The sequence below is a fragment of the Apium graveolens genome, chromosome 2 (genome assembly GCF_009905375.1).
Source record: "Apium graveolens cultivar Ventura chromosome 2, ASM990537v1, whole genome shotgun sequence".
Classification (NCBI taxonomy): Eukaryota; Viridiplantae; Streptophyta; class Magnoliopsida; order Apiales; family Apiaceae; genus Apium; species Apium graveolens.
In genome coordinates this window covers 65,225,875-65,297,963 of record NC_133648.1, presented here as the reverse complement: position 1 = coordinate 65,297,963, position 72,089 = coordinate 65,225,875, and the positions used below count along the sequence as shown (strand labels likewise).

The window sequence follows — 72,089 nt, the reverse complement described above, 5'->3', positions numbered from 1 at the left end:
TGACACAAGCCTAGGTTGACGGGAATGGGTAGAGGGTTAGGATTAGAAGTAAGAAATAGAAAGATAGAACGTCGAGAGGTTGAGTGCTTCGGTATATCAGGTATTAGTGTAATTTGCGTTATGGTTAGAGATTCTTATATTGCGATATGATTTCAGATTGCAGCGATGGCCGACTCTTTTATTCCCGTATCAGCTGATCACTCAGAGCCTTCAGTTGGAGTGCCGTCTTCGGATCCACGTCCTGTTATTCCACCAGCATTGGCTATATTACCTCCACCTGTGTTGCAGCCCCTACCATTGCAGGCTATTCCACCTCCAGGCATGAGGCCACCTGTCAGAGGACCCCCACCAGTTGATTCAGGCTTTACTAGTTATTCAGTCACAGGAGTACCTTTCCAGTTCTCTTCCTATCCTATCCCATATCATCAGTTTGAGGCTTGCCTTATGGAGCAGCGATTCCTACAGGGTCAGATCCAGGAGTTATTGCATATCATGCATACCAGAGAGATGGGGAGTGGTGAGAGGCGACTTAGGGAGAGGCTCCAGGCGTTTCGTAGAGTAACTGCTGTGAGGATTGCTGAGGCTACACATGAGGACATCACCCCTGATTTCCTAGTGGAGTGGGCTAAGTGGGTTCTAGAGGAGCTGGAGGAGATAGGAGGTCCAGATTTTCCATGAGCCAGAGATTCAGAGATGGAGATGTTGAGCAGTGTTGTTATGGTTATGTAGTATGTACAGTAGTGTGTAGTGTGTATCAGTAGACTTTTGAGTTGTATTTATAGACTAGCTATGCTGACTAGTGAGTAGGTTGTTGTACCCTTTTGCTTTTACTTCCGAAGCGTCTTTACGCTTGTATTACCTAAACTTTTGATCTATATATATCAGCACCTTTTCCTTTCCATTACTGTCATTTACTTTATTGCACCTGTGTTACCTTACCTTATTTATTGCACCAGTTATACCTCTGTGATACCATGTACCCTGTTTTCCATAACTGTTTATATTCTGTAAAGAAGCATGCAATTTACTTAGTTACAACTGTTTTCAAAAAGAGATATTTTTGTTTTGCAAAACTGTTTTTTTATGCAAATATTTGATTCAAAAGCTAAATAAGTTGATTGATTCTTTACAGAAAATGCCTCCCAGAAGAAATACCCGCACCAACACCCAGAATGAAGAAACTAATAACAACAACAATAACAACCAAGATGATACAAACCCAAATATGAACCCAGGACCCATAGACCCAGCAATAGCCCATATTCTTCAAATCTTGGCCCAACAAACAGTTCACCTGGCACAACATCAACAAAGACAGACCAATCCCCAGGTAACTTTTAAAACTTTTCAGGCAGTAAACCCACCAGAATTCAAGGGTTCTTTAGAGCCAATTGAAGCAAATGTTTGGCTAAAGGAAATAGAGAAGGCATTTGCCTTAGTGAAAGTAAAGGAAGAACAGAAGGTTGAGTTTGCAAGTTACTATCTGAAGAATGAGGCCACCTATTGGTGGGAAATGGTGAAGACATTGGAAGGTACAGATGTTATTACTTGGGAAAGGTTTAAGGAATTGTTTTTAGAAAAATATTTTCCTCAGTTTGTTCAAGATCAGATGGAGCTGAAGTTTTTAGAGTTAAAGCAAGGAACTATGTTGGTGACAGATTACGAGAGTAAATTTGAGGAATTGTCAAGGTATGTGCCGTTGTATGTTGATACTGATAGGAAGAAAGCTAAGAGATTCCAGCAAGGCTTGAAGCCATGGATCAGAGGGAAGGTAGCTATCTTTGAATTGGAGACCTATGCAGGAGTTGTACAGAAGGCTATGATTGCGGAAACAGAAAGTGAGATGTCACAGAAGGAGAAAGAGAGCAAGAAAAGGAAGGTTGAGGGAAGTGAGGGTCAGTCACAACCAGGAAAGTTTCCAAATTTTAAGAAGGGCAAGTTTCAGCAAGGGAGAAATTTTAATTTCAGGAGACAAAATGCAGGAGACGGAGGCCAGGGCAACCGTCCAGTTAATGCGAATCAGCCGAATCAATTGAGATTAACTTTTCCAGATTGTCAAGTATGTGGAAAGAAGCATGGAGGAGTTTGTAACAAGTTGAATGTGGTATGTTTCAAATGCAATCAGAAAGGGCACTATTCGAGGGAGTGCCGAAATCAGCCAGCAAGAGAGCCAGCAAATAAGGATCAGCCTATCTGGAATCCAGCAGTGAAGGTTCCAGCCATTGGATTTACATGCTTTAAATGTGGGAAGCCTGGACATATGGCCAGGGATTGCAAGACATCAGCCCCAGTTAGTAATGCATTGAGGATTATGGGATCTACCCCAACAGTAAATGAGACTCCAAGGGCCAGAGTATTTGACATGTCTGTAAAGGATGCGATCCAAGATACGGATGTCGTGGCAGGTACGGTTAATTTGAATTCTTTATGTGCCAAAGTGTTAATAGATTCGGGAGCAACTCGATCGTTTGTTTCACAAGATTTTGTTAGTAAGTTAAATTGTCCAGTTGAGTGTTTAAATGAAATAATGACTGTGGAATTAGCAAATCAAGAACGTGTATCTGTTAATCAAGTTTGTGGGAATTGTAAGATTGAGATTTCTGGTAGTAAGTTTTGTGTAGATTTGATAATTTAAGTTAGGAGAATTTGACGTTATATTAGGGATGGATTGGTTATCTAGGCACGATGCCCAGATAGATTGTCGAAATAAGAAGGTAATGGTGAAAATGCCAGACGAAAGGATAGTAACGTTCAAGGGTCAAAAACAAGTAAAGAAGTTCTTAACGATGATTCAAGCCAAGAAGTTACTAAGACAAGGATGTGAGCATTTCATGGCATATGTGATTGATAGAAGTCAAAAACCAACAAAATTTGAAGATATTCCAGTTGTTAATAAATTTCCAGACGTATTTCCCGACGAGTTACCAGGACTTCCTCCAGATAGAGAAATTGAATTTGCGATCGACTTAGCACCTGAAACAGAACCAGTATCCAAGGCCCCATATAGAATGGCGCCCGTCGAGATGAAAGAGCTAGCGAAGCAATTGCAGGAGTTGTTAGAGAAAGGAGTAATCAGACCCGGTGTATCCCCGTGGGGAGCCCCGGTATTATTTATCAAGAAGAAAGATGGAAGCATGAGACTGTGTATTGACTATAGGGAGCTCAACAAGTTGACAATCAAGAACAAGTACCCGTTACCCAGAATTGACGATCTGTTCGACCAGTTGAAGGGAGCCAAGTATTTCTCCAAAATTGATTTAAGATCAGGATATCATCAACTAAAGATCAAGCCAGAAGATATACCAAAGACAGCTTTCAGAACAAGGTATGGACATTACGAGTTTTTAGTGATGTCTTTTGGGTTGACCAATGCCCCGGCAGCATTTATGGACCTGATGAACAGAATTTTTAAGGAGTATTTGGATAAGTTTGTTATTGTGTTTATAGACGACATTTTAATTTATTCAAAAACGGAAGAGCATCAAGCAGAACATTTGAGGACAACTTTGGAGATTTTAAGGAAAAAGAAGTTATGTGCTAAATTCTCGAAGTGTGAGTTTTGGCTACAGGAAGTTCAGTTCTTAGGACACATAGTCAGTAACGAAGGGATCAAAGTGGACTCGGCAAAGATTGAGGCAATTACGAATTGGGAAAGACCGAAAACACCCACCGAGGTAAGAAGTTTCTTAGGATTGGCGGGATATTATCGTCGATTTGTTCAAAATTTCTCGAGGATTGCCACACCATTAACAAAGGTTACACGAAAGAATGAGAAGTTTATATGGAACGACAAATGCGAGGAAAGTTTTCAGGAGTTGAAGCGACGATTAATCACGACACATGTTTTGTCACTTCCAGATGATAAAGGGAATTTCGTAATTTATAGTGATGCTTCTCATAAAGGATTAGGATGTGTTCTAATGCAGCACGAAAAGGTGATTGCGTATGTGTTAGATATATTTGATAATGTCATGGCTAATATGTTTTATGTTTAGATTTCAGATCTTATTTGAACAGGACAAATCAGTACTTAACTGATCAGTACTTATACTGGACGTCAGAACTTAAGGGATATCAGTACTTATGTTATCAGGAGATAAGCATCAGGAGATAGATATCAGAACTTAAGTGCTGAAGGACGATCAGATAAGGACAGTAGCTGATTAAAGTTAAGAAGATCAAGATAAACATAAGAAGAGATATGCATGAAGAAGGAATTCCGTGAAGAATGGAATACTTGGAATAGAAGATATCTGATTGATATGTTTTAGGAAGCAGAATTATATTCCATATCAATTAGCGATTATCTTGTAACTGTGTAGTATATAAACACAGACATAGGGTTTACACTATAAGTGTTATCATTATCGAGAATATTATTTACTATAACCCTAGCAGCTCTCGTGATATTTTGTTCATCACTGAGAGATAACAGTTCCAGATTGTAACAGAGTTTATTGTTTCAATAAAGTTTGTTTTCTGTTACATAAGTTCTTGAAGTTTGATTTGATTGTAATAAACACTGTATTCACCCCCTCTACAGTGAAAGTGTGACCTAACAAGTGGTATCAGAGCCTTCTGTTAACACACATACAGTTAAAAATCCAAACACAATCATGTCTGACACAGAAACTCCAACTAAGCCTACCAAAACTGAGGAATCATCAAAGACATCAACTCAGAGTCGATATGAGACTATCAGAGTTCCCATATTGAGACCATCTGAATATCCCATATGGAAGGTAAGGATGACCATGTTTCTGGAAGCAACAGATCCAGAATACCTTGATAGAATCAAGGAAGGGCCTCACAAACCTACCAAGCTCGCTGTTGTAGTTGCAGGTGAAGCAGCAATGACCGTACCAAAGGAAAAGAGTGATTACACTGCTGAAGATATAGCATCTATTGCTAAGGATGCCAAGGTACGACACTTATTGCATAGTGCCATTGATAATGTAATGTCAAACAGGGTAATCAACTGCAAGACTGCTAAGGAGATATGGGATGCACTGGAAACAAGGTGTCAAGGAACTGAAACAGTTAAGAAGAACAGGAAGACAATACTCACTCAAGAGTATGAACACTTTGACTCTAGGACTAATGAGTCATTGACTGATGTATATGATAGATTTGTCAAACTCTTGAATGACTTGTCATTGGTTAATAAGGAGTATGATCTTGAAGATACAAACCTTAAATTCCTGTTAGCTCTTCCTGAATGTTGGGATTTGAAGGCAACAACAATAAGAGACAACTACAATCTTGATGAAACAACTCTTGATGAAATCTATGGAATGCTCAAGACTCATGAACTTGAGATGGAACAAAGAAGCAAGAGGAAAGGAGGAAAGTCAAGGACAGTTGCTCTCAAGGCTGAAGAGGAATCCCCCAAACCACCTTCCTCAAAGAAAGACAAGGGTAAAGCTCTTATCATAAAGTCTGATACTGAGTCATCAAGTTCTGAGAGTGATGATGACTCAGATTCTGAAAGCTTGCCTGAAACTGATGCTGATGAGGAGATGATGAAGCTGTGTGCTCTTATGGTGAAAGGAATCACAAAGATTGCATACAGGAAGTTCAGGAAGGGAAAGAAGTTTTCCAGGAAAGGCATAAGTTCTGATAAGAAGAATTTCAGAAGATCTGAAGGAAGAGGAGGAAAGTCTGACAGAGGAGATTACGCTAATGTTAAATGTTATAATTGTGGTGAGAAAGGCCACATATCTCCTGATTGCAAGAAGACCAAGAGTGACAAAGGCAAAGCTCTTGTCACAAAGCAGAAAAGCTGGACAGACACCTCAGATTCTGAAAGTGAGGAGAACCATGCATTGATGGCAAATGCTGATAAATCAAGTTCTGAGAGCAGTTCTGAAGCTGCTGAAACAAAGGTACCTCAGACTACTTATGCTTTTCATACTGATGATATTAATGAGTTGAGAAGATATCTTAAAACCATGTTTGTTAGTTATAGAGATCAAACTTTAACATGTGAAAGATTAACTTCTGAAAATCTTGCTTTTAGGAAAAGAAATGATTTCTTAGAAAAAGAGTTAGTCATGTTCCATCAAACTCAGCAGGATAGAGATGATGCTTTTTATGTTAGGGATGAAGTGCTAAAAATGAATGAATCTCTAAAAACTGAGTTAGAAAAGGAGAGAGAGATTATCAGAACTTGGACTAACTCTGGCAAAACAACTCAAAATTTGCTAAGCAGTGGAAACTGGAAAGAGGGCTTAGGCTATGGAGAAAATAAAAATGAAAAAGGAACTGTAGAAATTAAACCTGTTAAGTTTGTAACTGAAAAATCTGAAAATGAGAAATCAGAAGTTAAAAAGGAATTAGCTTCTGACAAACTAAAACAGGAAAAGACAGCTGAAGTTAACATAGGCTTAATGACAAAGAAGCAGCTTAAGCATAAGCTGAAAGATGTTAAGAATGCAAACAAGGTAAAATCACCTAGGAAAAACAGGAATGGAAAGGAAGGTGTGAATAAAAGCAATAACTATAAATCTGTTCCTGATGCTCCTAGGAAAGCGTGTCATAACTGTGGAAGTTCTAACCATCTGGCTTCTTTTTGCAGGAAGAATAAGAATATTAACTCCTTATCTACAAAATCAGGAGTTAAGAGTCAGTCTGTTAGATACAAACCACAAGATCCTTGTTTTCATTGTGGTAGTTTATGGCATTCCATTTATACTTGTAAGGAATATCATAGTTTGTACTATGATTATTATCAAATAAAACCTTCTTTAAAGAAAGTTTCTGTTGTTCCTTCTAGTGTAAGTTCTGATTCAAAGTCTGGTAGTATAAGTTCTGATAAGAAAACTGTTAACATAAAATCTGATGCTAAATCCGCTGCAAATGTTAACAAACCTAAAAAGGCCAAAGGATCCAAGCAAGTCTGGGTCCTTAAAACTAATAATTAGTGGTCTTTTTGATTGCAGGGCAACAGAAAAAATATTTTAGTTCTGGACAGTGGATGTTCAGGACATATGACTGGAAATAAGGCCCTGCTATCAGACTTTGTGGAGAAAGCTGGCCCAAGTGTTTCTTATGGAGATGGCAACATTGGAAAAACTTTGGGATATGGCAATATCAATCTTGGGAATGTCATCATTAAAGATGTAGCTCTAGTCTCAGGACTTAAACACAACTTACTGAGTATAAGTCAAATCTGTGACAGAGGTTATCATGTTGATTTCTTTGCAGAACATTGTGAAATAGTTAGTAAATCTAAAGAAAAAATTGTTCTAAAGGGATTCAGGCGTGGTAACATTTATGAAGCTAAGCTTTCAACAAGTTCTGATGGTTCTGCAATCTGTTTAGTAAGTAGAGCCTCAACTGAAGAAAGCTGGAATTGGCACAAGAAACTCTCTCATTTAAACTTCAACAAGATAAATGAACTGATCAAGAAAGATCTTGTGAGAGGACTGCCAAAATCAGTGTTTGTTCCTGATGGTCTTTGTAACTCATGTCAGAAGGCTAAACAAAGAAAATCTTCGTTCAAGAGCAAGACTGAATCATCAATTCTTGAGCCTTATTATCTGCTTCATGTTGATCTATTTGGTCCAGTGAATGTCATGTCTATTGCAAAGAAGAAATATGCATTGGTCATAGTAGATGAGTTCACCAGATACACATGGGTGTATTTCTTGCACACAAAAAGTGAAACTGCATCTATCCTGATTGATCATGTCAAACATCTGGATAAATTGATCAAAGATTCTGTGAAAATTTTGAGGAGTGATAATGGCACTGAATTCAAGAATCTGATAATGGAAGAGTTCTGCAAAAATCATGGAATAAAGCAGGAATTTTCTGCTCCTGGAACTCCACAGCAAAATGGAGTTGTTGAAAGGAAGAATAGAACTCTCATTGAAGCTGCACGAACAATGCTTGAAGAAGCAAAGCTTCCAACCTATTTCTGGGCTGAAGCTGTGCAGACTGCTTGTTTTACTCAAAATGCAACACTCATTAACAAGCATGAAAAAAACACCATATGAGATGGTGAAGAACAAGAAGCCAAATCTCAAATACTTTCATGTATTTGGATGTAAGTGTTTTGTTCTCAAGACTCATCCTGAACAGCTATCCAAGTTTGATCTAAAAGCTGATGAGGGAATCTTTGTTGGATATCCACTTTCTACAAAAGCCTTCAGAGTCTATAATTTGAGAACAAAAGTGGTCATGGAATCTATCAATGTCTCTTTTGATGACAAGAAGATCACTGGACTTGAAGATTGCATTGATCATGATCAGCTGAGATTTGAAAATGAAGATTCATATTCTGATACCTCAAGTCCTGACAGTCTAAGTCCTGATACTGTAAATTCTGATGGATTAAACTCTGATGTTATTGAAACTGTGGTGACTACGTCAAAGGAAGATGCACCAATGCAGGGGGAGCATACTCAAGATATTATCACATCTCAAGAAGCATCAGAACATACATCTGGCTCTTCAAATTCTGATTCGTCAAGTTCTGATAAGCCAAGTACTGACAGTACTGAAAATCTAAATACTGAAGGATCCAACTCAGAGAGCATAGTTTCAGGGGGAGCATCAGAAAATGAAACCGAAGACAGCATGAATCATGGGGGAGCATCCAGTTCTAGAGAAAATCTTCCATCTGCAAGGAAGTGGACAAAATCACATACACCTGATTTGATAATTGGAAATCCTGAGGCAGGTGTCAGAACTAGAACAGGTACTTCGAATGAATGTCTTTACAATTCTTTTCTCTCTCAGTCTGAGCCAAAGAAAGTGGAAGAAGCTCTTCAAGATGCTGATTGAGTGCAAGCAATGCAGGAAGAGTTGAATGAATTTGAAAGAAACAAAGTCTGGACCTTAGTGCCAAGACCTAAGAATAGATCGGTTGTTGGTACAAAGTGGGTATTCAGAAACAAAACTGACAGTGATGGCATAATTGTAAGGAACAAGGCAAGGCTGGTTGTAAAAGGATATTCTCAACAGGAGGAAATTGACTATAATGAAACATTTGCTCCAGTTGCTAGGTTAGAAGCCATAAGGATATTCATGGCTTATGCTGCTCACAAAAAGTTTACTGTCTTTCAAATGGATGTGAAAAGTGCTTTTCTCAATGGAGAATTGGAAGAGGAAGTATATGTTGAACAACCTCCAGGCTTTGTAGATTCCAAACATCCAGATTATGTCTACAGGCTTGATAAAGCACTTTATGGACTTAAGCAAGCTCCTAGAGCATGGTATGAGACTTTAGCTCAGTTTCTTCTGGAAAGTGGATTCAACAGAGGAACTATTGACAAAACACTGTTCTATCTCAACCATGGCAAGGACTTACTTTTGATCCAGATTTATGTTGATGATATTATTTTTGGGTCTCCAAATGACAAACTTTGCAAAAAGTTTGCCAAACTAATGCAGTCAAGATATCAGATGAGTATGATGGGAGAACTTAGTTATTTTCTGGGCCTTCAAGTCAAGCAGAGTGAAGAAGGAACTTTTATTTGTCAATCTAAGTACACCAGAAACTTGCTGAAGAAATTTGGAATGCAAGACTATTCAAGTGCATCCACTCCCATGGCCACTGCAACAAAACTGGATAAGGATACTGGTATTTCAGTAGATATTACTGATTACAGAGGTATGATTGGCTCACTTCTCTATCTAACTGCTAGTAGACCAGATATCATGTTTGCTACCTGTCTTTGTGCAAGATTTCAAGCAGATCCAAGAGAACCTCACTTAACAGCTGTAAAAAGAATCTTTAAGTATCTTAAAGGAACAGCTGATCTAGGATTATGGTATCCTAGAGAATCAGATTTTAAATTAATAGGTTACTCAGATGCAGATTTTGCAGGTTGCAAAATTGACAGGAAAAGCACAAGTGGAAGCTGCCAATTTCTTGGAGGCAGGTTGGTTTCTTGGTATAGCAAGAAACAAAAGTCAATTTCCACATCAACTGCAGAAGCAGAGTATATTGCTGCAGGAAGCTGTTGTGCACAGATTCTCTGGATGAAGAATCAGTTACTGGATTATGGGTTAACATATTTCAAAATCCCTATTTACTGTGATAATCAAAGTGCTATTGCTATGACAGGTAATCCAGTTCAACACTCTATGACAAAGCACATCAGCATCAGGTACCATTTCATCCGGGAACATGTGGATGAAGGTACAGTGGAATTGCATTTTGTTCCCACAGATCAACAAGTAGCAAATATCTTCACAAAACCACTGTGTGAAACTACCTTTACAAAATTGGTAAATGAACTTGGAATGATTTCAGGTTCTTTCTCTAAATCTGCTTAAACTTGTTCTATGTTATCAGACTTTATGATCAGTATTTACAGAATTAATCTCTTTGTATATTCTGTGCATTAATTGATAAATGTCTTTAAGTACTGACTGTTGTCTGATATATGTTTCTAAACTCTGATAAGTGATATGTCTGTTTCAGTAACTATTCAATCCTATGAGGATAATTGTGCTAGATACTGACCTACTAGTCTTCAATAAACAAATGATCCCATGAAAGAAGAAATTATTTCTGTGGAAATCTTATGACACAAGCAAATTCTGATACTTGAGCTTAGTTTAGTTTACTTTATTCATCTTACTACTAAGTCCCAAATTAGAATAATGCTACTCATCTGTTTAAGTTCTGATTCTAGTTAAACTGCTGAATGTACTAAGTGCTGATAAACCTCACTTATCAAAAGAAGAAGAACAAGAATCAAAGAATAATATCAGGTACTCCTTTGAGATCTAGAGTAAAAATGTGAATGGGACGACCCAAGTGCATTGCTGGTATTAAGTAAATATGCATTAGAAAAGCAAAATATTTTCTTGGTGACTTTTCACACTCTATAATTACTAGAGAAATACTCTGATAATAGCATAAATTCTGATAAACAGTCGTGACTCACTTACACTGAGAAGCCACTGTAAAATAGAATTTCAAAAGATGCATAAAATTAGCACAAAAACAGTTGAGGTGGACTCATGCATGAACTCATTTATCAGTAGGTTTCAGGATAATGACAGCTCTTTAGCAAAATTTTAATTATGACTTATTTCTAAGATGTACTGAAGTAGATCAGACTTTACTCTTTATTATTTATTTAGCTTAATGCACACACACATCACTCCATATGAATGATGAAATTTCTGTGGTGGTCTATGTTATTTTAGATAAACAGTCATTGTGTCATTTTTGCACAAATTCTGAGGACAAGTTCTAGTTACACATTCTGATGATTAAGTTCTGACGTTCATAACTAAGAACTTGTATGAGTATTTACTAAGATAGATATTCCTTGTTCGAGTTAAGACATTATGTTCTGATGACTGTTAAGTTCTGGTATAGGTCTAAGTTCTGATTTGTCAGTCTAACCCTTTACTTGACTTATCTGTGAGTAAAATTTGGTAACAGTCTCAGATTAATTTCGAAATGTTGAAGTGGAAGATTAATAGTCTATGGTTAAAACATAATGGCACTCGTCCTTGAATAGTTCACTCTTGTTACATGTGCACATTCCTTTTCCAATGACTGTTATTCTTTTTCAAAGTCTAGGGAGACGAGGTAGAATTAATTCTACCTATCAGCATTAAATATCTTTGCGTCTCTTGGCATTCTCTTGCCTATATACACAACCACTTCACATCAGTCTTTCCATCACATTCTTCTCATCACACTTGTATCACAAATTCAGTCTTGTTTTTCATTTACTATCACAAATGGCTGAATTTGGCTGGTTCTATAATTACGGTGATGAGACTGTGCATGTCTTTTTGAATGGAATTCCAACTCCCTACCCTATCACCAACATCCCTCACAATCTCTGGATTCAATTTCCAGAGGTTATCAAACGTGATCTGGTGGCCATTCGAAGAGACTTTCACCTTCGTCGTATCCGTCAGCAAGAGCGAATCATACGACTCGCCATCTTGTTCGTCGAAGATAGGAAGAGGAAGATGACTTAATCTCGTCTTCTTCCTGTTCTTCTTCATCCTCAGCTTTGTCAGGCTTCTTAGCTAGGACTAAAGCTGTTGACGTTAGGATTAGAAGCTTAGGGAAAATCTTGTATTAATGTAATTTCTATTTCATATATGTATTGACTTGATATATTAATGAAAACTGTTTTTACTTCAAGATTTTGTCTCTGAGTTATTTTATCTTGTGTTGTTAAATCCTGCTTGATATTCTGATGACCATTTAAATTTTGTCTTTATTTAAGTTCTGATTCTTTGTCAGCACTTATTCATCGAAATTATCTCGGTCATTTTTAACATGATTCATTTTCAGAATATTAATGTTGCAGTGAAAAATAATTCAATCAGTGCTAACGGTTTCAATTTTGAATTAAAACTGTGTTTCTTGATAACTGAAATGGTTTTTCCTTGAAACAAGGCAACTGGGTAAGTAATCATTCCTGTTTTCTCGAGCCCAGTAACTATCCGTTATTACTGCATGTCTGACAGGTGTTCAACGGTAACATTTTTTTTCAGAGTATAAGAACAACAGAGAGAAGATTTCTTTAATCTTTTATTTTCTTTATACTTTATCTCTCTTCTTACTTTTACTCTCTTTCTCATTCTTTCTCACGTTGGTTTTTCATACAGACATTATCTCAAACACCTAACAGGCATACTTGAATTTCAATATTTTTTCACATGGCACCAAAGGATTTAATCATTAATGGAGCAAAGTTTGTTCCAAACAACTATGCTGCAATTCTTGATCATGCTGAAGCTCCATCTGAATTGCATTTTGTGCAAGATCTTCTTGCACATAGTGAGGTTGGGTACGCCTTAACTCAGCCTGAATTCTTTTCAAGTCAACAAGTTCTGCGGTTCTGGAGGACTGGAGTTTTTGATGATGGTGGTAAACGAGGAACTCCCAGTATTATCTTCCAAGTGGGTGATTCATCCTATGTAGTCACTCCTGGTACAGTACGAAGAGCATTACATCTTCCAGAAGATTGTACCTTCTCTATACCAGAGGAATCAGAACTTCGGGGGTTAATGACTGATTTGGGATATGCAAAGAGTCTGACGAAACTTGGACAGTTGAAACGGGCTAATATCAGAAGAGAATGGAGTTTCTTCTTCGATTGCATCACCAAGGCTTTTGGCAACAAGTGTTCAAATTTTGATGTCATCCCAATTCTGAGTCAGCACATCGGGTATGCTATTATCCATCAAACTCATTTTGATTTTGCAACTGGAATAATTGGTTTTATTGGGGATAGGATGACAGAGGATCGAGATGTTGTTTATTTTGCTAGATTCTGTCAACTTATTTATACGTATTGTACTGCTGAACCCCAGTTAGTCAGCACTCAAACCCCACCTTTTAAGGTTGCAAAAAGGTACTTTAACGACCTGATAAATGCTGACACAAAGAAATCAATGGTGAGACAATTACAGATTCCTCAGTCTGTGAAACAGATTCTAGTAAATGCTGATCCTGCTACTTACAAATCTGTTTACTCAAATGTTCAACCAACTCACCATAACCAAAATCCATCAACCTCAGTACCTACCTCTCATTCTACTCAACCTACCCTCAGAACTTATCTCAAATCCTATCTCTCCACTTCACAGACTACTCAACCTTCTTCTTCAGCACCTACTGTGAAGCCTACATCCTCTAAACCAAAGAGAACAAAGACTGTTCCTCAAACACCTCAAAAGAGGAGAAGTATTACTTTGAGAGATGAATCAGATTCTGAGGATCAGATTCCCTCTTCAGAACCTGTGGTATATGAAGCTGAGAAGGCAACTTCTCAGAAGGATTCTGTAATTGGGGGTTCTAGGCTTCTCAAGAGGCTTAGACGTATGACGGTTCCTGAAACTCCCAAGGAATCCAAATCAACAAGGAAGTACAAGAAACAGAGGGCACAAAGGCCAGTTTCAGATGATGAGGAGGAAGCAGCTAAGGAAGGGGATCAGGAATCTCTGATCTCACAAGACAAGGAATTTGCTCCAGTCACTTCTTCTCCATCAACTCCATCTCAGGAACCTGTATCTGACAAGGCTAATTCACCTTCTATATCTCTTGTTGATCCAGGCACAAGTGCTGAAATTGATATTCAGAACCTGGTTGTGCCTGAAATACTTTTCTTAGAAGCTCCAACAGCAAATAATCCTTCCACAACACCTGTTACTGATGCTGTTCAAACTCCTGAGTTATCACTAACACCTTCTCTGCATCAAGATGCTGATGATCAGATTTTAGGTGAGCATCAGGATATGGCTGTTGATCAGAACTTAGTATCAGATCAGCAATTAGAGGATGTTGAAGCCTCCATTGCTACTCACACAGTTGTCTTATCAGAAGATACTGATTCTCTAAGTTCTGATGCTGCAAATGTTGGAGATACTGGTGAGGCTGCTACAACTGTAGATGCTGATGAAGCAGGTCCTTCAGGACATACTCCTCCACTGACTCTTCCTAAGTCTGAACTGGTAAAGGAGTTTGTTATCAGGGATGCACCAGTACCTTGGAGTGAAACTCCTGCAGGTCAGGAGTGGACTAAGGAATGGAACTCAGTTTCATGTGTTCCAAATGCTTTACATCTTGCTGAGCACTTGACTAAAGCTGATGAAATGTTACATTCTGATGATTTTAAAACCCAGCTTAGAGTCACTGCATTGAGTACTAAACATCTACAAGGTCTTCATTCCAACACTCATGCAGAGCTACACAAGATTCAGGAGAACTTTATCAAACAGGAACAAGTTTGGAAAATTGATAAGAAAAAGTTCTTCCAACCTACCATTGACAGGGTTGCTTATATTGAGAAAACTCAAGAGAAGCAACAAGCTCAGATTGATCAAATTCTGACAAATCAAGCTTCTCAGCAATCGCAACTTACTGAAATCCAGACCTCAGTGGAACTACTTATCTCTCTTTTATTACCTGCTGATGCCAAAAAGGGGGAGAAGGTAATTAAGTCCAAATGCAACACCAACAAGTCACTGCAAGGAAAGGATGATGGAAAAGATGACCAAGGAAACTCTGGAATGGGTAGTGGTCATAGTCAAGGTAGAAGGTTTACATCAAGACAAGCTAGTCACAGAACAAGTTCTGATACTGGGAAAAGAATAAGTTCTGCTGCTGGTAAAAGGATAAGTTCTGATGAACTTCTAGATCTTGATGAGGAAATGTCAAGACAGTTATTTCTTCAAGAAAATCCAGGGATGGACTTGGAAAGTTTAAAGGAAGAAGAAGCCAGACTTAAATCAGAGAAAGTCACATCTAAATCTGAAGCTTCTGGTAAAAAGTTACTTCCAAAACCTAAAGGCATTGTGATCAAAGAAAGGATATATACTGAAGAAACTTTGGCTAGATCACAACCACAGATAGATCCAAGATCCAAGGGTAAAGAAAAGGTTGGTGAACCTATCAAGCCTTATGTACCTCCTGAGGAAGAAGAAATTACTGATGAAAAAAATGATCTTGCTCTGACTTCAAGAAAAGTTCTTAAAACAACCTCTGACATGGCTCAAGTTGTTCAGAGTCAAGAAATTGTAAGTTCTGATATACAGAAGAAGCAAGTAACCTCTGACAATGCTCAAGTTAACTTGATATCAGAAAATAAATCTAAAACACTCCTACCAGGATTCACTAAAGCAAAACAGACTCAATCTTTGAAGACTACTTCAAGTGGTTTTGAAGCAAGAGTAGTTACTGGAAAGGAAGCTAGAGATAAAACTGGATTGGGAAGTGCTGATGAAAGAAGAGTACACAACACTACCGATGATCCAACTTCCTTGAGTGAACCAGGTATTGGAGCAACTCCTGAGAGATTGAATCAACTAGAATCTGTACAGATGGTTTACCATACCTACTTGAAAGAATACATCATGTTGTATTTCATGACAGATGGTAGGGTTTATCATATAAGACAAAATGCCATTCCTTTGAAGTATTTTGAAGAATTGGAGCATGTACTTTTCTTACTTCAAGTGGATAACAGAATAACAGAGACTGCTGTAAACTACTTAAAAGAACAGATTTAGAGACAGAAAAGGCTTTATTCTGTTAAGTCTGACAGCAGATATGTTCCAAAGTACAGAAATCACAATGGTGATATTGTTGATATGAAGCCTAATACTGCACAGATCAGAACATATAGTGGTATTAAGGGGCTTGAATTCAATCTAGAGTCTAACAAAGCTTATGTCATAAGACTAGATCGGGAGTTGAGAAAAGCAAAGATTAATGATCTCAGAGCTGCAATATTTCAAACTGGTGAAGATACTGCAGAGCTTAAAGATGTCAAACGGAGAATGATTGATGAACTCAGATATGCTGAGAAATGTTTGTTGAAGAATTATCTCAGAACAACTCCTGACATCAGAGAGATCAGAAAATGATGAAGCCAAGTCAAAGATCTACAACTACTTAAATTCTGATGTGTATACAGACCAAAGTTGTTATCAGAAGTTGAATTGGTAAAAGCTTTAAGGACTGTAAGTTGTAGTTATCTTGTCTATTTCTCATGCATTTATACTTAATGTTTTTGACATCATCAAATATCTGTTAAACTTGTATATTTTGCTAATTTACAAGTTGGGGGAGATTGTTAGATATATTTGATAATGTCATGGCTAATATGTTTTATGTTTAGATTTCAGATCTTATTTGAACAGGACAAATCAGTACTTAACTGATCAGTACTTATACTGGACGTCAGAACTTAAGGGATATCAGTACTTATGTTATCAGGAGATAAGCATCAGGAGATAGATATCAGAACTTAAGTGCTGAAGGACGATCAGATAAGGACAGTAGCTGATTAAAGTTAAGAAGATCAAGATAAACATAAGAAGAGATATGCATGAAGAAGGAATTCCGTGAAGAATGGAATACTTGGAATAGAAGATATCTGATTGATATGTTTTAGGAAGCAGAATTATATTCCATATCAATTAGTGATTATCTTGTAACTGTGTAGTATATAAACACAGACATAGGGTTTACACTATAAGTGTTATCATTATCGAGAATATTATTTACTATAACCCTAGCAGCTCTCGTGATATTTTGTTCATCACTGAGAGATAACAGTTCCAGATTGTAACAGAGTTTATTGTTTCAATAAAGTTTGTTTTCTGTTACATAAGTTCTTGAAGTTTGATTTGATTGTAATAAACACTGTATTCACCCCCTCTACAGTGAAAGTGTGACCTAACAGTATGCATCAAGACAATTGAAACCACACGAACAGAAGTATCCTACTCATGATTTGGAGCTAGCAACCATAGTTTTCGCTTTGAAGATTTGGAGACATTATTTGTATGGAGAAAAGTGCGAGATTTTTACGGATCACAAAAGCCTAAAGTACATATTCACACAGAAGGAACTTAATATAAGACAAAGGAGATGGTTAGAGTTGATCAAAGATTATGATTGCTCGATTAATTATCATCCCGATAAAGCGAACGTGGTAGCAGACGCATTGAGTCGGAAGGAAAGGTTGAATGTGTTATCAGTACTTGAAGATATATATAAAGAATTTCAGAAATTGGAATTGGAGATTAAAGTTTGCAAGCCTGAGGAAGCGAACGTATACAGTATGACTTTCCAACCGGAATTATTTGAGAAAATAAAGAAATGTTAGGAAGATGTAATGGATCAAGATATAAATCGCTTGGTAGGGGAAGAGTTATACACGCAGAAAGATGACCAAGGTATTCTGAGGTTTTCATCTAGAAATTGGATTCCACCAGTGACGGAGCTGAAAAATAAAATTTTACAGGAGGCACATAATTCAAGGTATTCCATCCATCCAGGGAGTACCAAAATTGACTTAAAGAAGAATTATTGGTGGCCAGACATGAAGAGGGAAATTGCGGAATGGATTAGCAAATGTTATACCTGTCAGAGAGTTAAAGCAGAGCATCAGAGACCAAGTGGATTGTTACAGCCATTGGAGATTCCAGAGTGGAAATGGGAACATATTTCCATGGATTTCATAGTTGGATTACCAAGGACAAGGGCTAATCATGATGCCATTTGGGTTATAGTGGATAGACTTACCAAGTCAGCTCATTTTCTGCCTATAAATGAAAGATTTTCGCTCGACAAGCTGGTCCATATGTACTTGAAAGAAATTATAGTTCGTCATGGAGTTCCTGTGTCTATTATATCTGATCGAGACCCAAGGTTTAATTCAAGATTTTGTAAGAGTTTTCAAGAATGTTTGGGAACAAGACTGAATATGAGTACGGCCTATCACCCCCAGACGGATGGCCAAAGTGAAAGAACGATCCAGATAATCGAGGACATGTTACGTGTTTGTGCTATTGATTTCAAAGGAAGTTGGGACGAATATTTACCTCTGGTAAAGTTTGCTTACAACAACAGTTATCATGCCAGCATTGGGATGTCACCCTATGAAGCCCTTTATAGACGCAAATGTAGATCTCCAATATATTGGGATGAAGTAGGAGAACGCAAGATACTTGGACCTGAACTGGTACAGCAGACAAAGGAAATTGTTGAAATTATCCAGAAGAGATTGATAGCCGCACAGCGCATTGGCAAAGTAGCTTACGAGTTAGTGTTACCACCGCACATGAAGCACATTCATAATGTTTTTCATGTATCGATGCACAAGAAATATAATCCAGACTCCAGGCATGTAATAGAATATGAGCCAATAGAGCTTCAGGCAGATTTATCATATGTAGAGAGTCCGATAGAGATTCTAGAGGAGAGAGAAAAAGTATTAAGAAATAAAGTGATAAAGTTAGTAAGAGTATTGTGGAGAAACCCAAAGGTTGAAGAGTCAACCTGGGAGTTAGAAAATGATATGAGAGAAAAGTACCCTCATTTGTTTTCTTAGGACATTCTGAGGACAGAATGCTTTTAAGGGGGGAAGGATGTAATATCCGGAATATATCGTGTGATTATTTTTTCTATTAAATAATTATTATGTGTGTTCAGTATCTATTCTGTGAGTTAATTGTTAAATGTTATCTGTACTTGGATATTCAAAAATAATATTAATTGAGTATTTTAATTTTTATATGTCCAAAATAAAACATAGATAATTGTCATATCTTCCTAATTATTTTTATGTTGATTTATGGATTTATAAGGATCATATGAAATTTCTAAAATCTTTTTCCGAGTATTTAAAATCTATTTTATAAAAACGGGAACCAACCGACGTCAACCGTTGTTACGTTTTTGGAACCCGAAACCCTTCTGAGAACTCCTTCCTAACCTAATTGTAATATTCTGAGCATATTCCATGTTTCGACTTTTTCGATCCCGCGTATGGTTTGTTCTGCGCGGGTCCCGGCGTAACATTTTCGATACAATATTCGTTCCGATAAATCAATAAAACCCGTATATTCGAAAAACGGGAGCTTTTTATTAAACTATCCCAATTATCACTTCGTAATACGTGTAACCAGGCGCTGAGACCAAGACCGCAGTACAAATTGTACTGATTTGGATAATTATCCCGAAAACCGATACCGTTTGGATCAATTTTTACAAATAAACGTACTGTTTTATATCCGGAATGATCCAACGGGATACTAATATTCCGTAAATATAAATAGCCTTTTTCCGTATTTTATTTCGTATCAAAATCATTTGCAGATAGTTAATTCTATAATTTTCAGAGAAAAATCATAATTACATAAACTGTTCTAAGAATCAAACAGCAAAATGAAGGCGTTACCGATCTCTGTTTTCAAAGCTTGAGTAACCAAAACAAAGGATTTGAAGTGTTCTATCAGATTCTGAGCTTTGTTTCACTGCAGAATCAAAGGTTTATTTTCTGAAAATTTATTTATTTTTGAATTAAATTTATTAAAAATATGATTTTTTGTTCGGATGATTGTTTGTATGATTTGATGATTGCATGTTGTAGAGCTTGTTTTCCTGATGATTTTGATATATTATACGTCTGATTTGGAGTTCAATAACATGTTCAAATTTGAGTTTGATTTTCGAATTTTAAAATTAGGGTTTATAACCCGTGTGAATGTTCTTAATTGAAATTTGGGGGTTTCTTATTCTGAAATAGATTGATATTGTGGTATAGTGTATTGTATTCTCTGTGAAATTTGCAATCTAGTCGTACAAGTTTCATGAATCAACGAGGTCTGTAGAGAAGGGAGTTGTGTTTTGAAGTTTACGTCGAACCCGCCGGAAATCGGCGAGTTTCTTGATCAAATTCCGGCCAAGTCTGGGGTTATTGATGAATTTTGATTGCAGATATAGGTTCCTGGTGTTGTGTAGTTTAATTCTAGAGGTGATGGTGGTGGGAGGATGCCGGAGGTGAGTTCTCCGGCCACCCCCGATTTTCCGGCGACTGGAACTGCAAAATTGCAGTTTAGTCCCTATATTTTTGAAGATGGTGAAGTTTAGTCCCTGTAGTTTGCAAAGTTTTCAAAAATAGGATTTCTGTTTATAAAATATTTAAAAATCATATTTCCTATTTATTTTTATTATAAAAATTCATTTTTAATTTCTGAAAATTATTATTTTAATTCCGAAAATTATTTTTAATTCAAAAATAAATCTAAATTAATTAGTTAATTAATTTCAGTTAATTTTTAATTAATTAGTTGGTCAATTAATTCGAAAATTAATTGATTAATTGATTTAATTAATTATTAATTGATTTTAATCAATTATTTAATTAGATTTAATTATTTAAAAATGATTTAAAAATTCTGAAAAGTAGTTTCGAGCTTTAAAATATTATTCTAAATTATTTCCAAAGCTCGATAATTAGTATAAAATTGTTTCGGAGCCAGAATTGGCCTACCGAACCCTGTTTATTAACCCGAAATTGATCCAACGACCCGTTTTAATTCCGAAAAATGTTTTAAAAATCATTTTAAATATCAAAAAGCCTATTTATGACCGGAGACTTCTTTATAAATAATATATCATTGATTACGTGATGTATTATGTGCTATATATGACTTGTTGATTGACTATCAGTCTATATATTCGTTGTTTACTTAATTATTGCATAACTTTCAATCCGTTAATTGGATTTGGGTAAAACGAAGGGTAGATAGAAGTATGTGTTGAATAGATATCTATGAGTCGATTATTGATAGATGCTTATGATATGTGAGCAGAAGAGGCAAGGCGTAGGAAAGGGAAACAGGTAGTTGAGGAGTAAGACGATTGTGATTGGAAGCGAGTGCAGTGTAGTAAGCTAATACCAGGCAAGTGTTCTGAACTTTCTCGAGATATTGTAGTACTTGATAGTCTTATTGATATTGCAAGTGCTTTGAAGCACTGTACCCTAAACCTTGATTCCAGTTATTGATCTTGAGCCGTAACCTGATTCTTTCTAGACCATTGATTGTTGTATACCCAAACACGAACCTCAAGTATACGATCCTATTCCACAAATACATACAAACTAAATATTAAACACTGAACCAGATTGCTTACACAATCAAATCTTGGTATTTTATGCTTTGAAAGACCAAATCCTTGAAACCCTGAAACATTGATTCCTTTGTTATCCAATTCTTTCATTACCCAGCATCCAAGCTTTGAAATTACCTATTTGATCCTTACAAGGATTGAAACTCTTTCATTGTTAAACACTCATTATTGTTAATGATTCTGGTTATTGATTATTATTGCTTATTCTGTTATTATGTTAGAATTGGATTGTTTTTATAAAATTGTGGACCAGATTCGTGGTCAGACCATATAATGGTCAAGTTAGGCCAATGTGTGCCTTGGATCCAGTAGTTAGAGCAGTGATGTGTGCTTTGCTCGGGGTTAGGGCGTGACTGATCAGCAGCCTAACCTTGGTTTTTAACATGAAAATATAATATCCAATTCTAAATCATAATCCATTGTTCACTTGATATCATAATCATGTTCACTTGATGATCATTATTCTCAGTTTTGTCATTGTGACTTGCTGAGCTAGTTAGCTCATTTGTGCAATGTTGTTTATATTCTTTCCATTTAAAAAGGAACCAGTTGGTAGCAAGGATCCCCAGTCCAGCGCGAGAGCTAGGGATTAAGGTTGTTGAAGCTGAGCTAGTAGGCTTCTCTTGGAATAATTTAAGTTTGTAAAAGTTTGTAATATGTTTAATACTCAGTTGAGTTTGGAAAAGTTGGGATTTGAACGGTATGTAATATAAGTAGATGTGTGGCTTGTGTGCATACTTTAACCTGTTGCGATCCGTGGTAGTTGGTAAATAGGGTCACTGTATATTATTATTATCTTTATTATTGTTATAAGCAGGTTATAAATAAAGTGTGTGTGCGGACCCCAAACTTCTGACCCGGGTTTGGAGGGCGCCACAATGATTTTCCTATTAATGCAAAAGTTTGGTGCCTTATTATTGTCAAATCTTTCTGACGAGCCTATCCTTCAAACATCTTTTGAAGGTGCTTAATCATATCATAAGCATCATTATGCTATTGTTGCTTCTAAAGCTCAGCACTCATAATTACAAGCATGAGGTATTAAATATCAGTTGCATAATTAATTTGCTTCTAGTAAGCATTTTGTTCTACACATGTTTCATTCTCAGCTAGAAGAAATAAGGGAGGGGTTTGAGTGACATCCTTGAACCCGAGGACAATCCTCAAATTCCCATGTCAATCGAGGAAATTATTTCATGTCAGTTTATCCTTCTCAAGGACTATTACATAGAGAAGTTGTTAGATATATTTGATAATGTCATGTCTAATATGATTTGTGTTTAGTTTTCAGATCTTACTTATACATGACAAATCAGTACTTAACTGGATATCAGCACTTATACTGAAGTCAGAACTTAAGTTATCAGTACTTAAGGTTCGGGATATATTTATCAGGAGATAATATCAGGACTTAAAGGAAACTTTCAGATAAGGAAGGTGGCTGATTGAAAGGAAAGAAGATCAAGACAAACGTAAGAAGAGATATACATGAAGAAGGAATTCTATGAAGAATATGATACTTGGAAGAAAAGATAACTGATTGATATATTTTAGGAAGAATAATTATATTTCATATCAATTAGCGATTATCTTGTAACTGTGTAATATATAAACACAGACATAGGGTTTACACTATAAGTGTTATCATTATTGAGAATATTATTCATTGTAACCCTAGCAGCTCTCGTGATATTTTGTTCATCACTGAGAGAGGACAGTTCTACATTGTAACAGAGTTTAATAAAGTTAGTTTTTTGTTACTTGTGTTCTTTAAATTCGATTTGATTGTGCTATACACTGTATTCAACCCCCTTCTACAGTGTGTGTGACCTAACAAGTGATATCAGAGCCTATCTGTTAACACATAAACAGTTTAAGATCCAAAAACAATCATGTCTGAAGCAGAAACTCCAACCAAGCCCACCAAAACTGAAGAACCTCCAAAGACTCAAATCCATAGTCGATATGAGGCTATTAGAGTTCCCATACTGAAACCATCTGAATATCCCATATGGAAGGTGAGGATGACTATGTTTCTGGAAGCTACAGATCCATAATATCTTGACAGAATCAATGAAGGACCTCATAAGCCAACAAAACTCGTTGTTGTAGTTGCAGGTGAAGCAGCAAAGTCTGTACCAAAGGAGAAGAGTGATTACACTGCTGAAGATATCGCATAAATTTCTAAAAATGCTAAGGTACGACACTTGCTGCATAGTGCCATTGATAATGTAATGTCAACCAGGGTAATTAACTGCAAGACTGCAAAGGAGATATGGGATGCCTTGGAGACAAGGTGCCAGGGAACTGATTCGATTAAGAAGAACAGGAAGACAATACTCACTCAAGAGTATGAACATTTTGACTCAAAGCCTAATGAGTCATTGACTGATCTATATGACAGATTCGTCAAACTCTTGAATGATTTGTCACTAGTTGATAAGGAGTATGATCTTGAAGATTCAAACCTTAAATTCCTGTTAGCTTTTCCTGAAAGTTAGGATTTAAAGGCCACAATTATTAGAGACAACTATAATCTTGAAGAAACAGCTCTTGATGAAATTTATGGGATGCATAAGACTAATGAACTTGAGATGGAACAAAGAAGCAAGAGGAAAGGAGGAAAGTCAAGGACAGTTGCTCTTAAGGCTGAGGAAGAATCCCCCAAAGCAGCTACCTCAAGGAAAGGCAAGGGAAAAGCGCTCATCACAAAGTCTGATACTGTGTCATCAATTTATGATAGTGATGATGACTCAGAAACTGAAAGCTTTCCTGAGATGGATGTTGATGAAGAGATGATGAAGTTGTGTGCTCTTATGGTGAAAGGAATCACAAGGATTGCATACAGAAAGTTCAGGAAGGGAAAGAAGTTTTCCAGGAAAGGTGCAAGTTCTGATAAGAAGAGTTTCAAAAAATCTGAAGGCAAAGGAGGGAAGTCTGACAAAGGAGATTAAACAAATGTCAAAGCTACAATTGTGGTGAGAAAGGCCACATATCTCCTGATTGCAAGAAAGTGAAGAGTGACAAAGGCAAGGCTCTTGTCACAAAGAAGAAAAGCTGGACAGACACTTCAGATTCTGAAAGTGAGGTGAACTATGCCTTGATGGCAAATGCTGATAGCAGTTCTGAAGCCGTTGAGTTAAAGGTACCTCAAACTACTTATGCCTTTCATACTGATGATATTAATGAGTTGAGAAGATATCTTAAAACCATGTTCATTAGTTATAGAGATCAAACTTTAACATGTAAAAGATTAACTTCTGAAAATCTTTCCTGTAAAAAGAGGAATGATAATTTAGAAAAAGAGTTAGTCATGTTCCATCAAACTCAGAAAGATAGAGATAATGCTTTCTATGTTAGGGATGAAGTACTTAAAATGAATGAATCTCTAAAAACTGAGTTAGAAAAGGAAAGAGAGATTATAAGGACTTGGACTAACTCTGGCAGAATAACTCAGAATTTGTTAAGTGGTGGAAACTGGAAAGAGGGCTTAGGTTATGGAGATGATAAGAATGATAAAGGAATTGTAGAATTAAGCCTATAGTTGTTAAACAAAAGCCAAAGTTAAAACCTGTTAAGTTTGTAGTTGTAAAGTCTGATACTGAGAAATCAGAAGTTAAAGAGGAATTAACTTCTGACAAACTAAAACAGGAAAAGACAACTGAAGTTAACGTAGGCTTAATGACAAAGAAGCATCTTAAGCATAAGCTGAAAGATGTTAAGAATGTAAACAAGGTAAAGTCACCTAGGAAAAATAGGAATGGAAAGGAAGGTGTGAATAAAAGAAATGATTATAAGCCTGTTCCTAATGCTCCTAGAAAAACATGTCATAACTGTGGAAGTTCTAACCATCTGGCTTCTTTTTGCAGGAAGAATAAGAACAAAAACTCCTTACCTTCAAAGTCAGGAGTTAAGAGTTAGTTCGTTAGATATAGGCCACAAAATCCTTATTTTTATTGTGGTAGTTTATGGCATTCCATTTATACTTGTAAGGAATATCATAGTTTGTACTATGATTATTATCAAATAAAACCTTCTTTAAAGAAAGTTAGCATTGTTCCTTCTAGTGTAAGTTCTGATACAAAGTCTGATAATGTAAATGTTGATAAGAAAAATGTTAACATAAACTCTGATGCAAAATCCGCTGCAAATGTTAACAAACTTAATAAGGCCAAAGGATCCAAGCAAGTCTGGGTCCTTAAAACTAATCATTAATGGTCTTTGTGATTGCAGGGCAACAGGAAAAACATCCTAGTTCTGGATAGTAGATGTTCAGGACATATGACTGGAAATAAAGCCCTGCTATCAGACTTTGTGGAGAAAGCTGGCCCAAGTGTTTCTTATGGAGATGGAAACATTGGAAAAACACTGGGATATGGCAATATCAATCTTGGGAATGTCATCATTAAAGAAGTAGCTCTGGTCTCAGGACTTAAACACAATCTGCTGAGTGTTAGTCAAATCTGTGACAGAGGTTATCATGTGGATTTCTTTGAAGAACACTATGAAGTTGTAAGCAAATCTACAGGCAAAGTTGTTCTGAAAGGATACAGGCATGGTAACATTTATGAAGCCAAGCTTTCAACAAGTACTGATGGTTCTGTAATCTGTCTGTTAAGTAGAGCACCAATTGAAGAAAGCTGGAATTGGCACAAGAAACTCTCTCATTTAAATTTCAATAATATAAATGAACTAGTCAAGAAAGATCTTGTGAGAGGACTGCCAAAATCAGTATTTGCTTCTGATGGCCTTTGTGATTCATGTTAGAAGGCTAAACAAAGAAAATCTTCATTCAAGAGCAAGAATGAATCATCAATTCTTGAGCCTTATCACCTACTACATGTAGATCTATTTGGTCCAGTGAATGCCATGTCTATTGCAAAGAAGAAATATGTTATGGTCATAGTGGATGAGTTCACCAGATACACATGGGTGTATTTATTGCACACAAAAAGTGAAACTGCATCTATCTTGATTGATCATGTCAAGCAACTGGATAAATTGGTCAAAGATTCTGTGAAGATCATAAGAAGTGATAATGGCACTGAGTTCAAGAATTTGATCATGGAAGAGTTCTGCAAAGACCATGGAATAGAGCAGGAATTTTCTGGTCCTGGAACTCCACAGCAAAATGGAGTTGTTGAAAGAAAGAATAGAACTCTTATTGAAGTTGCACGAACTATGCTTGATGAAGCAAAGCTACCAACCTGTTTTTGGGCTGAAGCTGTGCAGACTGCTTAAAGACTCCGGTTTTTCCTCTTTTCGGATGGTAAATATTTCTCAGGGCTGCTAGGCTACTTTCTTTATTCTCTTATGAGATTGAAAGTTTTTCGGTAATTAATTCATCAAGAGAAAAAGAAAGAATCGGAATTGATCGATATATTTCTCGAAACAAACGAAAAGGAAACGAAAAGAATTTGATCAATCCTTTTTTCTGTCGTTAAGGTGGAGAACTGAACCAAGAATTCTCTTTCTTCTCGCCCGAATGAATTAGTTGGTACTAGAAATGTTAGAAAAAGTAAACGAAAAGAGTAATAAGAAGTGAAAAGGACAGAGACACTTCCCACCCCTCTTTTATCTCCCTTAAAGTCCTTTATTAATTTTGAGTCGGGAATAGAGTTTACTCAGAATGCAACACTCATCAACAAGCATGGAAAAATACCATATGAGATGGTGAAGAAAAAGAAGTCAAATCTGAAGTATTTTCATGTATTTGGATGCAAGTGTTTTGTTCTTAAGACTCACCCTGAACAGCTATCCAAATTTGATTTAAAAGCTGATGAAGGAATTTTTGTTGGATATCCACTTTCCACAAAAGCCTTCAGAGTCTACAATTCAAGAACAAGGGTTGTCATGGAATCTATCAATGTCTCCTTTCATGATAAGAAGATTACTGGACTTGAAGATTTCAATGATCATGATCAGCTGAGATTTGAAAATGAAGACTTAAATTCTGATACTAAAAATCCTGACAGTCTAAATCCTGATACTGCAAGCTCTGATGGATTAAACTCTGATGTTATTGAAACTATGGTGACTACGCCAAAGGAAGATACACATGTGCAGGGGGGGCATACTGAAGATACAACCACATCTCAAGAAGCATCAGAACATACAACTGGCTCCTCAAGTTCTGATTCATCAAGTTCTGATAAGCCAAGTTCTGATAATTCTGAAAACTCAAATTCTGAAGGATCCAACTTAGAGAACATAATTTCAGAGGAGCATCAGAAAATGTTAATGAAGACAACATGGATCATGGGAGAGCATCTAGTTCTAGAGAAAACCTTCCATCTGCAAGGAAGTGGACTAAATCACTTACACCTGACTTAATTATTAGAAATCCTGATGCAGGTGTCAGAACTAGAACAGCTACGTCAAATGAATGTCTCTATAATTCTTTTCTCTCTCAGACTGAACCAAAGAAAGTGGAAGAAGCTCTTCAAGATGCTGATTGGGTGCAAGCAATGCAAGAAGAGTTAAATGAATTTGAAAGAAACAAAGTCTGGACCCTAGTGCCAAGACCAAAGAACAGATCTGTTGTTAGTACAAAGTGGGTGTTCAGAAACAAAACTGATAATGATGGCATAATTACAAGGAATAAAGTAAGGCTGGTTGCAAAAGGATATTCTCAACAGGAGGGAATTGATTATGATGAAACATTTGCACCAGTTGCTAGATTGGAAGCCATAAAGATATTTTTGGCTTATGATGCTCACAAAAAGTTTACTGTCTTTCAAATAGATGTGAAAAGTGCTTTTCTCAATGGAGAATTGGAAGAGGAAGTATATGTAGAACAACCTCCAGGATTTGTACATTCCAAATTTCCAAATCATGTCTACAGGCTTGATAAAGCACTTTATGGCCTTAAGCAAGCTCCAAGAGCATGGTATGAGACTTTAGCTCAGTTTCTTCTGGAAAGTGGATTTAACAGAGGAACTATTGACAAAACTCTTTTCTACCTCAACCATGGAAAGGACTTACTTTTGGTACAGATATATGTTGATGATATCATTTTTGGTTCTAGAAATGACAGATTTTGTAAGAAGTGTGCCAAACTGATGCAGTCAAGATATCAAATGAGTATGATGGGGGAACTTAGCTATTTTCTGGGACTTCAAGTCAAGCAGAATGAAGAAGGTACTTTTATTTGTCAATCCAAGTATACCAGAAATTTGCTGAAGAAATTTGGAATGCAAGATTGTTCAAGTGCATCCACTCCCATGGCCACTGCAACAAAATTGGATAAGGATACTGGTATATTAGTAGATGTTACTGATTACAGAAGTATGATTGGCTCACTATTCTATCTAACTACTACTAGACTTGATATCATGTATGCTACCTGTCTTTGTGCAAGATTTCAAGCAGATCCAAGAGAACCTCACTTAACAGCTGTGAAAAGAATTTTCAAGTATCTTAAGCGAACATCTGATCTTGGATTGTGGTATTCTAGAAAGTCAGATTTTAAACTAATAGGTTACTCAGATGCAAATTTTGCAGGATGCAAAATTGACAGGAAAAGCACAAGTGGAAGCTGCCAATTTCTTGGAGGTAGATTGGTTTCTTGGTTTAGCAAGAAACAAAAGTCAATTTCCACATCAACTGCAGAAGCAGAGTACATTGCTGCAGGAAGCTGTTGTGCACAGATTCTTTGGATGAAGAATCAGTTACTGGATTATGGGTTAACATATTTTAAAATCCCTATTTACTGTGATAATCAAAGTGTTGTTGCTATGATAGGTAATCCAGTTCAACACTCTATGACAAAATACATCAGCATTAGGTACCACTTCATAAGGGAACATGTGGATGAAGGTACAGTGGAATTGCACTTTGTTCCAACAGATCAACAACTAGCAGATATCTTCACAAAACCACTATGTGAAGCTACTTTAACAAGATTGGTAAATGAATTTGGAATGGTTTCAGGTTCTTTCTCTAAATCTGCTTAGTTTTTATTCTGATGCATCAGATTTTATGATCAGTATTTACAGATATTACTATCTTTGTGTATTATGTGCTTAATTGAAAATTGCTTATGTACTGATTGTTGTCTGATATGAATTTCTAAACTCTGATAGTGAGATGAATGTTTCTGTGACCATTCAATCCAATGAGGATAACTATGCTAGATGCTGACCTAGTAGTCTTTAATATACTAAAAATCCCATGTTTGAAGTAATTGTTTATATGGAAATCTCTTAACACAAGCAAATTCTGATACTAAGCTTAGTTGAAGTTTACTTTGTGTATCTCATTATTAAGTCACAAACTGGAATAGTGCTTCTTATCTGTTAAGTTCTGATGTTAGTAAATCTGATGGATGTACTAAGTAATGATAAGCCTCACTTATCAAAAGAAAAAGAAAAGAAAATAAATAAATGTTAGGTACTCCTTTGAGATCTAGAGTAAAAATGTGGAAGGGAAGACCCAAGTGCATTGTTGGTATTAAGTAATATGCATTAGAAAAGTAAAATAAAATTTTCATGGTGACTTTTCACATTCTCTGATTTCTGGAGAAATACTCTGATAACAGCATAAATTCTGATAAGCAGTCGTGACTCACTTGCACTGAGAAGCCACTGTAAAATGGAATTTTATAAGATGCATAAATGAGCACAAAACAGTTGAGGTGGACTCATGCATGAACTCATTCTAAAGTAGACCTCAGAATCATGACAGATTTTGAGCAAAGTTCTTAGTTATGCCTTATTTCTAAGATGTACTGAAGTGAATCAGACTTTAATCTTTATCTGATATTAAGCTTACTGCACACACATACACTCCATATGAATGATGAAAATTACTGTTGTGATAAATGTTCTTTTAGATGAACAGTTTAAGTGTCAGTTGCATAAATTCTGAGGACAAGTTCTGATGGAAGTTCTAATGATTAAGTTCTGAAGAAATGAAATCAGAATTTTTGTGAAGAATTACAGAAATAGGCATTCACTTTTTGAGTTAAGAAATCATGTTCTGATGACTGTTAAGTTCTGATATAAGTCTAAGTTCCGATATTAAACTCTGATTCTTTACTTGACTTATTTATGGTTAAAATCTGAAACAGTCTTATTTAAAATCAGAATATGTTTGTGTGAGATATTAACAGTCAACATAATTTGGGTTAGTGGTACTCGTCTATGCACAATAATTTTTACTTGATTCGTGTGCGCATTAAATCCTGTTTTAAACTTCCAATGGTTGTTATTATTCTCATCAGTCTAGGGAGACGAGGTAGAATTATTTCTACCTGTAACCATTCAATTTTCCTTGCGTCTCTTGATATTCTATTGGTTATATAAACCAACGCCTCATTCCAGCCAACATATCTCTCATTTCTCTCAAACTCATTTTTTTTCATCACAAACATGGTTCATTTCAACTTAGTTCTGAACTATGACACTTTCACTATCAATTTGAGGTGTACTGAATGGCAGCAGGAATGGCATGTCACTGCCATTCCTGATGAAATCTGGGACTCAGTTCCCCAAGAGGTCCTCACAGACCTCTTGTTCTTCTATATGGACTATCATCGCCATCTTGAGCGTCTGGAAGAGGAATGGAGAGAAGCTTTCCGACAGCAGGAGCGAATTATTCGTCTTGCTGTTCTTTTTGTTGAGAGTAGGAAGAAGAAATAATTGCAGCTATCTGTTTCTCTTCACCGTCAGCTTTGTCTAGCTTCTTAGCTTAGGACTAAAGCTGTTGATGTTAGGATTTGTAGCTTAGCACAATCTTGTAATTTTAAGCATGTAATTTAAATTTCATGAAATGTATTTTCTCAATATATTAATGAAATTTTATCTTTATGCAAGATTTTGTCTCTGAGTCATTTAATATTCTGATAACATTTTAAATCCTGACACTAACCATATTCTGATGACCTTTTTAGCTCTGATACAAATCAAGTTCTGATTCTGACGTGGCAGTATTTGTTTCCTTGGTTTATTAATGGTCATTCTCTCATTGGTCATAATTTTACAGAAAATTGGTAAGGCAATAATAAAAAATTTATTAAGTGGGAACAGTTTTAAAATTTAAAATAAAACTGAATGACCTTGATTAATGGGATTACTTGGTAAGTGGAATGGGTTTTCCTTGAAAAACTTGTTGTGCATATGTTGTGTACTTAATGATTTCACAAACAAAACACCTAAGTAGATTTTACTTAGTGAAATAATGTAGCACTCAACGGATAAGAATTTTAGTCCCGACGGATAAATCTATAGTCTCGACGGATAATGATTTATTATCCATCGAGTGAGTAGCTTATGTAATAATGAGTCTATAGCACATTTCTGCATACACCTTTGTATAGAGTCTACAGTAGCATATAAGTCATGTGGACTTTAACTAGATAGGCAGAATAGGTTGATTAATTGTACATAGATGATGTTTTGTAATTCTGCATAAGTGAAATGAAGTCAAGTACCTAATTGCTACCCGACGGATAAACTACAAAGCACCCGACGGATGATCAACAACCCGACGGATGATCAACAACCCGACGGATGATCAACAATCCGACGGATGATCAACAATCCGACGGATGATCATGAACCCAACGGATAAAGAATTCAAACATCAGTTGACAGTGACAACTGGTCACATGCGTCGGGATGTATGCAAATGAAATGAGGAAGCCTATTAACTGGGTAATAGAGAACAAAGTAACAAAGCATTAAAACTGATAGTTTTTATAATGATTATATCTTTTGTCTTTGTAATCTTGGTAATATATAAACCAAGAAGTAGCAAATAGAAACTAAGAGATTTGAGATACAAAAAGTGAGAAACATTTGTAAGCAGAATTATTAGCATTTCTCTGTATTCTCAGTAGTTCAAATTTGTAAGCAGCTGTGAGAATTCTTGCACACAGAGTTCTCTTGATATAATATATATCTCTGGTGGAATTGTTTAAATCCACCAGAAAGTTTTTAAAGACTCTTGTTTTTAATTACTTATATTTTGATTCACTTAAGTTTTTATTCCGCTTTGTCCTAATCAAAACACTTATATTTGTATTCGAGTTTGAACATTTTTATTTTAAGAAAAAGGTTCAAGAATTCCATTCAACCCCCCTTCTGTAATTCTTGCTATATTGTTAAGGGACTAACAAAACTGCATGTGATAAGTAATGATTACTGAATACCCTTGCCCATTAATTATCTTTTACTGCTGCATGTCTGACAGTTGTCTCAACGGTTACTTTTTCTACCATGTATAAGTAAAAGAGAGAAAAGATTGTAAAATCATTTATTTACTTTCATATTTTATTTCTCTCTCTTTACTTTTATTCTCTCTCATCTACTGACGATTTTTCATACAGACATTTTCTCAAACACCTTCCAGGCAATTTTCTTTCTCACGAATTCTCATGGCACCCAAGGACATAATTTTTGATGGAGCTACGTTTGTTCCTAATAACTTCTCTGTTATTCTTAGCAAGTCAGAAGCCCCACCTGAACTTCACTTCATTCAGGACTTTCTTGCTAGTTCTGATATTGGTATGCTCTGACCGAACCCGAAACAGTCTCTGGTACTCAAGTCCTGGAGTTCTAGAGAAGCGGTGTATATGATGATGGTGGTACTCAAAGGTCCCCAAGTATTACTTTTTCATCAGGGGAGGATGAGTATCTTGTGACATTGTCTACGGTTCGACAAGCACTGCAGCTACCTGAGAACTGTGTCTATTCTACTGTTGAAGATCCAGTTCTTCAAAACATGATGGCCAGTCTGGGATATGAGAGGACATTGGCAAAGCTGGGCCAGTTGAAGAGATCTTTCATAAGGAGGGAATGGAGTTTCTTCTTTGATTGCATAACTAAAGCTTTTGCAAACAAATGTTCCAATTTTGATGCAATTCCCATATTCAGCCAACAAATCGGGTATGCTCTCATAAATCGAACTAATTTTGACTATGCAAGTGTTGTCTTAGGTTTTATTGGGGACAGAATGAATGAAGATAGATCTACTGTCTATTTTGCTAGATTTTGTCAGCTTATCTATAGTTTCTGTTGTGATAATAAGCCTCCAAATGCTAGTGAACTAATTTCATCATTCAGAATAGCTAAAAGAGCTTTTACTGACTTATTATCTACTGATAATAAGAAGGCTGTGTTAAGACCCCTCTTAATTCCTTTATCTATCAAACAAGCCTTAATAATCTATGATCCCGCTAAGTACACTGCACTATATCCTCATGTTCAACCATCTGAACCTCATCCATCAGCACCTACCACCTCTACTAAACCACCACAAACTTCTCAACCTCAACCTTCAGATCCTACAGTGCGGCCTTCATCTTCCAAACCTAAGAGGACTAAGAAAGTACCTCAGACACAACAGAAGAGAAGGAGATTCATTCTGCGAGATGAATCAGATGCTGAGGAACAGGTTCCTGTATCAGATTCTGTTGTTCGAGAAGCTGAGAAGGTCTCTTCTCAGGAGGATGTTGATATTGGGAGTTCTAGGCCCCTAAAAAGGCTTAGAAAGCGTAATTCTGATGATACAGCTCCTCAAGTCACCTTAAAAGCTAAAAGATTCAAAATATTGGCAAAAAGGCCTGAAGATTCTGGTAAAGGAATGGAAGCAGCAGCTAAGGAAGGGGATCAGGAATCTCTGATCTCACAAGACTTTGTTGAAGCTCACAATTCTCCTAGTGTTGATCCAAACCCTCATGTAACTCATCACTCTCCACTACATGAGCCAGAAACTACTCACATTCCTACACCTCCAGTATCTCCAGTAAATGCTGATAACCAGGGGTCAAGTGATGAAATTAACATTCATAACTTAGAAGTACCTTAGGTTTTGTATCTAGAAGCTCCGCCAACTCAAGTCACTCCACCAACAACACCAATTCATGATGCTGATTTTAATCCAGAATTGCCTACAACACCTTCTCTGCATCTAGATACTGAAGATCAGATTTTAGGTGAGTATCAGAATATGGATGTTGATCAGAAATTAGTTGGAGATCAGCCCTTAGAGGATGATGTTGAAGCCTCCATAGCTTCTCATACTATTCTTTTATCAGAGGATGCTGAAGATGTTGACTCTGTAAGTTCTGATGTTGCAAATGTTGATGCTACTGGTAATGCTGCTACAAATTTAGATGCTGATGCAGTTGGTCCTTCTGGACATGCACCTCTACAAGCTCCTTCAAAAGCTGAGATAGTCAAAAAGTTTGTTACAGGGGAAGCACCAGTACCTTGGAGTGAAACTCCTAGAGGACAGGAGTGGACTAAGGAGTGGAACATAGTTACCTTTGTCCCTACTGAAAATATTCTTGTTGATCACTTGGCAAAAGCTGATGAGATGTTAGTCAATGATGATTTCAAGACACAGCTAAGAGTTACTGCACTTAGTATAAGGCACCTTCAAGGTCAACATTCTGTAACTCAGGCTAAGGTGGACAAGATTCAAGAAACATTAATGAAGCAAGATAAAGTTGTCAAGTTGGACAAGAAAAGATTTTTCAAACCTTCCTTTGACAAAATTACCAACATTGAGAAAACCCAAGAGAAGCAACACTCTCAGATTGATGAAATTTTGAAAAATAAAGCTTCTCGGCAATCTCAACTCAATGAGATCCAATCCTCAGTGGAATTGCTTCTCTCTCTTCTTTTACCTGCTGATGCCAAAAAGGGGGAGAAAGTAATTAAGTCCAAATGCAAACCGACACTGAAGAAAAAGGATGATGGTAATGACCCGGGAAACTCTGGAATGGGTGGAGGTCATGGTCAAGGTAAAGATCATTTATCAAGTAGAACTGGAACTACAAGTCATAGAACACGTTATGATAATGGGAGAAGAATAATTTATGATACTCGTAAAAGGATAAGTTTTAATGAACTGTTGGAACTTGATGAAGAAATTTCAAGACAGTTATTTCTGAAAGAAAATCCAGGAATGGACTTTGAGAGTCTAATGGAAGAAGAAGCTAGACTTAAGTTAGAAAAAGTAAACTCCAAATCTGAAGCTTATGTTTTTAAAAAGAAACTTCATACGGCTAAAGGCATTGTGATAAAAGAAAGGACAAATCATGTGGCAACTAAAGCCAAATCACAATTGCAGATAGATCCAAGGTCCAAGGGCAAAGAAAAAGTTGGTGAACCTGTAAAGGTTTATGTGCCTCCTATGGATGAAGAAATTTCTGATGAAGATGCTAATCTTACTCTGACTTCAAGGAAGATTTCTAAGACAACCTCTGACATGGCTCAAGTTGTTCAGAGTCAAGATATAGTTAGTTCTGTTATAACAATGAAGCAAGTAACCTCTGACATAGCTCAAGTTGGCTTGATATCAGAAGATAAGTCAAAGGAAACCTCTGATATTGCTCATGTTAAATCCTCAAAGTTACTCCTACCAGGATTCACTAAAGCCAAACAGACTCAACCTTTGAAGACTGCAGCAAGTGGTTTTGAAGCAAGAGTGGTTACTGGAAAGGAAGCAAGAGATAAATCTGGATTAGGTAGTGCTGATGAAAGAAGAGTGCAGAACACAACCAATGATCCAACTTCCTTAAGTGAACCAGGTGTTGGAGCAACTCCTGAAAGATTGAATCAACTTGAATCTGTACAGATGGTCTACCATACCTTCTTGAAAGAATACATCTTGTTATATTTCATGACAGATGGAAGGGTTTACCATATAAGGGAAAATGATATACCACTGAAGTATTTTGAGGAACTAGAACATGTTTTATTCTTACTTCAAGTGAAGGACATATTAACAGAAAGTGCTGCAAATTATTTGAAGACTCAAATTCAGAGATAGAAAAAGCTTATTCTGTAAAGTCTGACAGCACATACTGTCCCAAGTACAGAGATCACAAGGGTGATATTATTGAAATGAAGCCTAATACTGCAAAGATCAGAACATATCTTGGTATTAAGGGACTTGAATTCAATCTAGAGTCTGACAAAGCCTATATCATAAGACTAGATCAGGAGTTGAGAAAAGCAAAAATTAATGATCTCAGATATGCTATCTTCCAAACTGGTCAAGATACTGCAGAGCTTAAAGATGCTAAAAGGAGGATGATTGATGAACTCGGATATGCTGAGAGATGTTTGTTAAAGAACTATCTCGGAACAACTCCTGACATCGAAGAGATCAGAAAGTGAAGCCAAGTCAAGATCTACAACTGCTCAAATTCTGATATGTATACAGACTGAATTTGTTATCAGAAGTTAAAGTTGGTAAAGCTTTAAGGACTATAAGTTGTAGTTATCTAGTCAATTTCTCATGCATTTGTACTTAATGTTTTTGACATCATCAAATATCTGTTAAACTTGTATATTATGCTAATTTACAAGTTGGGGGAGATTGTTAGATATATTTGATAATGTCATGTCTAATATGATTTGTGTTTAGTTTTCAGATTTTACTTATACAGGACAAATCAGTACCTAACTGGATATCAACACTTATGCTGAAGTCAGAACTTAAGTTATCAGTACTTAAGCTTCAGGAGATATTTATCAGGAGATAATATCAGGTCTTAAAGGAAACTTTCAGATAAGGAAGGCGGCTGATTGAAAGGAAAGAAGATCAAGACAAACGTAAGAAGAGATATTCATGAAGAAGGAATTCTATGAAGAATAGGATACTTGGAAGAAAAGATAACTGATTGATATATTTTAGGAAGCAGAATTATATTCCATATCAACTAGCAATTATCTTGTAACTGTGTAATATATAAACACAGACATAGGGTTTACACTATAAGTGTTATCATTATCGAGAATATTATTCATTGTAACCCTAGCAGCTCTCGTGATATTTTGTTCATCACTGAGAGAGGACAATTCTACATTGCAACAGAGTTTAATAAAGTTAGTTTTCTGTTACTTGTGTTCTTTAAATTCGATTTGATTGTGCTATACACTGTATTCAACCCCCTTCTACAGTGTGTGTGACCTAACAGAAGTTATATGTGTTATTTGTCATTTGATATCTACAATATTATAGTGCATAAAATGACTTAGTCTACAGATGATCATTAAATTATGTTCACGTGATTATTCATATATATATATATATATTCATGATATATATCTCCCACTATTTTTATCAAATCAATAGCCCTAACTATTAATTCAGAAAAAATATCTTCTATATCCTTTCTAGTGAGCCAAGATCCATATTTCACCATGCGTTAGGTCAGCTTTGGCTTTTCTCCTAAAACATAATTATTTAGGTAGATAACATTTGTCAATTATATCAACTATATAACTCTTGGATAGCTTGGTGGAACAACATTTGTTCACTGTAATTTATTTACATCAAGCTCAACAAACCCAGTTGCTTCAAAAGCTAGTGGTTGCACAAACTTCTACCTCCACTCAACTTGATGCTAACAAAAGGGGGGAGAAAGATCCAATAGTCCCAGTTAATCAAGGAGAGCCAACAAGTGAGGGGGAGAGTGTGCTCAATATACAAGTCAGTCAAGTAATTGTTCCAGAAATTACTTACCCTAAGTCACCAGTTTTGGACAACATTGATCTGATCTAAATAGAAGCTGCTAATTTGAATTCAAAGTCAGATTTCAAAAAGCTTGATATTGCAGCAGCTGAAAAGGAATTAGATGATAAATGGATAAAGATTGATGAAGAAATTCAGAATAAATTTGGTCAGATAAAGAAACCAGACAAGATCTTTCATCACTACTCTCAAGTCAAGCAAATTTCTGTGAATGAAATGAGTCTGAGTTATTTGGAAAAGGGCCAAACTTAAGTCTCCAAAATCCAACCTGGTTTTGAAGCCTAAAAGGAATTATCCAAAGTCATCAGACAAGAATCCTTTGGATCTCATATTTGAGACTCCAAAACCAGATGAAAAGAAGCTGTTGGAAAGGTCCATTGCATTCTTCAAAGATCCAACTGATTCAGTACAAAAGAAAAGAATTGCCAAAATCTATAGGAATGGAAAAGAGATATGTGTGGTGGTTGTACACCCTCAGTTTGCAGCAGCTAAAAAGGAGGAAAAAGAAAGAATCAGGCAAGAAAAGAGGCAAGCTGCTTTAGATGCTAAGAAGCTCAAACAGAAGAAAGAGCAAGCTGCTATAGTAGCCAAGCTTCAAGCTGTGAAAGCTGCAACTGAAATCTCTGAAAAGCAACCTGTAGTAGCTGAAGATCAGAGTGAGAAAATGCACAAGGAACCTCAACTAGAAAAGAAAGTTCAGATACAAGCTCCATTCCAAGAGAAAATTGGACTTCAGTGATGAGAAAATGGAAGATTATATCCCCAAATAGTCTACAACCTCAACTCAAACATCCAAGCCTTCAGCAGTGCAGGATGACTTTAAGGTGGATCCTACAAAGAACTTTCATGGTGAGCCAATAGTTCCCAAGGATGAGCCTATAGACTGGGAAAGTCTGCCTATTCCTGAACTCAACCTACCAATCTTCAACAAAGAAAAGAAGACAAAGATAAGAGCAATCAAGAAGATCAAACTTGTGACTCTCAGAACCAAAATCTTAGCCAAAGCTCAACCAACTGTCAATAAGAGATATCTTCTATATATCTGTGACATCAAGGAATTTTCAGATATAAATCTCTACTTGGATGAATTGGAAGAAGTAAGAGGGATTAATGCTCATAGACATCTCCCTGAAAGACTGGTATTCAAATACAAAGGTGGTAGAGAGATCATATGGCCCCTTCACAGAATTCTCCAAGAAAGTTGTAATGTTTTGATAAAAATCTTCTCATCCTTCAAGAAGAATTTTGGATTCAATGTGACAGCCAAGAAATTGGTTCTAAAGTAGATAGAAGAACTGAGGAGCAGAAAAGCCTCAAATGCACTACCAAGAACTCTAACAATTCCCGTCACAGGAAGTACAGTGCACTTGAGGCCTTACTGGCTAATGGAATTCATGGATGACAAAGGTGTGAGAAGATTCTTCAGATTAGATGACCAATTGAACATCTCAGGCAATGAGACTCTACTGGAAATGCAAGAAAAGCTAGATCTGTCAAATGCTGAAGAATTTGAATTCCACAGGCAGCTCCAAAATCAAATAGAGGAAAACAACTGGAAACTTGGGAAGAAATCAAGACCATCAAGGAAATAGAAAACATCTGCTCAGAACTAGAGGAGCACCTTGATAATGATTGTGAGAACTCTTTGTACACTTTACTTTATCCAATTTTCAATAAATTTGTATCACTTATTAGTTTTATCTATTATTATTCAATCTGCACATTTAGGGTGTTTTGTTATCATCAATTTTCTCTTAATTTATGGCTATAATTCCAGTAGACATAAATTGGGGGAGATTGTTAGGAATATGATGTGAACTTGATGATATTTAAATAAAACACCTTAGTAGATTTAACTTAGTATTTTTGTAGCTCTCGGCGGATGTTCTAATATAGTCCCGACGGATGAACTTTATAGTCCCGAAGGATGATAATTTGACATCCATCGAGAGTGTAGCTTATGTGACAATAAGTCTTGTAACATATTTCTGCAAACAACATTGTATTAGTTGAGTAGACACTGTAGGATTCTTTAAGTCATATTGACTACTAGATTGATATGCAGAATATGTTGGCTAATTGTAAATATAAGATGTCTTGTAATTCTGTATAAGTGAAATGGAGTCAAGTGACAGAAAGACTCCCGACGGATGATCTACAAAGGCTCCCGACGGATAATCAACAAAGCTCCCGACGGATGATAATATTCAAATTAGCAGTTGACAGTGACAACACAGTCACATGCGTCGGGTATTTTCAAATGGAATGTGGCAGCCTAATTGCAGGATTTAGAGAACAAAGAAGCATTACCATTTCCATGCAAATATGAAGATATTCAAAGATGCTAGATAGAGTAATGTAGCAGCATGAAATTAGACTAGATATAATTTTGTTTTATTATCTTGTCTACTATCATGTAAATTGGTGATATATAAACCAAGAAGAAGCAAGTAGAATAACTAACTATGAAAACATTATTTTTCAGAGAGATAGAAAAAGCTGTATCTGTTAAGAATTTCTCTGTAAGTTTGTAAGTTCACTTGTAAGCAGATGTGTGCTATTCAGGCATTACAGAGTTCTCATACTAATATATATCTCTAGTGGATAAGTTCAAATCCACCAGAAAGTTTTAAAGCTTTGTGTTTTGATTTCAATTTAAGTTTCATTCCGCACTTCTTACAAAATCAAACACTGTTATATATTAAGTAAGAATAGTCTTAAAATTCAAATGGAGTCAGAATTATATTCAACCCCCTTCTGTAATTTTTGTTGTATTGTTTGGGTTTAACAAAGAGTGAGCAAGAACTTCAGGTTGGCCTTCTCGGTATCATAGAAATTATTATCCGGCTGCAAGTCATTTATCAGTTTGTTGAACCTCTCAAAAACCTTAGTGATTCCTTCTTTAGATTTAGCCATAAAACCCTCATATTGTGAGATCAAAATTCTCTCTGATTTGACCTCACATTTTCATTAGATTCACACAAGATCTCTATCTTCTCCCAGATTTTCTTGGTTAACTCACAGTTGATAATGTTGTTGTACATGACATTATCAAGAGACTCAATTAGAATGAGTTACAAGCCATTATCAAGTGAGACTTTTTCCTTCCCTGGTTCAGTGTATGTAGATGGATCTTTTGGAGTATAGTGACCAGGAATAACTACATCACCTTCAGTTGTTTCAGGTACCCTCGCCATAGGAATGAAAGGTCCATGTTTGAGAATCTCAAGATACAATGAATGAGCCATCTTGATAAACAACATCATCTTCTTTTTCCACAGAGTATAATTTACTTTATCAAAGACAGAGATCTTGATACTTCTAAATTTCTTTGCACTAATACTTCCAAGATCTAATCTGTTTACTTTCAGAGTTTGCTCTGATACCACTTGTTAGGTATGAAATGCACACAGAGAGGGGGGTGAATGTGTAATTCTTGATTTCTTTTGAATTTTATAACTTTCTTTTAAGAAATTCAAGCTTTGTTTTTTTTAAGGTTTGTAACTCAACAGACTATATGAAAATTTTTAGTGACAATTAAATGACTGTAGGAAACACAGAAAAAAAATTATCAAAACTTACTTGATCTTTATTAAGAATCAAATTAGTTGTGCTACAAATCCGTATTGTTGAATACTTCATAACACAACTACTTCTTGAGAGAATACAAGAACTTCTAAATCTATTTTGTTACAGCCGAACTAAGGGCCGGTGACATGTTTTATAGATCAACATGCACAGTTTACAAAGATTGCACCAAAATAGACTAACACATTTTCTAATGTCATTTTGTCTATTTCTATTTTAAGTGCAGCAAATTTGCATATGATCTTCTAGGTCTGTGATCCTCCTTTGTCCAATTCATCTTAACCCTTGATCTTGCACTCCTCAAGATACCTTTGGAGACTTTCCATTTTGATGATAAAATGGTTTGTTGACAAATAATCTTGAATCTTCATGGTTTTTGCTTTCTGTAATTCTTGAAGCTGTTATCGAGATATTCATATTGTATAGAGATGTCCATATCGAGATGTAGAGTGGCTTATCGATATCTCCACTTTATTACATGTGTATATGACTTGTCGATATCTCCACTTCTCTACATGTATTTTGACTTTTTGATATCTCCACTTCTCTACATACAGTTTGACTTGTCGATATCTCCACTTCTCTATATCTAGTTTGACTTGTCGATATCTCCACTTCTCTACATGCAGTTTGACTTGTCGATATCCACACTTATCTACATGCAGTTTGACTTGTTTATATCTCCACTTCTCTATAGGCCAAATTGACTTCTCTACAAGTGAAGTGACTTCTCTACATGTCAAATTTGACTTCTCGATATAACTTGATATGTGACTTCTTGACATTTGACTTCGAACATTTTTCAATCCACGGCTTTATTCTTCACCAAGAAGTTTATCTTCATTCTGAGACATGATCAGGCTTGATTTTCTTCCAGAGATTTATTCCTAACATGTTGGTTGTTTGCTGAAAAATATTCTAGTCTAGTCAATCCAAACAATTTTACAGACTTAAGAAGCATCATTATAGATTACATAAGATTACAAGTCAACTAAATCTTAGGATTGTCAACGTGACTTAGTCTTATTATGTAAAGGAATATATTGCACGGCAAACCGAAATGGGGTATAATTTGGTATACTTTTTTTTTGGTTGGTTTGGTTATCCCCAGTCATGATCGTCGGAACTTGTTAATCAAATGATCTGAACCGTTGAATTTAAATACTAAAAAAATATACAATTTTCAATTTCCCATGTTCGAATCTCACCAATAACACATGTTTATATTATTATTTATACTAGCCTATAACCCGTGCGATGCACGGATTGCTTTTAATATTCGATAGTTTTTAATAATATATTTCATAATATAATTTTCAATAGTTGAAAAATAAATTGAAGAATAAAATAAGTTATAACAATATTGCATCCAACGGTTCTCATCTTTCTGACTTTAGATCTGACGGTTGTTATTTGTCGTACCAAACAACTGTATCGAGCAACTGACTACCAAATAGAGGGTGTTCTGCTTATAATATTATAGTATAGATATAACTCAAGTTCTCACGTTCAAATATTGCCAATAACAAATTTTATATTATTATTTATATACAACTCAAATTCTCAAGTTCGAATTCCGCTGAAAATAAATTTTTATATTATTATTTATAAATATACTATTAGGTTAATAGTTCAAATTTCATCAATCATATATTAAACAATCTTAACTGAAATAAAATTTTATTATAATTTTATATAATATAAATATTAAAATTTATAAAATATTAATGAAGACCCGTACATCGCACATGTTGTAAAGCTATATATCTAATATTCAAAATAATAAATACAAAATAATATTTTATTTTTGAAAATTTTGTATAACCTTGCCTAATCAATATAAATGAAATTAAAAGATATACTTACGATAAGTTAAAATTGCCTAAAAAAGATGACAATTTAAAATTATGAGTATTATAAGAGAAAATATCCAAAATGTCTACATTTCAGTTAATGGCTCAAAATGTTCAAATTCGAAGTGAAAGGGCCAAATTATCGACAGAACACGCATTTAAGTATGATATTTACGAATTTATAAAGGACACGCATTCCGTAAATACGTATCAGGTGACACGCATTTCCAGAATGCGTTTCCACACCTTCTCAAGAATCTGCAAGAAATATAGTAAATATGTAGATTTAATTCATAATAATTAATTCTATCGAATAAAAAAAGATTAGATGTATTTATATATATTTATATAGAACTCCTAAGACTCGATGAACGAATAACTTGGAGAATAAGTAAAATTTACAATAAAAACGAAACAAATTCTTTTAATAATAACTCATACATTTTAATTATCTAATATATATATATATAATTTATAATATTCTTAACTAAATAATATAATTGTTTAGTGAAATCAAACTTACATCTAAGTAATAATATAAAATTATTAACAATTAATTTTACTATTTTATACTACACATCATTTGAAATGCCTATAACAAAAGATGCATTCTGAAAATACGTATTTCATAAAAAAAAATTGTTTTTTCAGCTGAATCTATTCTGTAATTGCATATTTCCGAACAGGCATATGAAACATGCATGTTGGGCCGATATTAAGGATTCATATTCATAAATTTGGGTCTTTTGAGTCATTACTTTCCTAATATGGACATTTAAGTCACCCATCGCTACACTAAAAATTATCACAATATATTGCAAGTACAAAGTGTAATGCTGGAACACGTAAAATTTTCACTTCATTCGTGGCAGAGAATTTTTTTTATTAAACATTTTTTTGTAAAAACCTTTACAAATGTAATTAAAATCTCAAGCAACAACCTTGCTCCTGGGTACCATCTCCATACGTCGTACTCCAGTCAGGTTGAACTCATTTAACGATGAAACAATTCCTCGTCTTGTATTCCAATCAAGTTGAACTTATTTTACAATGAAACAATTCCTCAACTGAATACTCTTCTATAATATGAATATTGTGAGAGAGTAATCTGTATATGATTGAGCTTGTAAATCATAGATGAGTCGCAAAAAAAAGTTACTAAAATTGTCAGTTGACTTCATCCTAAATTAGCGCTCCCTCTTCTTCCTCATGTAAGCCTTGTTCCTCATGTAAGTTAACTTTTGTTATTTTACAACAAGAACTGTCATGTAAATTAAAGACAAAACTTTACTATTGTTGATACACATTAGAAGTGATTCTTATTAGTTATTCATTATCCAGAGTTGAGAACAAGCGACTGAAAGTTATTCATGATCGAGAGAGTTGAGAATAAGTAACCGAGACGAGCATCCAACAAAGTTGATACAAATTCGGAAATACTATAGTTTCTGATCGAGAGAGTTATAATAGTACATTTTTTGATTCAAGAAGACTGCATTTATTCCTAATAACAGATTGTAGCACACAGGTGCAATTGATAACGGAGTTCTCCGAGCCTCGAGCATACATTCCTACAAGCGACTACGTGATACTGCTGACTTGAAACTAGCAATACCAGTAATTTCTCTTCCGGTGACCAATGAGTTGATATCATATGTGCCTTTGTATGTATAGACAGGTTCCATATCACAGAATGCCTGAAGCACAAAAAAGTTTTAGATGAGATGCGTGAATCCAGAAGGAAGGTTCAAAGAAGAATGTGGTACCCTGCCTGTTAGACTAGTACAAGTTTATAGGTAAATTATGCATACAATCTTTAAGAGATTCAAAGAAAATGTTATTCATGAAATTTTGGAAAACAATATACCAAGGGGGTTAGTGTCGTTTATGATGTTATATTTTATATACAAAATAAAGACATCCCTACTATAGAGGCACCCTATGTATTTTAAACATTCCGCTTGATAACAAATTAGGTACTAAGAGAAAATTTAATTTAATTCATAAATCCAGGTCTAACAAAAATTCAAATCAGGATAAGTTATCAACCTTTGCAACTAAAAAGTCGGCCAATATTCCATTCCCGCCAAGTAACTCCCTTCCAAGAGAAACCACCTCCCTTGCCTTCAAGGTGATCCATGACTACACAACGTAGTACAAATTCGTCATCAATTGCAACAGATCGATTTTGTTTACTAGCGATACATCGGAAAGTAGAAAAAGTTACCTTTCCTAAACCAGCAGTCATTTTATCTGCCTCGTATAACTTGCAAAGGCGCCAACCCCATAATAATCATTGCTTGAACATTACCCAACATGAATATTAAACAAATATGTATATAAAATACATGCATTCGGTAGTACACACTTAGCCAATATCTAATTTACACTCTAACACCTACCAAACATAAATTACAATAAAATTAACTCGAATCGAACCTATTTTGACTTTCATAAGTCTGATTCTAAAATTAGCAAATATTCTAGTTTCTGCAGTTCGTTTGTTCCTTTTCTTTTCACTGAGCAGAACAAGTAAAACTGCAAGGGTTGGAATCTCAGAAAATGCAGTGATTTTGAAAATTTTATGTTCATCTGGTATAGATACACCTCTTTGTCATGTCTCTAATTTATGTACTGGAGTAGACCTTTAAGAACAGGAAACTGGACACTATGCTGCTAGAGAAACAGGTTATCCTTGATACTTATTGCCCAATAAATAAATTTAGTTCTTGCAGGTAGCAGCTATGCTACCCAGGATTTGGGTGTGGAGGTTGGACAAGGGTACGGATCCAACCATCAAATTCTGAAATTTTGAAAATATTGAAAATCTTGGATATAAAATGGAATCAGGGACAATGTAGGGAATTGGTATGGATTAAGAATTGTGCAAAGGTGGGGGGGACTCTGCATGAAGCTTTGCACTTATATTGATAAGTAATATTAAGATATTGTACATTTTAAACAGTGTCTACTTCAATAGATGTTTAATTCTACAAGACAAGCACGAAATCAATAGATATTAAGATGTTCAATAGATGTTTAACAGCACGAAATCAAGGAGAACTGAAAAAAGTGCCATAAATGGACCTCTCCCTATTTAACAAGTTCTGAAGGGGCCTTGCATTTTTCTTTAAAAAAAAACTAGATTGCGGTAGCCTGTAAGGTGAAGTGTCTGGTAACAATATTAAAAATCACATTCAAATCATATACCCATTTCATACCGATATGCTATAGGGACAAAAGTAGAGAATCTGAGGGAAGAGGGTACCGCAAAATGTTACCAACATACATATTTCATATTATCAAGCATAGAGTAGGTACAATACCTATGGCACATATCATAGACACCCATTGACATTCCAATAGGTTGCCAGGAAGCCATTACTCGTGAAAAAGCAAGCACCTGTGACCAAGTTATGGTGCTATTAGATGCGTACAAAATATGCAGAAAACAAAGTCACAGAGATTTAGAGTTCTGCTCCGAAGAAACACTACTGCTTGTGGTAATTTAGAATCTTTCATGAACAAAATCCAGATTCCAGATGTAAACAATTATTTCATATAACCAGATTCCAGTTTTATGTATTTGCTGAATTATTAAGCCATATCAGTTTTACTTGTGTTTACACAGTAGTTTTTTATGGACGCTAGGAGATATAGAGCAGGGATAATGTGGCCCATCACGGGGACGCAAAACTTAGTGATTTGATAATTTTTCCTAATAGTGACTTAAGATTGCAGAGCAAGGCAATGGCTAAAATAGTTGACCAAACAGAGGCTAAATGTTAGAAGAAGGCACTCAGTAGAATTTACGAAGTTGTAGCCTAGGGAAATGAAAACAAGAGTTGAATTAAGGAAACAATTTTAGGTATTGCATACTTCAGCGTGACACGGAGTAATATGATATGGGCAAAGAGAAGGGAAATGATTGAACTGGAAGTAGCTTCCTTTGATCTGATATTAGGTAAAGTAAAAATTACCTTGCTAGGCTCCTATAGAATATATATTAAACAAAGATACTTTTCAATCGTTAAAACTGGACACAATGTTTTCATAGCTTCTCCAAGGTGAAAATTAAAGTGAATAAGCACAGAAAAACTTTGAAAATTAATCCTATTTTAGCTAATAGACATAGAACACTGTCAACTAGAAACTTATCTGCCTGAACAGGAAAACTTGCAATTAAAATTTTCGTTATACCTTGTTTGTATCCTGAAATGAATTGACACCTGTTAATCTGTCCGCATCAGGGACAAAAACTTTCTTTAGAAGTATATCTCCGTTTTGAACAATTCGCAGGCCAATTTTGTTCTCCATTTTTGTAGCTTGTAGTCCAGGTGCATCCTTCATAACTAAAAATCTGTAAAGAGAAAGTAATTATATTTTGACATCATATATGAAGTATATGCAGGAGTGCAAGACTTACTAGATGCGCATAAGAACAGTGAAGGTTTTGTTGCCTATTACCAGGGACCCTACCCTTAGAAACCTTCAATGTACTAATGCTTCAATTTGCTACAAGTTCATCATGTCCCTGGTACTGTTGCAGATATCCATTTTATGGAAATGAAATACCCTCTGCTGAGTAAAGGGGTGTATGCTGTGCTTCAAGACATAATAGCTCCACATATTTTTTTTTTTACTGTAGGAGTTCCTAGCTGCACATTAGAATTTTGTATGCTTCTATTAGTTTATTTTACTAAATTATAGTCTGTATACTTGATTAATGGAGCATCTATCTGGGTTGTTACCAACACATTTGTGAGGCTAGATACTTGCGTATTTAACTGGTTTGTTGACGTGTTCCTGGCAAAAATGACTAAAACATCTGCAAAGGTGCTATTTCCTATCCATCGCTTTTGACCTTCCAGGATCCAACCTCCTGCAACCTAATCATAAATGGCCACATCAGGAATTCAGATAATAATAAGACATAATCTGATGTTTTATACAAACAAAGGACCCATTATGACGTGTGAAAATTGAATGATCATATACCTTTGTTGCTGTTGTTTTTAAGGAACTTGCATCGCTCCCATAGTCTGGTTCAGTCAAAGCCTAATACGAAAGGAAGCAGAAAAAGTAATCTGGCTGCAGAAAGTGTGCATTTACATAGCATAAATATGTATGTGCCACCATGTGTGTGTACATATCGCAATAACTTAATTTCGGATGAAGACAATTCAGAACGCAGTCTCTTACCCAACAACCTATGGTGTCTAGTCTTGCTAATGATGGTAAATATTTCTCCTTTTGTGCTTCTGACCCACACATTCCTATAATATGAAATTTATATTTTTCATTACCTGTATGATACCTTCGAACCCATTAATATGAAATAATGTGTAATTAGTCATACCAATAGTTAGCATTGCCAAACAAGAGTCCACTGTAATGAAAGTTGAGCAACTTGCGTCAACTCTAGCCACTTCTGCACATGCTATAGCACTTCCAGTAACAGAAAGACCAGGACAGCCATACCCCTGAAATCCAGAACGTAATGGATTGAACACCACTTCACTATTACACACCACTAGAAACAGAATCACAAAAAAAATAATCACCTAAATCGTGCTTCCAGCAATGCAGAGTGCACCGAACTTTGGAACAACTTCAAATGGGAATTCTGCCTTCTCCCGGTACTGTGATAACAACTCATTAATGGTATCACTTTGCAGCAAACAAATACACGGCCAAAATAATTATTAATGGTTAACATTTAAAATGCATCAAAGAGATATTTTGACATTTCTGAACTTAAGCTTCTGCTTATATTATTAAATCATAAAAACAGATAAAAAAAACCTAATATTACTCCAAAAAAATCTTCTTGTCACTTGTCGAGCTCAATATGATAAAAGCAAAAAATAAGAAACATACCTTGGTCATTATAGGAGCAACTTCTTTCTCCATGAACGTTCTGACTTTTCTTCTTAGAGCTTGCTCCTCCGGAGTCAATAGATCATCAAAGTGGTAGTAGTCAGAAACTGCAATTGTTCAGGTGCAAAGACAATTGATGAGTCATGACAGACAGAACATGAATAGAACCTACTGTTAGTCCACAGTCATATAAAAGACGATTTATCAAATCCCTACTGTAAAAACCGACTTTCAAGTATTCCTTTGCTTAATGAGAAGTAGTGTCAACATTTACAATGATACCGGAAGGAGGAAAGATGGATGCTGGAGTGGCTTGGGGAAATGCAATAGAAATGTTCAAAGCCGGCAATTTGAAATAGAAAATCTTCGCATCCTTGGACTGATCATCTGCGTGAATTTAGAAGATGCAATAACTGACAATAAGTAAAATCGAATTGGAGTAGTACAAGTTTAATCATGGTTACATAAAAACACCCACAAAGCAAGATCATTAATTATGTAGAAAACATACATTACAATTCTCTTTGTAATACGTAAAAGATATCATAACCAACTAGCTACTAACATTCAGATACTTATCATCCTACCTCTCTTGCTAACTACTTGTAACTCGATTTACTTGTTGCAATCAGTAAAATTTAAAAATCGTACAACTATAGACTCCTACAATCGCCTAGCAAAGTAGACATCATAAGTACTTAACCAGATTAATAACAAGATCACTCCCTGGATTCCACTAAAAGTACAAGTGATGAGCTTAACAAAACAAAATACTTATCAATTTAGATTAACATTATTTTAAACAATTTTATTCCCAATAGTGAATTGTACTACCAGTATTTTACATTTTATGTATCAGAGTTTAGGAATTGGCTCGAGGAACTCTCAAGTGACCTATCATTTATGTTCATCTATGATGTGTTCTGTAATATTTGTTGACGTCGAAATCACAATTATTGTCTAACATAAGTAAATTTAAGAACACGATCATCTCAGTTGGACAAGAACATTATTTATATTCTCTGGTCTCTTAACTACAGTGGAACAATTTATCCATCGTAAGAAACAGAAATTTTAGATAAAAATATTAGAAACTAAACGGAAATAAGAACATATATTATAATAATTATGCGAATACAAGAAATTGAAATGAAGAAACAGAAAACAGACCATGAGTTTTGGTGGTAGATCGAGCAGGCATGGTGATTTATATTGAGGACACCAAGTATATAGGACTAGAGGTGACTTATACAAGGGCTAGGTATAAAATTTACCCCTATATAACTATCTAAATTTCAAATTTATTACCCGAATAAAAACAAACTTATCATGATTAATAGCCGTTTTTTTAGAGAAATGTCTTGCCCAAATTTTTTTACAAAAACTCAGCCGCCTATGTGTTATATATTAAATAGCAATTTTCTTAAACAAAACACTTATATGCTCATAAATTAAAACATATCATATGTATGTGTTATCGATCAAAAAAAATCATGTGAAATTTGTGGTGAACCCAGTGTTGTAGATTTCGATTTATCGGGCGCTTAATCGGTATGCGGCAGGCGATCTTTTTCATGAGAATCGTTAGTTTATACGTTTTCCTCAAACATCGGTCAAATACGGGGAAAATCGGGTCAAGTACGGGAAAAATCGGGTCCGGCCAAAAAGTCAAGTGATGTACAGTGTACATACTTATATCAATTTTGGGTTCTTTTTCACACAAATATCTCAGCGGGAAAGAGATAAAAGGGAAACCTAACATTTTATTGATGTACAAGAATTAAGATCAATACTTCAAATTAAGGTATTCTGTAGTTTGTACTCTTGAAATCTTGGTTTAATTTACTTTCACCTCTAACTTGTTATATGAATGTCGAGTACCGAGTTGCATAGGTATAAAGCAATGGAAGGGATTTTTTCAAGAAAGTTAGTTGTTTCAGGCAGGCTAAACACTGTTGACAATTTCAACCCTGGTAACAATTTTGTAGTTAAGATATTAAGTATCATGGTCGCATGCTTACATTTATTTAATTTAATGAATTTTTATTTAATATATAACAGTTGCGTGGTGGTCTAATTATGGTTCCTAGACACTAAATTTGCAAAGGATGGCAATGAAGATACTTGCTTTAACCACAAGTTCTTCCGGCTGCGAAAGAAACTGGAGTGCCTTTGAAGGGGTTATTTTTTTGATAATTTTTGAATTAGGTTGATACTTTTTTATTTAAGTTTTCCAAGTTATCTAATTTTAATCTTCCATTGTCAGATTCATACAAAGAAGAGGAACAGGTTGGATTCAGAGAGATTAAGCAGCCTTATTTATGTTCAGTTTAATTCCAAACTTATCAATAGGAATAAAAAACTGTAGAACAAGTGTGATGCGTTATTAGCAAATGATTCTCGTATGGCTCAAGAGTGGATTGTGGAATGTGGCGATGAAGATGAGTCCGAAGGTTTAACAAACACATTCGAAGAGACAATTAGAGAACTTGACGAAGATGATTTTGATTCAGAAGAAGAACCAGAAATTGATGATGATTTTACGTTCTATGACACAAATTTGAACTGTTGGTGATATTTTGAAGTCTAAGCAGATCTTATAAATAACCATTTTTGTTAATGCTCTAAATATATTGTATAGGACAAAAAAATTTAAGTCACACAATGTGTAAGTATAGGCTGTTGATTTTTGAGGAAGGCAAGTGCCTGACTGATATGCTAGTTCTGAATTCTAATATATAAATTGGGATGTAATTATGTAAATGTTAGTGACACTTTTTGTAAACCTGGGGACTTGGTAATATAACCATTTGATGTTGTATTAAATTACTAGCATAAGTTGTGTATACCATATTTATATTTATATTTTTTTAAAAAATATTAAAGTACTTCCGATTAGTGGTCCGATTAATCCTTCCGATTAATCCCTGATTTATCAATTAATCTACCTTCACTGATTATGTCCGATTAGCGATTTTTGGAACACTGGATGAACCTAACAATACTCTTTTTCTAATATAAAATTGCTAACTTTTGATTATAAATTTGATATGCTGTTATCTTGTATCAATTTAAAAAATGATGGATTTAAGACCCTCCAATATTATAATGGGCCAATCTTAGACCCTAGTCTATGAATGATAAATTTGAATTTGAAAGTTTTTTAATTATATAGTGGATAAGTTGATAAATAACCATGTATATAAATAAAATATAATATATGTTTCTCAATTTTATTTATTCATCAAGATTTTATATTTATTCAGATATAAAATATATTATAATATATTAAGAAAGCAAATTTTAATTTTCCTTTTTCATATCTTTATTAAAATTATTTTATGTAATTTGATTGTAATACACAATTTAGGGTACTGTTCAAATTTAATATTAGTTATTAGTTATAACTATACGTTTTACACTCATAAAAAGGTAAAGAACGGTTATATAAATAAATACAATACATATTTCTGAATTTTATTTATTTATTGAGATTATATTTTATTTGGATAAAGCATTTTACTATAAAAAACCTAAGTTTTGACTTACTTTTTTATGACTTTTCCAATACCAAAAATTAAGTGTACATTATTTGGACATTTTGTAGTTTAAAAATATTGGGACAATTTAATAAATATAAAAATGTCTTGTAAGGGAATAGTTTTAATATCAGGTAAACTACAACAGAATTTATGAATTAAAGTAACCGACTGTTAGTTACTTGGATGGTTAAAAAGAGACGTTACACCAGTTTTACTACAAAAAAAATTCTGGTAACTTTTTTTCCAACCATTTTCTCCAAAGCGTCTTCTGGTAATGCTTCCTTCTTCATGAATAAGTATTTATGAATGCTGTTAATAGGTTGATTTTTAATGTAATGTTGATGATTCTCACTTAGCACACTTAACTTGTTTATAGAGAGATTATGTTTTAGTTTTTTTACATTATGTATGTGTTGTGATCAAAAGCACCTTGCCCTGAATCTTCATCTCTATTGGTTTGTGTTCAAATGCATTTGCATTATTTCAAAATAACGATGTCTTAGAATCTCATTCTCATTAATGGGATTGAACTCTCATTATTCAAGTAAACCATTTAGACTAGGAAGTGCATGGATCCTGTTTCACTTTTCTTGGTGAATTTTTTTTACTCAATTATATTATAGACTGTGTTTTGAGTATGAATTTCGTGAGGAATCTTGCATCCGTATTTAGTGAAATTTGTACATTCATATAATAAATCATGCTGGTTTGTTGGGTTCTAGTAAAATTTGACCTTTCATAATTTCATTGTTTGCATCATTCTATCTCAGTACTTTTCGAGAATTGTAAGTTCTTGGATATTTTTCTGACATATTGTATACTACTGCAATTCTATAGTACAATTTAAGAAATTGAATCCTCATTTTCGCTGTCTCCTGTTTGATGTATGCGTCAAATTAAGTGAATTAGTACTTCCTAGTGCTTATGATTTAGGCGCATACCTCAAGATAACATCAGTGGAAAAAGGTTGTTATTTCAAATCTTTCCATAAACAGGTGATTAAATTAGTGAACACTAATTTAGATGCTCTGAAACCTCGAAAGTATCCTTGTGACCAGAAGTATTTGCCTGATTGTTCCTCGGCTTATGCTAATCTGGTAATCTTAGACTATAAATGTCATTTAAATGATTTTCAATGATATAATAATCTTCATTTTCTGCAGGTGGATGTATTTGTTTCTTCAGATATAAGAGCAAAAGCAAAGATATATTCAAACATTCTAAATTTGCAGAGTATCCAAATATTCTGATCATGCCAAAGTGTAGCAAAAATATAAGAGACTCAAAGTACATTGTACCACGTCAACCAATATCGAAAATCGATGCAAGTTCATCGAATCGATCCAGTGGCACTTCAGGTTCAAAATGTTCATCAAAAAAGCTTAGTGCCAATAAACAGTTAGATGATTCAGGATGGAATAGTGAATTAATTGGGTGTCCAGTGTATTACCCTTCGCAAGAAGAATTTGAGGACCCTTTGGTATATCTGCAAAAAGTTGCTCCAGAAGCTTCAAAATACGGTATCATGATTTGAAAGTTCTGTATCTAATTTGTTGTGATTTGCATTATACTGTGATAATTGGAGAGCGGAGATTGAGAACAGTGTGTAGTGTCTTATCTTATGCTATGTTTTTGTGAAAAAAAAATAACATTCTAATGGCATTGAAGATTAATAAATTTTAAATGGAACTTGCAAGATTGCATCTCCTTTGCATCAAAGATTAATAGTATTTTAACAGGAATCTGCAAGATCGCATCTCCTTTGAGTTCTTCAACTCCAGCTGGTACGGTGCTGATGAAAGAGAACCGAGGCTTTAAGTTTACAACTAAAGTCCAGCCACTTCGGTTAGCTAAATGGAATATGAAGGACAGGGTCACCTTCTTCACCAGGAAAAGGTAAGCTTTACAGCACTACATGGTCTACAGTACATTGTTTCTCTTTTGTTCTGTATAAAAAGTGATACATACTGTTTACTGTTTGTTAAGGAAAAGCATTACAAACTAAAAGTATAAAGATAATATTTTAGTTTTTTTTATTTTAAGCCGTAAATTTGTTGTCTTAAAGCATAATGGTTAGCACTGAAATTAAATGAATCTTCTTGGAACTTCAAGCAATTTCACAGGCATGACTATTTGACAAATATATGTTTCAGAAACTATACCATTCATGATTTTGAGAGCCTTGCACACAAGGCAATGGCTAGCAGATATAGTATATCAGGAAGCCTTCCTCCAGATTTCGTGGAAAAGGAATTTTGGCATGAGATGGGATGTGCCAAGAAGAGAACAGTTGAGTATGGAATTAACATTGAGGGTAGTGCTTTCTCAAATGATTCCAGTGATCAACTAGGAAGAAGTAAATGGAACTTGAAGGTTAGGTTTTGTCTTGTTCTTTTCTCTAGATGCATCTGCCTATCTTTCTTAGCTTTCCAAATTTTCCCAAAATTTTGGCTTCTATCGTCCTTCCAAATAATTTATTTCAACTTCCACAACTGCCAAAATAAGTATCTAAGTTTATATTTCCAGACACTTCCGCGCCTGCCAAGATCCCCATTGCGTTTGCTGAAACATGAAATTCCGGTATGATACGAACTAGAACTTTGCTACTTTACAATTCTAAATTACTAAAAGTCTAAAACACTTCCAACTCTGTCTTTTTTGTCAAATTTATTCTTCCAGGGGGTGTCAGAACCCATGCTCTATATTGGAATGCTGTTTAGTATGTTCGCATGGCATGTGGAAGATCAATATTTATACAGGTCTCTGTTCTGTCCACATTTTAGCATCTATATTGCAATGAAGACTTCAATCATTGTTATATGTGTGAGTATTTATTTTTTCTGTGTTTTAGCATCAATTATCACCATTGTGGAGCACCAAAAACTTGGTATGGAGTTCCTGGTCATGCAGCTGTCGACTTTGAAAAGGTTGTCCAGAAGTACATATATAACCAAGAAATTCTATCAATTAATGGGGAGGATGGAGCTTTTGACTTGCTTGTGCAAAAAACAACTATGTTTTCTCCAAAGATCTTGCAAAAGCATAATGTTCCGGTTTATAAAGCTGTGCAAATGCCAGGGGAGTTTGTTATCACCTTCCCCAAAGCATATCATGCAGGATTCAGTCAAGGTTTGATTCTTAACATTCGAGGATCTCTTGCTCCATTTTTTCTTCTTCCATCAGTAGTCATTGTTTACCGAGAGTATACAGCAAAAGCATTACTCTGACATTTTGTATATATATCTATAAAGAGTTTTCTTTTATGCGCAATCTTAGGCTTTAACTGTGCCGAGGCAGTAAACTTTGCTATTGGCGACTGGTTTCCATTTGGAGCTGCTGCTAGCCAACGTTATGCATTTCTAAGAAGAATGCCTGTTGTTCATTTTGAAGAACTTCTCTGCAAAGAAGCAATGCTTCTTTCAAAACATTCGAGTGATGAAGACATATCCTCTGAAGATTTAGTTTCTATTCGTTGTATCAAGATTTCTTTTGCATGTTTAATAAGGTCGCATCATTGCGCGAGGTGGTGCTTAATAAAATTGCAGCCATCCCTCAGCTTTTCTTTCAAATCAGAAGGAACCAAAATTTGCAGTATCTGCAAACGAGATTGTTATGTGTCACGAATAAAGTGCAGTTGTCATAACGATCCCATATGCCTTTTCCATGGTATTGAGTATACATAAATTCTGCATTATTTCTTTGTATATAAATTGTAAAGGCCCTTTTAATTGTATCAACCTTTGTTAATTTTGGTTTATGTCACAGATGTTGAGGCATTCAAATGTGAATGTCAGAGGAATCGTGTTCTTAAATTAAGTAAAGAGATATTGGATATGGAAGCTGTGGCAAAAAAGTTTGAGCAGGATGAAGAAATACTACAGGAGGTCAAGCAAAAGAGTAAACAGCACATTGACTTGTTGATACCGAAGATGAGCCCTGGTGGTGTCCAAGACGAGTACATTCCCTATTGTGAGGTATACTCTGTTAAAAAATGATTTGTATGTGCTGCAAAGGAAGCCATATGATATAGTTTTGAAATTTTTTTATTTGAAATTACATAACAGTTACAGCTTGATAACTCACATGAGGTGCTTGCTAAGGACCAAATGTTGTTTAGGTCTTATACATATAATTCAAAATATTAGCCCAATCTCTTCTTGGCCTAGAGGGGTTACGAAAACTGATGATAAGAGGTGATCTAGGCATGAACACATCAAGGCCTTAACACAAATCTTGCACCGAGTCCAAAAATAATATTGCAGAGAATGTTGCAACTCGAAAGTTCTCAGAAAAATTGGTGTGATACTTGTATGCGGTTTGATTGTTATGATTATTTATTATTATTACTGGATAGCAACTGGATTTTGGTTTCATATTGCATTTTACTGTTTAATATATTTCTAGCACTGAGCTTGCTTCTGCACTTGATCGGTTGTGGTTTCACAATCACCTGAAAGTTTGTAAGGGTTGTAAGGTTGTCGTTCAGAATGCAATTGTGTGAAACTTCAATATATTGTGTTTAGCATCTTGTAATTCACCGTCTTCAGTTTTCATGCTTCTCAGATCAGGCCAGTTGAAGAACATATAGGTGATGACAAGACATCTGGGGTCAAACAAAATTCTTCTGCAAAGCCAAAAAAGTTATTTGGCAAGAATACTGCTGCTGTAAAATTCCCAGAAAAGGTATGGTTTATTATAAAAGGTAGGTAATGTTACAGGTCTGCAATGGGTTTTGAAATTAAGAAATTACTTCAGCTTCTTTCTAATGTTAAGTATCAAGTCCTATTATTCTTTAATTTTATGGTTTCAATGTTGCCGGAAACTTTCAGAAGGGAATTTACATGAGTTCAATTAACTAGTGTATCCATAAGATTGTAACCGCTTCTTTTTCAGATTCATGCAAGGCCAAACAGAGTTGAATTTGTAGAAGAACATGCTAGACAAGTTGTAATTGAGGGGAAAAAGAGGCCCAGACAGCTGCAGAAATCTAAAGGGAAAGACAATGTACAATTTGATGTGGGAAGAGGATCGCAGAAATCTCCGTTCTATAAAGCTGACAAGAAGATGTCATCCAATCGCCTTAATGTGTCAGATAAACGGGGATTGTAGAGAACTTGACACCAGAGGTGCAATGGAACCTGAACTTAGCACCTTGGAGCTTAAGCATTCATCCATTACAGTTGAAGCAGCACAGATGCTCAATTGTGTCCAACATCCATAATGTAGTGACCACATATCCAACACTTTACAATCAGTTCTTTAGCAGTGCAGATTGCAGTATGTGATTTGCCTCATCTTAATTTATTTTTATGATCGACTTCCAATAGGAATTTTATGGATAATTATGTAAAGATTTTAATAATAGTAGACCATCATCTTGTTATCAGAAACTAAGATATATACTGATATAGTGAATTCAAGCATCATAACACATTACTTGGCATTTCACAATATATTTTTGAGAAGTAAAAAGTTTTAGACAATCACTAAGGTTGAATGAGAGCCCGGAGGGATACGCCATGCAGTAAGGAGATGCTACTTATTAGCTTCCCTGTTATATTCCCAAAAATTAAGGTTGATTCACACTGGTAAAATATAAAACTGCATGTTCTGCTCATTATAAAATAAAATCCTTATACACCCGTCAGTCAACTGGAATGATCTATTAAGAGAACAACAAAACTAAGCCAACACAAATATTTCCTACCAAGAAAACTAGAGGGTCTCAAAGTTGTATACTTTGACCTTTCACTCAGGGCCAGGGCCAAAATGTGTATCTTATTGTAGCAGAACCTTACAATGTAGTAGACAGTAATCAAGTTTAGTACAAATCATCCTATCCAAAATTAAGTCTTATGCTGCATTTGAGGATCCTTCATGAGCAACACTATGACCACATAGCTCCACCAAGGCCATCTACAACCCTTGAAGCACCAATCTTCTTGCTTACAAAATCCTTCAATTCAATCTCACCTGGAAATCTATGCTCCCTCAGCTTGGAGAAAACCTACATTTTATGGTGCAATAAAAGACAAAACAAAGCAGTTGAGTATGGAAGGGGAGTTCGCACAAGTCGATACAGTCAATAAAGAGCAAGAATAGTAAATTTAAACTTTTGGACCCATGATACTTTGTATTTTTTATTTTTTTCCTAAAGTTGGGTGCAATTTTTTATAAAAACTTTACATATGTCTAGGTTAACAGATCCTTATGAAATACTGAATTCATAAACCAATATAAACTAAAACTAATCCTCTCAAGGAAAACAGACGGGCTAGAATAGTACACTACAGGCGAGAGCACGGATCAAAGTTATATGTTAATGGAAGAAGAGAAGAATATAAGATGCAAAAGTCTATATAATGTCCCTAGCTTTCAAATTTAATTAAAAGGATGTGCCATAATTTATGAGCAGACGAAATCGACACAAAAGAAAAAAAAATAAACTAATAAAAAAAAGGCAGGCTTAGATCTTGTTTTTATAATTGTGTTCTCTCAAAATGAACCATAACTTGAGAAGAGTACTGCACCTGTTCGCCATTGATAGAGACTTCAAAAGCACCAGTATTTTGTAGAAAAGATTGAAGAAAATTTCCAAGGAGCCATGTGCTAGAGATTGTTCCAAATCTATTTGCACGCAAGGAGTAGTACCACTGAGGGGGTGCTGCAAATCCTAGTCTTGGGAATATTTGTTCCCCACCCATGACTAGACCAATCATACCAAACTGTACTGCAGGTACCATTTTGCTCAACAGGCGTTTCGGGAGTGGAGGGGGGTAGTTTGCAAGAACAACATCAATCCCAGGAAATGAAGATTCCAACATATTCTTCATTGTCACTGCATTCCCTCTGTCATGAACAACAAGATGCATCAACAACATTTTAACACTTTCTAATGTAGAAACTCAAAAGTAAAAACTTGTGGTCGAATACAGTTTCAACTTTCCTTTCCCAAACGCCTTATCCCAAATAGGCAAAAAATAACCATGTCTACAAAAACTTATTAACAAAAAGTTTCGTGATAGGCTGTCAGCAACACAGAGTAAAAAAGAAAACTAAGGAGATGCGAAAGAAACACTAAAGCCTATTTCCACTTGCCGTAGCTATATAATATATTTTCTACATATAATTTTCTACAGAAATTTCCATCTTCCCGAATCAGCAAAAACTTATAAAAATAGATTTGAAATTACAGAGAGCACAATAATTTAGACAATACCAGAGTACTTACCTGTTTCAGAACCTTATATTTTTCACAAGAATAAGGAGACATGTACATCACACTTATGGACTCATTTAAAGGAAATAAAATAAGTTGTTAAGTAAAACTTCGTCACTAACCCCCTAATCTTATAGACATATCAAGCCAATATCTAAGAAATAATCAATTAATCATGCATCATCTCTCAATATGAAGATCAATAATCGTGTCTTTAGTAGCACACTAGCACTTGGAATAAAACATAAATTGATAATGATATTTCATCCAATCAAACATTTACCTTTAGAAACTATTTAACTTAACATTGTATCATTAGTCACAATCCTTTTTTAGTTTCTACTAACACTTTAAGAATTGGGTAACTTGACATGTTATTTAAAGTTAGGTAGAGGAGGGTGATGCAGAACGAAAGATTAGAATATTGATTTGTATTTATTTTATATTATTAGTTAATAATATGTTTAATTGTAATTTAATATATATATATAGTTTGATATATATATAAATATTAGTAGGAATATTCTGTATTATGGTAGAGAATAAGAAAATGATTTGTTTCTTTATTAGGAAGATTTTACTTGATGGTCAAGTTTTAGGATTTTTATATAATCTCGTGTAATCTTCATGAGTAGAATTAAATGATTATTAAATTGAGAGTAATCTTCATGAGTAGAATTGATTGATTATTAAATTGAGAATTGTTTCTCTCTAGTTTTGGGTTGCGATCCTAACAAACCTCTCTTCTTCAGCGTTTGAGAAATCCTAGGAGTAGTGATTTTTCTTCGGTTGGATCACCTTAGGTGTGAATTTTCTGCGGTTAATCCACAAATATCTATCCTTTTTAACTTGTTTTAACCCTTGTCCTCCATCTAGGGGTCTTGCCTTTCAAGTTAAAACCTTTCCACCCCAAAAATTCAAATTAAGCAACTTAAGGATTTTAGAAGAGTTGTTAATTCAGCATAAAACATGACTATCACATAAACTACAAAAGGGTGCACCCAATTCAGTGAATGTGTCTAAACTAGTAGTTCTGGAAGAGACTCGAAGGCCTTCTCCCTAAAGAATCAAACCCAAATAAAGCTTAGATCGTTATCTTTCCTCTAAATTCATGATCCCATACCTTGAGATCTGACTGTTCAGGTCAAGGTTCCCGTTTAGTGTTGAACACGGCATTGAGTTTGGTAACATAATTAGCTGCAGATTTTTTTGTTAAGAATGAGTTTACAGATCTAAGACATAATTTAGTTCTATGCTTCTATGTTTTGTAGTTTATTGAATAGTTTTTGTTTTGAAGTCCTTGTGCTCATATCTACCTTGGATCACCTAATATCTATCAATCCCTTATTTGAATATACGTGATTCCTCATACTGGCTTTAAGGTCAAATATCGATTAATTGCTGAATAGTTCGATGATGGATGTTCCACTGCTCTATGTATCTGAGAGCTTACATAAATTTTCTCTTAAGTTTAGGATAAAAGTTATATCTTGCTGATGTGCCTCTATTTGAAGAGTGCTTAATCAACCTTTTACAGTTGGTTTTCCTTACTCCTTTAATACAAACAGTAAATACAATCCCCAATTAACTCCAAACACGCATGCATACCGACTACATACTACATAAACCAACATTCACTAAAACAGAAACAAAATTCCCTAAAAACACAAATCCAATTCACCTGATTCGTACATAAACTAAACATGCGCCTATACATATTAACATAAAAAAGTAAAGGGGACGAAACATACTTGTAAGAACAAGAAGAGCAAAATTCAATGTTGACTGTATGGCCAATACCAATTCCTCCAATACCACCACTAACTTTCTGAAATCACACAAATCACAAAAAGGGTCAGCAAGATTCATCAAGAATTCAAAAGGGTATATCAAAAATCCAACAATTAACATAAAATATGAACCTGGGTAGGAAACTGAAGAGTTTCTTGAATGACCGGCGATGAAGATTGGATTTTGTGGTGGTGGTGGTGGTGGGGTTGGGGGGGTTTGGGTGGGGGAGGAGTAAAAAGATTGACGATGTCTGAGCAGAAGAGGAAGAGGGGTAAACCTACTAGCAGAAGCTGCACTCGATCCATTGCAAACCTAGGTTTTGTGTTGTGGCTGTTTTTACTGTGTATTTCCAGAGTGAGAGAATGAGATTAATAGATACACGTAAGTTTATGGTGAGCTAATATCAACTAGATCTAACCAAACTAGACGTACATGCTACAGTTGCTTGTTCAATCTGACGCCTTACTTTTCATTTTTTTTAGCATAACAAAAGAATTTTGCACGGCTATGCTAAAATCGCATATTATTAAAAAAAAAGAATTTTGCAAGGCCCCCTCTCCTAGATTTTGTCCATTTTCAAATAAATCAGTTTTCTCCGGTTAAAAGCCCCAACCCCTTCATTCTCTTTTATTCTCGTTAATTTTCATTTAATAATACCCAAATTTTTTGGGTGTTTGTGTGTCTCTCCTCTTGGAGTGCGTGTTTTGTCTCTCCTTTTGAAGTGTTTGTTATGTTTTTGTTTAGTCATGCTTGGATTTATCTGGTGTTGGATCTGTTGAGAACGAATTTATTGATATTTTTGGTGATCTGTAAAGTCTGCATCGAATCTGGGACGATGGTGATTATTGCAAGAGCTCACCTTTCACAACCAAAGTTTGTTCCTCTTTCATGGGTTTACACTTTTGGCATGTCTATAACTGGTATCCGGCATGTAGATAGTTGGGGTGCCTTCGGCATGTATTTAGCTGGTGTCCGGCATGTAGATAGCTAGGATGGCGCTTCTCCAATCTCATTTTATGCGATTGGTATTTCTGAACATTGGGCTAACCATAGTTTTTATGTGATATGGTCAATTGCGATGTTGCTATTTTCAGATATATTAGTGCAATTTGGATCGCTTGGGATGTATTTGATTTCATTTTTAGCTTCAAAAATTTTTAAGTTCTATGTCTTAAACGATCATGAAACAAATCATTTAATTATTTTTAGTATGTTATTTATTTTACCACCTGGTTGTATAGACAGTTGGGGGTTTATCCCGGCTGTACTATATTCAATTTAATGAAAACTTTCTCCATTTGTAAAAAAAAAAGAATTTTGCAAGGCACAAATTTATACTATATAAATACATTTATTCCAAAATTCGACATTTTGGTATCATCTATCTGGTATATTCAATTTTATTTTTCGTAGGGAACCCGCAGCAGCTATCCTTCGGGTGCGCACTGGGTAAACCCCACGGGCTCACGGAATAGTTTTGTTAAAATTTGTATTAAATTTCATTATTCCATTCACAAATTTTTTATATAATAAGTGTTGTGCCCAAAATCTTGCATGTGCTGGACTTAAGACTCATAGAGTGATTGAGCTTGATTGACATGGACTAAGATATATTTTGGTATGAATGTTGCTCACGGGTTTATATTTTTGGAGGTACTTGCGCTGAGGTGCAGAGTTCCTAGTTTAACAGTAGCTAACCAGAAGGTTCAGTTGGCTGTTGACAGGTTTATGTGGTCATATGAGGTACTAGGATGCATCTAGAATAAATTCTTGTGGACTGGTGAGGTGCTGGAAGCACCTGGATGAATGGAATGGATGGTGACGTACTGATGCAGGAGCATCAACACACCTCAACTGACAGAAATATCGTACCTCAACTGGCAGAGGTAGTGTTCAACTAGGACTGTACCTCCTACAATGAAGTAGAACAGTTCATATTTATATGGAATAGACTTTTAACATGATTCTATCGCCATAAAATGTGATAAATATTAATAATTACAAGATAAACACATAAATTTATGAAAATCATATCTCGATAATGGATTAAAATGGGTTTCTAGTGTCAATCCGCACCTGGACACAGAACCTCACTTGGAAACAATTGGAATAATTGTGGTAACTTGTTTGGTTTATAAAAAACGTGAATTATTGGCCAAGAAATGGAGTCCAACCCTAGAGAACTACATTGAACTTGATCCCTACATATAGGGTATATAGGCAATTGGCAAAGGGGTCCGAATATTCACTTTTTACACATATTGGCATGTGTAACCATTGTGATTATTTTCCAAGTACATTTGGCCGGAATCGAGAAGGTATTTCTCAGCCATTTTACTTGGTTCTTTGCTAACTCAGTTCGTTAATCATACACAATCACAGCTTCATTTCTATTGTAGAACCTATGTTCAGTAGTTGCAGCAACATATAATTACCTGAAAGCCAAATGTAATTCAGTTATTCAGTCACGATTAATCCGGGGTGTTATAATCAATTTTCTCTCATAACATTTTTGGCGTTAGAAGGAGGGGACTCCAATATCTTTTTTGAGAGAGGAATATGTCAGACAATTCTGACAGGGAACGAACACTGAGAAGGGGTCAAAATGGCAATAAAGGCGATCACAATGAAGAAGTTACCAACAAGGATATCCTGAATCACCTGCAACAGATGAGCAATAGGATTGATTCCTTGAAGAAGAAGTCCACGAGGTTAAGCAAGCAAATGAGGAAGCAGAAACCTGTGGGGAAGAAAGATGTTACTCCCATTCAACTGAACTTCGATGGTGAAAAGAAAGATGATGGTTCTGCGCCAAAGAAGCCTACCTTTTCGGATGTGGAGAATAACCAGGAGAATGCAGATTGGGATCCTGGAATAAGCTCGAAGATGAGGCTGAACCTTCAGCTACGCACAACGTGAATGTCTTTGATCGTATGGGGAAGAAGTTGACAAATAAGGATCTCAGGATTGAGCTTGATAAAAAGAAAGAGAAGGTGGCGGACAAGGTGAATGTGGAAGGTTTAGTATCAAAAGGTTCAAAGAGTAAAAAGAAAGAGAAGCGGCCATATCAGGTGAAGGCAGGCAATAGTAAAGCCGCACCTGAAACTTATGTGCCAGAAGAAGATGGAGGTTCCAGTTTCACCTAAATCTCGGCACATAATACTAATGGAGGTTCCAGTGCAGAGAAGAAAAATGAGGAGCAGCTGTCAGATAGGGAATGAGGCACTTATAGGTTTAAGGACCTCCGAAAAGTTTTGGAAAGGATGAAGGTAGAAAAGAAGGGCATCTCGAAGCTAGTTGTGGCCTCTCCCTTCATCAAGAAAGTAAGGGATTCACCCTTCCATAATCATACAGGGGTGAATTATAACGACTCGTATATTTTTGTATTATATAAATGTGTAATTATTGAATAATTAAATAAGTAAAATATATGCATTGGTTCTGTTAGTTGTGCGCTGTTTTATTATTATTTAGGTATGATTATTGGTGTACAGGAATTATTTGTGTAATTAAATATTGAGCCGTATTGTTTTGTTTGCACTTTTAAAAGTGGTTTTATGGCAGATTTATTTTTATAAATACTTGGATTGCCTTTAAAATTATTTTTATGATTTTATAATTACAATAATTATTTTTGGGAATTTATAAAATTTAGAAATCAATATGTCATCAATTATTTAGCCTTGAATGATTTTCTGATTGTATTTAAGGGTAAACTCAATATTAAATTCCAGGATGTTTCAAAAATTATGAAACTTATATTTTATTAAGTTTTTAATATTCCAAGAATTTTAAAATTATTTCATAATTTTTTTGATTCAATTCACCCGCACGTTTATTCCTTAAAATTTTAAATGCGGGTACGAGTTGCGTTTCAAAAATGCTTTAAAATTACGGAAATTTTATTTTTATTAGTCTCGGGATTTTTAGAAAATTTTAAGACTATTTTGATAATTTTCTGAGTTTATTTTATGTGCAACTTGGTTCAATAAATTGCAAAAACGGGTCAAATCGAGGCTGTCAGAAAGGGGATAAGACACGTGTCAAGAGTTTTGCTATTCAGCAGATACGTGGCAGGATGTGATTGAATTAAAAAAACAACAAAACACCACAAATACACACACGAACACAGTCCCCGTTCTTTAGTCTCTCTCTCACGGGTTTCAATCCCTCGGGTCGGAGTTTTCTTCCCCTTAATTTCTCTATACTCCTCCCATGTTATTTCTCCTTCCTTCCTGTGGCTGTGTCCTATGCTTCGCCGCCGCTGTTCTACTTTTTTCCGGCGAGCACCGCGGTTGTACAGGTATCGCCGCCGCCTTAATGTTTTTCGGTTTCTTTAAGTTGGTTCCGGTGATTGTCTATATACATGCAAGTGTATGTATGTATGTGTGGTTAATTGAATTGTTGGTATATGTGCAATTCAGTTTCTGTTTGGCCTCACTTTTCCGGCTGCCTGTGGCTTGTTCCGGCAACTTCTATGTTGTTTACCGGTTTTGGTTACGTGAGTGTTATATTGAATTTACAAAATTCTTGCAGAAATTATTGATTATTTTAATATTATTAATTGAAATGCGTGCGAGAAATTAATAATTATTGGTGGAATTTGTGTCGGAAACCCGATGTTTACTGGGTACCCGCGAATTTTACCGTCGTCGGCGATGAGCCTTGACGAGCCGACGGTGGACTGTGATGATTATTTTTGAGTCCTACAAATTTTCAAAATACTATTTTGTATAATTAATTTGAAGTATATATTAGTGATTGTAATTATTTACTTAGTAATTGCGTAATTGATTTGAATTATGAAGTTGAAATGTGTTGTTGTGAATTATGGTTATTATTGTTGGTTGCATCGATTTTATTTCGACGGGTAGTCCGATAAACAAAGGAGACGCTGCCCGATTTTCGGGAAATTAATTCCAAAAATCAGGAACTGTATCCTGTAAAATATCGGGAATATCAATCGAATGTATAAAGCTATATAATTATAAATAAATATTGTACAAACCTACTTGCATATTGTGATAAATAATTATCAACCCTATTTTACGAGCGTACTTGCGCGTGTAATAAAATATCTTGTAAATGTAACTGACAACCCTGTCTTCTGTAGCGACAAGTATATGTATATTCCCAGGATGCTTATCGAACCGAGTTTGAATTCGTGAATCCTGATTGCTGTGTGTATTATAGTAATGCATATAAGTACGAGTCAGAATTTGTTATCGTTAGGGTAGAATTGGTAGCGTGGATATGTCAAACATAGCTTGTCATTTAACATAGGGTAGTTCGACTCTGTAGGTTCTAGTTCGAAGACCTGAAAGTCGACGCCGGACTAAAGGTAACCTAGTGGTCAGTTAACAAGCTCAGCAAGGTTCCAAGCGCAACACCTGAATGTTGAAGTCGGATCCAGGATAGTCTGATAGTTAGACGATTAAGCTGAGCGTCCATATCAGTTCAAGGTCAATCAGAGATAGTTGTAAAGCTCTGCAAGGCAAGTACCCCTGACCATTCCTTTATGGTTCAGTACATATGAATAAACTGTTACTTTATTCTCATACAGGAACATAAACATTTTAAGTTACGTATCCCCTGTAGTTATAAATAACAGTTTTAAACTTGTTTTGGGGAAAAGTAACTTCGAAAGGTACCTATACCGAATGAAACGATTTGTAACCAGATTTTACGTGTGTTGTCAAATGAATGATTTTAAAATGGGATAGGTACAAGTGTTTTGAAAACTAGATAATATGATTAGATATGGGACACATAGGGGTCAGAGTGGACTATTGAGGTTGCGTAAGAGGCTAATTCGGTTGCGCGCATTACATAACCGATTAGCCCAGCAGGTCAGAGACCTAGCTAGTCTCTGAGTTACGGAACAGGTTTGTAGGATGGCAGATGGAGTTGTCTGGTGTTGATAGCCTGATCAGCTGTCTTCACATGTCCATTACGTATCTGATTTAATTTCGTGGTTCCCGTAACGGAATAATTTATTTATACAGTTGAGATATAAATGTGAATAACATGCTAAAATTGGACTCTGGTATTTATACACAGCACACAACTGATGTTATTGTTTTACAGAGCATGCTAGTTTTGAATATCCAGTTTATACATGTTTTACTTGTTGTCTAACAAGTTATGAATTCTGTTCCTATAACTGTTTTATTGTAAATCATTTTACTTGTTATTCATATAGTAGTACTGTTGAGCAATTGGTTGCTCACCCTTGCGGAATATTTTGTATATATGTATTGCAGATGCCTAGGAGACTTTTCCGTTGTAGTCAGGGCAGAGTTCCAGTTCCTTCCATATCAAGCTCCTATGAGGTAGTTATGTCAGACCAAAGATGGCCTGTTGAGTTACTGTATCAAAATTATATTGTCAAGATTGTTTGTAATAAGTTGGTTTGTAATAATTGTAACCTAAGTCATACTTAAACCTGGAAAAGATCTTGGTAAAAGGGGTCATGTTTATATTTTATCATTGAAGTGGATTATATTATGTTTGTTGATATTATGTTAGTGATGTCAACTCTTGACCCCGGGGTTGAGGCCGTCATAGTTGGTGTCAGAGCTACAGGTTTAAGTCCCTGATTTAGGTTAGGAGTAGAGTCAAAAGAATGTAAGAAGGTTTATATAAAGTTGTGAGTCAGCAACTCAATCAGAGGAGCGAGTCTAAGAGTTCAGTCGAGGGTTTCAAAGGCGTAACCCTGATGTCTATTGAGGATTGGCTGGAACTGCCCTAGCTTAGGGTACGTCTACTTCATATTTGTATTATGGGTAATGTCCGATAGAGATTTCTAGTTTTTCTCTCGTCAAAACAAGTTTGATTGTGATAATTTACCTTCTGAGCGGACCCTTGATGTGTCAGCTGAAGAGACACCAATGTTATCCTTAATTATCATATTTTCTATGTCAAGGGATGTTGTTGGACCGAGTGTGCGACCTCAGTGAATTCAGATGGAATGATAGTAGTCATCAACTGCTATGACAGCCAAGTCTCGTAGCATATATGGTTAGTATTGATATTTATATCTTGAACCCTTACACGTATTACCTGAGACACTTTTTGTTTCCAAGAGTGATTGCTTACCATCTAATAAGTTGCTTGTTTTGCGGTAAGAAAGTCAAACTCGAAGCAAGCAACTTAAGGTTTTTGTTGATTTATCATAAATCATATTTTCCCAACCTATTTGTGAATTTTCTATCTAAACATTGTTTTTTTCCTCGGTAATTCTATTGGTTGATTGGGTCAAACAATGCATATGATTTGACTATTTGTCTATATGACAAAGGGTCTGGTGGGATGCCACCGAATTATGTGTTGTGAACTATGCGGTACTAAGACTGGCCATCTTATGTACTTGTATGGTTGCTTTTAGTCATACCTACATCTCCTTCATTGTTCCTTCTTAATCAATTTCCTTGATCTTGAAATTTCATTGGGTATTGTATGACAATAAATTTCCTCAGTGACCTCTGCAATCAGACAGTCCTAGTTATTGAAAGTAAATAAATGTTGACTCTCAGGAGGAATGAAAGTTCTATATCGGGTTGTTATCTAAGAATAATGGCAGCAGCGAGGATTTAGGATCCAATGGCGTAAAATGCATCTTTAGAAAAGATATCTCGGTGATGGACAAGTCGCTTGTAGGTGATAGGAAATCGCCTTTAGAAGAATGATTAGTTGAAACTTGAACTAGTAGGCCAGTAGGGTCCAGAATCCTTTAAGTTTAATTTGGTGGGTCAGATGGCTCTATGCAGTCTGTAGCTGACTTAGTCAGCAAAGTTTTATTGTATATTGGAATAGTTAGCTGTGGTATTTGAGTGGTGGTGGGAAGTTAATTAGTTGTTGTTATATTGGGGAGCCATGCTACGGTATTTGGTATTTTAATATTTCAGTTTTCTGCACTGTTGTTGATTCTGCTACTGTCATTGTTGTTATCATTGCTAGTGTTGTTAATCTGGATATCTTTTATAACTGGCTCTGTTGATAAGGACATGGGTATTTTGGATCGGGCAACATTTTTATGATTTAGGTGCACCGTTTTAACAGTAATATTCTCTATTAAATTCTTGTCATGTTTTTGAATAAACCTACTCCCATATTTCAAGAAAATTCCACCCAAGAAAAGCTACCCAGTCTAAAGAAAATAGTAATAGTTTTACTGAGGGAACAACTATAAACGAAATTCTAGATTTGTTGCGCCAGTAGCAACAACAACAGCCGCAGTTAATCTAATAGATTCAGCAATAACAACATCAACAAAGAGAGTCAAACCAACTATTAGTTTTAAATCCTTCTAGTTTATTATGCCTCAGAGTTTAAGGGCGAAGTGGACCCTGTTGTTTCCAGAAATTAGCTTAAGGAAATGGAAAAGGCTTTTACCCTCACTCAAGTAAGTGATGATCTTGAGACAGATTATGCGAGCTATTTTCTTAGGGATGAAGCAAATTATTGGTGAGAATCCACTCGTGCGTTGGAAAGAGAAGGCCCTGTTTCTTGGACGAGTTTTACAGAATTATTCTTGGAAAAGTATTTTCCATATTATCTACGGAATTAGTTGAAAGTCAAGTCTTTAGAACTGAAACAAAGTGAAAGAAAGGTGTTAAAGTATGAGTCCAAGTTTATGGAATTTGCCCGATTAGTTCTTGAGTATGTAAGTACAGAAACCCAGAAGGCAAGGAGGTTTCAACAAGGGTTGAAGCCTGAAATTCGCAGTAGATTTATGGCATTGCAACTCAAGACATATCTTTCGGTAGTTCAGGTCGCTCTAGTAATTGAAGTGATAAGAAGTTGGCTATCAAGGAAAAGGGTGATAAGAAGAGGAAGTCTGAGGGTGTTATCGACAAAACAGATCAAGGAAAAATCCAGTTGGAAGTTTCAGAAACGGCCTGACCGAGGCAGGAATAAAAGATTTAGGAGACAAAGTTTCTCCCATGCTAGGTCTAGTGTTACTTCAGTTGTTTTCACTCCAACCTAGTCAGTGTAGTCGGCAGTGGATTGTAAGTCTTGTGATAGGAGACATAGTGGTTCGTGCAAAAAGGAGGTTCAATGTTTCAAATGTGGTCATAAGGGTCATTTTGCGTCGGAATGCAGGCCAGAAAATCCAGGATTTACTTTTTACAATTGTAGGAAGGTTGGACATATTGCGAGGAGCTGGGGAATGGCTACTCCAGGTACTATATCTCAAAGACCCGCCATCAGCACAGCTAGAGCCGGAACCTTCAAAATAACCAAGGAATCCAATGCCTAGGACTCGGACGTAGTCGCAGGTACGCTATCTCTCAACTCCATACCTGTTAAAATTTTAATTGATTCAAGAGCGACTGAGTTCTTCGTATAAAAGGAATGTGTGAATAAAATGGATTTGATGTTCAAAGGATTAGCCGAGCTCTTAACCATAAAAGTGGTCAATTAGAATAGAATTTCAATGAGTCAGCTCTGTCTTAACTGTCAATAAGAAATCTACGAGTATTCTTTTCCGGCTGATCAAATACCCTTTGAGCTAGGAGGGTTCAATTCGATTCTAGGAATGGATTGGTTGTCCTGACATAAGGTAAAAATTGATTGCAAGAAAAAGAAGTTGGTGATGTTACCGAGGACAACATCAGGGTAAATTATCAAAAAAAAGGCAGAAGAAAGAATTTCTCTCGATATGGAATATGAAGAAACTGTTTAGATAAGGATGTGAGGCTTACTTAGCCCACATGGTAGACATTGATGTTAGTCGCTAAACACGCACTAATATTACACGCAACTATACGAGTTCGCAAGTAGTATAGAATCTTTTCTAGTTTATTCTTACAGAGACTGTATTGGTTAACTAATTAATTCTCGCACCTAAGCAACAATGTATGGTTATTATTCAATGCTAAGACGATAACAAATTGAGTTTGTTTATAACTAAGAATTAAACTAATAATTATAACTATGAGAATAAGATTGATTGAATTAATAAATATGACAAACATGGGATTTTATTATCCCGACACGGCGCAGTCGCGCACTTCATCAGCGCGGGCGCGCTGGCTCTCTGTACTTCTGGTGTGGGCGCGCGCTTCATTAGCGTGGGCGCGCTGGACTTCTTCCAGAAACAATTTCTTTTCTTTTTCCTTATCTTGCAGCTTCGAGCCGGACTTCGCGAGCCAACACCACCTAAACACCATATTAGCACCAAAACAATGCTAATTTACCTGATTCATAGATTAATGCCTGAAATGCAAAAACACTAGAAGATACGTTAAAACACTTAACAACTTGAGTCAATTCAAAACTTATTAAAGCATAATAGAGTG

General features: G+C 35.5%; 2 protein-coding genes and 1 pseudogene across 3 annotated transcripts; 1 reads left to right on the top strand and 2 right to left on the bottom strand.

Annotated features, from left to right (window-relative positions):
• Positions 1-44,678: 44,678 nt before the first annotated feature.
• On the bottom strand, positions 44,679-50,480 carry LOC141707475 (acyl-coenzyme A oxidase 4, peroxisomal-like; annotated as a pseudogene).
• Positions 50,481-53,955: 3,475 nt separating this feature from the next.
• On the top strand, positions 53,956-58,209 carry LOC141705967 (lysine-specific demethylase JMJ13-like). 2 transcript variants are annotated; one of them, XR_012568550.1, is made up of 10 exons: positions 53,956-54,295; positions 54,515-54,671; positions 54,929-55,148; positions 55,302-55,355; positions 55,455-55,534; positions 55,627-55,904; positions 56,052-56,441; positions 56,541-56,749; positions 57,323-57,458; positions 57,669-57,805. XR_012568550.1 is itself a non-coding variant. In XM_074508823.1 (10 exons), the coding sequence occupies exons 1-10, from the start codon at positions 54,028-54,030 to the stop codon at positions 57,882-57,884; spliced, it is 1,992 nt and encodes a 663-aa protein (XP_074364924.1). In that variant the 5' UTR covers positions 53,957-54,027; the 3' UTR covers positions 57,885-58,209. The 2 variants fall into 2 exon arrangements, 1 of the variants encoding a protein (XP_074364924.1); XM_074508823.1 differs by having other exon boundaries at positions 53,957-54,295; positions 57,339-57,458; positions 57,669-58,209.
• Positions 58,210-58,364: 155 nt separating this feature from the next.
• LOC141707474 (selT-like protein) lies at positions 58,365-62,227 on the bottom strand. The gene is made up of 4 exons (XM_074510657.1): positions 61,917-62,227; positions 61,746-61,822; positions 59,306-59,624; positions 58,365-58,782 (listed from the first exon to the last, which is right to left on the bottom strand). The coding sequence occupies exons 1-4, from the start codon at positions 62,088-62,090 to the stop codon at positions 58,663-58,665; spliced, it is 690 nt and encodes a 229-aa protein (XP_074366758.1). The 5' UTR covers positions 62,091-62,227; the 3' UTR covers positions 58,365-58,662.
• Positions 62,228-72,089: the final 9,862 nt, after the last annotated feature.

Bases quoted from the DNA above. Each gene is read 5' to 3' on its own strand.
- LOC141707474 (XM_074510657.1), bottom strand. From the start codon at position 62,090: ATGGATCGAGTGCAGCTTCTGCTAGTAGGTTTACCCCTCTTCCTCTTC. The intron at 61,823-61,916 runs GTTCATATTTTA...GTGTGATTTCAG, and splicing joins CTCTTCAGTTTCCTACCCAG to AAAGTTAGTGGTGGTATTGG. The intron at 59,625-61,745 runs GTATGTTTCGTC...TGTTCATGACAG, and splicing joins TGCTCTTCTTGTTCTTACAA to AGGGAATGCAGTGACAATGA.
- LOC141705967 (XM_074508823.1), top strand. From the start codon at position 54,028: ATGCCAAAGTGTAGCAAAAATATAAGAGACTCAAAGTACATTGTACCA. The intron at 54,296-54,514 runs GTATCATGATTT...GTATTTTAACAG, and splicing joins TCCAGAAGCTTCAAAATACG to GAATCTGCAAGATCGCATCT. The intron at 57,459-57,668 runs GTATGGTTTATT...CTTCTTTTTCAG, and splicing joins CTGTAAAATTCCCAGAAAAG to ATTCATGCAAGGCCAAACAG.